The sequence below is a fragment of the Vipera ursinii genome (assembly GCF_947247035.1).
Source record: "Vipera ursinii genome assembly, chromosome: 1".
NCBI lineage: Eukaryota > Metazoa > Chordata > Lepidosauria > Squamata > Viperidae > Vipera > Vipera ursinii.
Window position 1 is genome coordinate 358,313,476 of NC_139512.1, and position 71,062 is coordinate 358,384,537.

Below are 71,062 nucleotides of genomic sequence, written 5' to 3' on the forward strand. Positions count from 1 at the left end.
GATGGTGGTTTGTAACGTAGCAAGTAAATACATCCTAAAAGAGCATAGGGCAGTCTGGAAGGGAAAGAAAGATGAGTAACGCCAATACCGCCCATAAAGCATTCCAAAGGGTCGAGTATTGCAGCTGACACAGAAGGGCCATTGGCCCCAAAGACCTGAAACGTTTGTGAGGAAGGGTCTCCAAGGGGCTTACTTAATACTGAATGTGTCGCTCCTGTACCAATCAAAAAGGGTATTGTTCTTCTCTTACTTTGACTTGTATCAGGGATGAAGAGGAAGAATCATCCATAAGGGCAGGAAGATAAAGGCCCCAGCCCCTCACCTTCCCCTTTCTATCCACAGCATGGCCACGGAACAGCACCCTATAGGACAGTTAAGAAGGGAACATAAAAGACATTCCCTGCTCCAGTGTCTTTCGCAGAAGTAGCACATAATAATGCAGTCCACTCAAGCACAGGTTGCACTCCTTTTCAAGTAGCTACAGGCCAGAGTTTCAACCCAATACCAGAACTAACCTCAAAAGAACCAGTCATTCCTGAACTGAACTGAAGGAATGGATTGCTCAATTACAAAATACCTGGCCAATCATTAGGAAAGCGTTGGAAGATGCCAGAAAAGCATACAAGACACAGGCAGACAAAAAAAGAACTGATCCCACACCATTCAGGGTAGGAGAGATGGTATATTTATCCACAAAATACCTGAAATCACTCCAACCCTGTAAAAAACTAGGACCAAAATATATTGGACCTTTCCCAATTAAAAGAATCATAAACCCAGTAACAGTTGAATTAGAACTACCCAAAAATCTTAGACGAATACACCCAATCTTTCACTGCAGTTTAATAAAGAGAGAACAACAATCACCCCTACGAACAAAAATCCCACCACCACCACCACCCCATCATGGTGGAAGGAGAACAACATTTTGAAGTGAAAGAAATCTTAGATTCCAGAAAACACCATGGAATGATACAATATTTAGTGGCATGGAAACACCTCCCCTCCTCAGAAAATGAGTGGGTTAACAAACTTCATGTTTAAGCACCAAAGTTGCTTAAGAGATTTCATACAGAATATCCGAACAAACCGGGCTAACATTTATATGTTTTCCCCGCAGATGGACCCATCTTTTTTCTGAGACGGGAGCCGATTGTCAGAATCCATTTATATCACATTTCATAAATGTATGGTGAGAATATTGTGCATATTCTTGGGATTCTTCCATCTCTCCGGGGGGGGGGGGAGAGGATGGTTATTCAGATTGCAGTAGGCTGTTTTCAAAGACCAGGAAAGCTTTTGATCTGGGGGGAACAGGGGGAAAGAGAGAGAGATCTGATTTGCATCTCCATTTTGAAATGAAAGGAAGAAAGCAATAACAATAAACACAAAGAGATTTCCCTTTCCCACGAAAGGGCCTGATGCCTAAGTAAATGATGTGAGCCTGACCAAATGGATTTGAGGGGAGGGGGTTGAACCGGGAATGCTTTATATAGTATTGAAATGTAACTCAATGTCAGATCCCATCTTGTTTTGCCACAACCGATCTCATCCTAGTAAACTTTTCCTTTTGGACAAACTTGGATCCAGGAGTTCTTATTTCCTAAGATGTGGATTGGGGTGGGTCCTGACACAAGTGCTGGAGCACATGACACCAGACATGTCACTGGAAGGCAAAAGCCCCCAAACCGTGTCTCACTGATTCTGGCCGTGTCCCACGGGGGAATTCAGTGGAGAAACAATTATGCCTTGGGGAGTCAGTGGTAAAAGGAAACCAGGCCGTGAAAGAACACGGTGACTGGACACCATCAAAGCTGACACCGGCCCGAGCAGAGAACAACTCAAAGAAGCAGTGCAAGATTGGAGGATGAGGAGAGACGTGGCCCGTAGAAGTACCAACGGTCTATAACACAATAACAGAGTTGGAAGTCTTCTAGTCCAACCCCCTGTCCAAGCAGGAGATTCCGTATCATTTCAGAGAATTGGTTGTCCAGTGTCTTTCTGAAAGCCGCCAGTGATGGAGCACCCACCCCTTCTGAAGGTAAGCCAATCCACTGGTTGATTGCTCTCACCGTCAGGAAATTTTTCCTTAGTTCTAGGTTGCTTCTCTCCTTAGTTAGTTTCCATCCATTGTTTCTTATCTTGCCTTTGGTGCTCTGGAAAATAGTTTATTTATTTTTATTTTATTTTAATTCCATTTATATCCCGCCCTTCTCCGAAGACTCAGGGTGGCTTACAAGCTTAGCAGTAGTTTGCCCCCTCGTCTTTGTAGGACCCCCTTAAATATTGGAATACTGCTATCGTGTCACCCTAGTCCATTTTCCCATGAAATTATTTATTTATTTATTATTTATTTATTGAATTTATATACCGTCCTATTCCCGTAGGACTCAGGGCAGTTTACAGGACAGTTAAAACCATGAAATATAAAATTAAAATCAATTAAAACAATTAAATACAATTCAAGCCCCAAAAGTAAATCTAAAGCCCAATTAAATTAACAACACCACAGTCTGGACTAAATAGCTCAAAGAGCCGAGTTTTCATGTTCCGGTGAAATGAGCGAAGGTCGGGGGCAGTCCTAAGTTCCGTGGGTAGTTGGTTCCATAGGGCAGGCGTACCCACAGAGAACGCCCTCCCCCTGGGAATAACCCGCCGGCATTCATTAACCGACGGTACCCTGAGAAGGCCCTCCCTGTGGGGGCACACAGGACGATGGCAAGATGATGCCAGCAGCAGGTGTTCCCTTAGATAGTCTGGACACAAGCCATTTAGGGCTTTATAGGTCATTACCAGCACCTTGAATCTCACCCGGAGGTCAACCAGAAGCCAATGTAGCTCACGGAGAAGAGGTGTTACACAGGAGTATCAGGAAGCTCCCATCACAACTCGCGCGGCTGAATTCTTCACCAGTTGAAGCCTTCGAATGGTCCTCAGGGGCAGCCCCATGTAGAAAGCATTGCAGTAGTCTAACCGGGAGGTCACTAGCACATGAGTTACTGTACATAGGGCATCTTGGTCCAGATAGGGCCGCAACTGGCGCACCAGGTGAATCTGGGCAAAAGCTCCCCTGGTCAGGGCTCCTATATGATCTTCAGAACTGAGCCGTGAATCCAGGAGGACACCCAGGTTGTGAGCCCTATCAACGGGGGGTAAAACCTCATCCTCTATTCTTAATGATGGAGAAGGCTGGTCAGCCCGAGATGCCGGTATGAACAGCCACTCAGTCTTGGCAGGATTGAGACGAAGCCTGTTTCTCCCCATCCAAACCCGGACCGCCTCCAGGCAATGGGATATCATGGCGAGGGCATCACTGGGTTGCTTCGGGGTGGAAAGAAAAAGTTGGGTATCATCAGTGTACTGGTGATACCCCACCCCGAAACCATGAATGAGGTCGCCCAGCGGCTTCATGTAGATCTTGAACAGGAGGGGAGAGAGGACCGACCCCTGAGGGACTCCACAAACAAGAGATCTTGGGGTGGACTTCTGTCCTCCAGTCAACACCGACTGCGAGCGGCCCAGGAGGTAGGATGAGAACCACTGTAAAACAGTGCCCCCCACTCCCAGCCCACTGAGACGCCGCAGTAGGATACCATGGTCGATGGTATCAAACGCCGCTGAGAGGTCTAATAGGACTAGGACAGAGGAGCAATCCCTGTCCCGAGCCTGCCAGAGATCATTCACCAGTGCGACCAGCACCGTCTCAGTGCTATGCCCGGGCTTGAAACCCGATTGGTATGGGTCGAGATAATCAGTTTCCTCCAGGAATAGAGGGAGCTGATACGCTACCACACTCTCAACAACCTTCGCCAAAAAGCAAAGGTTGGAGACAGGACAATAGTTATTCAAAATTGCCGGGTCCAGGGCAGGCTTCTTGAGGAGAGGCCTCACCATCGCCTCTTTCAAGGTGGCAGGAAAAACACCCTCCTTCAAATAAGCAGTTATTACTGCCTGGGACCAGCCTTGTGTCTTCTCCCGGGCTGCGTAAACCAGCCAGGAGGGGTATGGGTCCAATGAACAGGTGATAGAGCTCAGCCTCCTCATGATCCTGTCCACCTCATCGGGGGGGGGGGGGTCATAGGATCGAACTCAGTCCAGATAACACTCTCAAGACTGCTCGATTCCTCCCTGTCAGACTCTGTCCAGTCAGAGTCCAAGCCGGCCCAAATCTGAGAATTTTATCCGCAAGGTGATGACTAATCTCCTCAGGCTGCCCCTGCAAGGGATCCTTCCTCTCCTCCCGATGAAGGAGGGAGCGAGTAACCCGAAACAGGGTGGCCGTGTGATTTTCTGCAGATGCGATGAGGGCAGTGAAGTAATTAGACTTCGCCATCCTCATTGCAGCGAGATAAGACCTTGTAAAGGTTCTTAGCCGCAATCGGTCAGGTTCAGACCGGCTGGATCTCCAACAGCACTCTTGGCCCCATCTCCAATTTAGGAATAGACCCAAGTGCCAACTGGAACCAATCAGGATCCATTAGGTGCCTGGGGTGGAACCACCTGGTCGGTTCCGCAGCCCAGTGGCAGGGGGTGACATAGCGGAAGACCAGCCGCAAGAGATAATGATCGGACCATGACAGGGGGACAATAGGTGGTAAGCCCCCTCCCAGATCATCCAACCATTGTCTGGATAAGAAAACCAGGTCAAGAGTGTGACCCCCCCATGAATTGACCCTGAATTACTTGGGTCAGATTCATGGCCGTCATGGAGGCCATGAACTCCCGAGCCAACTCTGATGACACTCCCAGAGAAGGCAGGTTGAAGTCGCCCAGAACAATGAGTCTGGGAAACTCCACCGTCAACCTTGAGAGGGTGTCGAGGAGCTCGGGCAGGGCCGTTGCCAAACAGCTGGGCACCAGGTATATTAGCAACAGGCCCAACTGAACCCGAGGGCCACAACTCAAGAGGAGGGAGTCACTCCCGCCTATCTGTACAACGGTGGTCTCCCGTGGACATAAGGTCTCCTGAATAACCACCGCCACTGCACCTGCCCTGCCCTGAGCCCGCAGCCAGTGAAGTACACAGAAACCCGGAGAGCACATCTCAATCAGAGGGACACTGTCCTCTGGGCCCAACCAGGTCTCTGTAATGCATGCCAGATCCGCGTGTTCCTCCTCGATCAAATCACGGATGAGAGGAGCCTTGTTCACAACGGATCTGGCATTAAAATACACAAGCCTGAGCCCAGGGTCCTGATCCTCCTCAACCCCGGATAAAAGGGGTCCAACTGGAGGGTCGGAACACGCCACTGCTCGAAGACAGCGGGGGCACGATCCCAGATGTTAATACGGCCCTCCGTGTATCTGCCTGCTGCCATTCCCAATCGTCGTGGCGATTTGCAACCCCACCCCAGTACAAATGGAACCAAAAGTCCGTGCCCCCAACCCCATCTCACCGGGAACCCTTATAGGCCCAGACTGACAGCTGGCTGGTGAAACACAGCCCAATTCCCTCCTCTCCCTACCATTCTCCTCCCTCCCTAACCCTTAGACATACCCAATTAGACATACCCAATTCCTGCAACCAGAGTGTGAACACGTTTTTTACATCGTGGTGACCAAAACTGGATGCCTTACTCCAAGTGTGGCCTTTCAAAGCCATTGTAAAGCGGTGTTAACACTTCACCTGATCTTGATTCTCTCCTGTTAATGCAGCCTAGCAGTGTGTTGGCCTTTTGGGCTGCTTCTGCTCATGGTCAAGTGATTGTCCACTAGGACTCGTGCCAGTTTGGTGTCATCTGCAAATTTGATGAGTTCCCCTTCAATTCCCTCATCTAAGTCATTGATGGAGATGTTGAAGACTCCTGGGCCTAAGTCAGAACCTTGTGGTAACCCACTGCTTACTTCTCTCCGTGTGGATGTAGTGCCTTTGAGGACTATTTGTTGAGTACGGTTTGTCAGCCAGCTACAGATCCATCCGGTGGTGATTTTGTCTATTCCACCTTTTCCTACTTTACCAAGGAGTAGGTTGTGGTCCACTTTGTCAGATGCCTTACTGAAATATAAGTATGCTATGTCGACTGCATTTCACTGGTGTACTAGTTTAGTCACTTTATCGAAGAATGAGGCAATATTGGTTTGGCATGATCAGCCTTCGTTGTGTATTGTCACTTTAGGTCAGGTTAGGTTTTCCTTCTCATGCTCCTGGCACAACATTATGTACCTGTGTTGACAGATTTGGTGAAGACGTTCATATTCTGTGTTGTAATTGTGACTCACCTATAATCCACATAACTATTTCAATGAGTGGGTGGAATTCCTGCAAAAAAATGATATGCAGGTTCTGAGCTTTTGCTGGTGAAAAATAGAGGAAACCAGAAGTTGCCTTCAAGCTTTACGTTTTTATTCAGCTCTTCAAGAGACGTGCTTCTCTAAATGAGAGCAGCTCCTGCGTATCCTTTGGACAGTAAAGGTGACCAACAAGCAAGTTCTGGAGCACATGACACCAGACATGTCACTGGAAGGCAAAATCCCCCAAACCGTGTCCCACGGGGAAATTCAGTGGAGAAACAATTATGCCTTGGAGAGTCAGTGGTAAAAGGAAACCAGGCCGTGAAAGAACACGGTGACTGGACACCATCAAAGCTGACACCGGCCCGAGCAGAGAACAACTCAAAGAAGTAGTGCAAGATTGGAGGACATGGAGAGACGTGGCCCGTAGAATCTCGAAGAGTCTATAACACAATAACAGAGTTGGAAGGGATCTTGGAGGTTTTCTAGTCCAACCCCCTGTCCAAGCAGGAGATTCCGTATCATTTCAGAGAAATGGTTGTCCAGTGTCTTTCTGAAAGCTGCCAGTGATGGAGCACCCACGCCTTCTGAAGGTAAGCCAATCCACTGGTTGATTGCTCTCACCGTCAGGAAATTTTTCCTTAGTTCTAGGTTGCTTCTCTCCTTAGTTAGTTTCCATCCATTGTTTCTTATCTTGCCTTTGGTGCTCTGGAAAATAGTTTGCCCCCTCATCTTTGTAGGACCAACTTAAATATTGGAACACTGCTATCGTGTCACCCTAGTCCTTTTCCCCATGAAATTAGACATACCCAATTCCTGTAACCAGAGTGTGAACACGTTTTTTACATCGTGGTGACCAAAACTGGATGCCTTATTCCAAGTGTGGCTATCGTGTCACCCTAGCCCTTTTTCCCATGAAATTATTTATTTATTTATTTATTTATTTATTTATTTATTTATTTATTTATTTATTTATTTATTGAATTTATATACCGTCCTATTCCCGTAGGACTCAGGGCAGTTTACAGGACAGTTAAAATCATGAAATACAAAATTAAAATCAATTAAAACAATGAAAATTCAAGTCCCAAAAGTAAATCTAAAACCCAATTAAATTAACAACACCACAGTCTGGACTAAACAGCTCAAAGAGCCACATTTTCATGTCCCAGCGAAATGAGCGAAGGTCGGGGGCAGTCCTAAATTCCATGGGTAGTTGGTTCCATAGGGCAGGCGCACCCACAGAGAACGCCCTCCCCCTGGGAATAACCCGCCGGCATTCATTAACCGGCGGTACCCTGAGAAGGCCCTCCCTGTGGGGGCACACAGGACGATGGGAAGATGATGCCGGCAGCAGGTGTTCCCTTAGATAGTCCGGACCCAAGCCATTTAGGGCTTTATAGATCATTACCAGCACCTTGAATCTCACCCGGAGGTCAACCAGAAGCCAATGTAGCTCACGGAGAAGAGGTGTTACACGAGAGTATCAGGAAGCTCCCATCACAACTCGCACGGCTGAATTCTTCACCAGTTGAAGCCTTCGAGTGGTCCTCAGGGGCAGCCCCATGTAGAGGGCATAGCAGTAGTCTAACCGGGAGGTCACTAGCGCATGAGTTACTGTACATAGGGCATCTCGGTCCAGATAGGGCCGCAACTGGTGCATCAGGCAAATCTGGGCAAACGTTTCCCTGGTCACGGCTCCTATATGATCTTCAGAACTGAGCCGTGAATCCAGGAGGACACCCAAGTTGCGAGCCCTATCAACGGGGGGTAACACCTCATCCCCTATTGTTAATGATGGAGAAGGCTGGTCAGCCCGAGATGCCGGTATGAACAGCCACTCAGTCTTGGCAGGATTGAGACGAAGCCTGTTTCTCCCCATCCAAACCCGGACCGCCTCCAGGCAACGGGATATCACGGCGAGGGCATCACTGGGTTGGTTCGGGGTGGAAAGAAAATGTTGGGTATCATCAGCGTACTGGTGATACCCCACCCCGAAATCACGAATGAGCTCGCTCAGAGGCTTTATGTAGATGTTGAACAGGAGGGGAGAGAGGACCGACCCCTGAGGGACTCCACAAACAAGAGATCTTGGGGTGGACCTCTGTCCTCCAGTCAACACTGACTGCGAGCGGCCCAGGAGGTAGGAGGAGAACCACTGTAAAACATTGCTGCCATTCCCAGTCGTCGTGGCGATTTGCAACCCCACCCCAGTACAAACGGAACCAAAAGTCCGTGCCCCCAACCCCGTCTCACCAGGAACCCTTATAGGCCCAGACTGACAGCCAGCTGGTGAAACACAGCCCGATTCCCTCCTCTCCCTACCATTCTCCCCCCCTCCCTAACCCTTAGACATACCCAATTAGACATACCCAATTCCTGCAACCAGAGTGTGAACACGTTTTTTACATCGTGGTAACCAAAACTGGATGCCTTACTCCGAGTGTGGCCTTTCAAAGCCATTGTTAAGCGGTGTTAACACTTCACCTGATCTTGATTCTCTCCTTCTGTTAATGCAGCCTAGCAGTGTGTTGGCCTTTTGGCGTGCTGCTGCTCATGGTCAAGTGATTGTCCACTAGGACTCCTGCCAGTTTGATGTCATCTGCAAATTTGATGAATTCCCCTTCAATTCCCTCATCTAAGTCATTGATGGAGATGTTGAAGACTCCTGGGCCTAAGTCAGAACCTTGTGGTAACCCACTGCTTACTTCTCTCCATGTGGATGTAGTGCCTTTGAGGACTACTCGTTGAGTACGGTTTGTCAGCCAGCGACAGATCCATCTGGTGGTGATTTTGTCTATTCCACCTTTTCCTACTTTACCAAGGAGTAGGTTGTGGTCCATTTTGTCAAATGCCTTACTGAAATATAAGTATACTATGTCGACTGCATTTCGCTGGTCTACTAGTTTAGTCACTTTATCGAAGAATGAGGCAATATTGGTTTGGCATGATCAGCCTTCGTTGTGTATTGTCACTTTAGGTCAGGTTAGGTTTTCCTTCTCATGCTCCTGGCACAACATTATGTACCTGTGTTGACAGATTTGGTGAAGACTTTCATATTCTGTGTTGTAATTGTGACTCGCCTATAATCCACATAACTATTTCAATGAGTGGGTGGAATTCCTGCAAAAAAATGATATGCAGGTTCTGAGCTTTTGCTGGTGAAAAATAGAGGAAACCAGAAGTTGCCTTCAAGCTTTACGTTTTTATTCAGCTGATCAAGAGATGTGCTTCTCTAAATGAGAGCAGCTCCTGCGTATCCCTTGGACAGCAAAGGTGACCAACAAGCAAGTGCTGGAGCACATGACACCAGACATGTCACTGGAAGGCAAAATCCCCCAAACTGTGTCTCACTGATTGTGGCCGTGTCCCACGGGGAAATTCAGTGGAGAAACAATTATGCCTTGGAGAGTCAGTGGTAAAAGGAACCCCGGCCGTGAAAGAACACGGTGACTGGACACTATCAAAGCTGACACCGGCCCGAGCAGAGAACAACTCAAAGAAGTAGTGCAAGATTGGAGGACGTGGAGAGAATCACCCCATACAATCACCATAGAATTTTTTCCTTAGTTCTAGGTTGCTTCTCTCCTTAGTTAGTTTCTATCATTTTTTTCTTATCTTGCCTTTGGTGCTCTGGAAAATAGTTTGCCCCCTCGTCTTTGGAGGACCCCCTTAAATATTGGAACACTGCTATCGTGTCACCCTAGTCCTTTTCCCCATGAAATTAGACATACCCAATTCCTGCAACCGTTCTTCACGTTTTAGCCGCCAGCCTCGTAATCATCTTTGTTGCTCTTCTCTGCACTGCTTCTGAGTCTTAATATTTTTTTATATCCTGACCTGAGCTGAACTGGATGCAGTACTCTGTGGTCTTACCAAGGCCTTGTAAAGCAGTACTAACACTTCATGGGATTTTGATTCTATCCCTCTGTTAATGCAGCATAGCATAGTGTTGGCTTTTTTGGCTGCTGGCTCACATTTAAATGATGGTCCACTATGACTCCGAGGTCCCTCTCACAGTTACTGACATTAAGTAGAACCTTAGTTTTTTCAACCATTGAATTTCATTTTGTTACATAGGGTCCAGAGTTCAAGTCTGTCAAGATCTTTTTGGATCCTGAGCTTGTCTTCTGGGGTGTTGGCTAGTCCTGCCAGGTTGGTTGTTGTTATGTATTGGCTTTAATTGAATGTAATCTGTTGAATAATAGCTAACTGCTGTGTCTCTTTAATCTCCAGACTGCTTGTTTCCAGGACTGTTAACTTGTGTTTTGTACAGGAATTAATGCTTTAATTCTATTGGTCTAGCGGTGATCTGTATAAATAGTAGTTAAGCAGCAGTTAGTGCTCCTTCTGTGTTAACTGAATAAACTTGATGCTGTTTCACCGTTCTGCCTCGTTAATGCCTCACCGATCCGAAAACATAACAGTGGCGACAAGGGTGGGATGTGCTGCTAAGAAGAAGAGAGCCAGAAGTCACTAGGGGTGACGCCAGGTATCAGAGTTCTGGCAGGAACTACTTGCTCCCCTCTGTCTGCCAGCAAGCCACACTGGAGACAACCACGTCCTAAGGATCCATCCTAGGACCAGCACAGAAGTCTTAGCAACACAAGGCATTGAGAGGTTGGAGACATCTCCCATGTTGAGAACTATGTGCGAGCTAACCAAATTAGGGAAGATGGCTTAAAGGCTGCAATGCTCCTGTGCGTGTGGGGTCAGGTGACATTTGATATAGCTGAAAACCTAGTTGCTCCTGCTACACTAGAGTCAGTCACCTATGCAGATCTTAAGAAGAAGCTCAAGGACCATTTTAAGCCAAAGCTCTCCATCATTGCATGGAGGCATGCGTTCGAACAGCAGGAGCAGCAACCAGGAGAGTCTGCCGCCGAGTTCATAGCCGCCCTATGACAGGCGTCCCGGCTTTGCGATTTTGCAGACCTCGAAGAAAGACTGAGAGACTGTTTGGTATGCGGGTTGAGGAACAGGGATCTCCAACAGAAGTTATTCACAAAAGAGACCCTCTCAAGATGTCCTGAAGGAGGTGATGGCTGAGGAAGCTGCCAGAGGAGCCGTCAAAGCCTTACGGCCCTCCAAAAACGCTCCCAGACAAGAAATCATCCACCACGAGGACGCTGAAAGAACAGAAGACTCCGACATGGACCATGAGATTAATTGGATGCAGAAGCAACCAGAAAGAAGCCAGCGGCCATTTGAGAAGGCAGCTCCCTTCAGTCGATATGCGGGCTGTGGAGGCTGACATACACGCTTGGAGTGCAGGTTCTGCACAGAAACGTGCCGGGTGTGTGGCAAGCAAGGCCACATTGCCGCCATCTGTAAAGGTCACCAGAGAGATGTTCAACAAGAAGAATTTCCCAGGAAAGGTACTGGGGCCCCGGGACAACACAGAGTCAGCTATTGCTCCAGCCGAAGGAGCATGTTTAGGACAGGTGCCCATTGCCCCCTTAAAGAGATGCTTAGACTCAAAGTCAAGCTTCATGGAGTCCCATGCCACATGGAACTGGACACAGGGTCAGCCCTATCTATAGTTTCCCAAGGAACTTTTAATGACATTTGCAGTCGCAGCGGCAAACGAGTTAAACTCAGGCCGTCTGACTTTTTGCTGACAGATTTACAAAACTCCCACATAGCGGTCAAAGGAGAAGCTACGCTCAATGGGCAGTTCAAAGAGTTTGAGGTCCACTGAATGTTGTGGTAGTTGAGGGCCACTGCACAAGTCTCATCGGCCTAGAGTGGTTTGATGCCTTGGGCATCCAAGTGACTGGCATTAACAGAATGCAAGCAGCGACCTGTCGACAGTTTGCCAGGAGTTTGCTGATGTTTTCAGCCCGAGCTGAAGTACAAGGGTCCTCCAATTGCCCTCCACATTGATCCTACCATAGCCCCAATATGGATCAAGCCTTGTAGAGTGCCTTTCGCCCTCAAACCCAAAATCGATGCAGAGCTGGACAAGCTGGTACAACAAGGCATGTTGAAGCCAGTAGATAGTGGGGTGTGGGAAACCCCCATAGTCATGCCACTTAAGGCCAACAGTGAGGTGTGCATATGCATGGATTATAAATGCACTATTAACAGAGCACTTCAACAACATGCATATCCGGTGCCTGTAGTGAGCCACATTTTGGCATCACTAGAGGGAGATCGCATATTTGCCAAATTAGATTTGGCACAAGCCTACCAGCAACTGCCCGTGGCAGAAGCTCAGACCATTGTCACCCACGGGAGGCTTTCAGGGTTAGGCGCCTACAGTTCAGGGTCAGTGTAGCCCCAGGGCTTTTCCAGGGAGTGATGGAGCGCACACTCAGGAACATTCCAGGTGTGTCCCCCTATTTCGATGATGTCCTCATAGCTGAAGAGTCAGTGGAAATTTTGGCTGAATGGCTCAAAGCCGTCCTTCAGCATTTCCATGAAGCAGGGCTGAAGCTGAAAAGCAAAAAATGCACGATTGGGGTAAGTTCAACCGAATTCCTTGGTTTCCGCATAGATGCCACAGGCATTCTTCTGGCGGATTCCAAGCTCAAAGCAATTCAGCAGGCTCCCAGTCCTAAGAGTAAGGGGGAGCTTCAGGCCTTTTTAGGGCTACTATACTTTTGCCATGCCTTTCTTCCACACAAGGCCACAGTGGCAGAGCCATTACACAGGCTCGTGGACAAAAAGGCACAGTGGCAGTGGACAAGTGTCCACGAGAAAAATTTCTCAGCAGTCAAATCACTGCTGTCATCAAACTCGGTACTGACACACTTTAACGAAAAGCTGCCTATCAGGATTGCTTGTGATGCATTGCTTGTATGGGGTAGGGGCCATGTTGAGCCATTTAATGGCTGATGGGAGGCAGGCTTCCATCAGTTATTATTCTAGGACTTTGTCTTTGGTGGAATGCAACTACGCACAAATAGACAAGGAGGCATCGGCCATAGTGGCCGGTATCAAGAAATTTCATGACTATTTGTATGGCCGCCAGTTCACAGTCTTCACGGACCACAAGCCAATTTTTGGGTTTGTTCACAATAAACAAGCATGGATGCTGAGGTGGTCTATCTTCCTTTCAGCCTATAATTACAGGCTAATTCACAAACCGGGCAGGGAAATGGGCAAGGCAGACAGCACTTAGAGCCAGACCCTTCTCTGGCTTCATGCATCCTGGCTATCCAGGATTTGCTGGAGTCTCTCCCTTCACGCTGGGGATGTGGCTGCTGAGACAGCCTCTGACAAGACACTTAGCTGCATGTTGAATTGGGTGTTCACAGGATGGCTGGACAGCAGCCCAGGGCCAATCTTCCAGAGTTTTTATATGAGGAAAGATGAGCTCTCAGCTCATAAAGGCTGCATTCTTTGGGGGAGTCAGGTCATAGTCCCAAGCTACTTAAGGCCCAGGGTTTTAGAGTCTCTGCACGAGGGACATCTGGGAATAGTCCAGATGAAGGCACTCACGAGAAGCTATCTGTGGTGGCGTGGGTTGGATAAAGATATTGAGGCCCAAGTACACAATTGCTACACTTGCCCGCAATCCAGGCCCAAAATGACTCAAGCCCCAGTCCACCATTGGGAGGCTACTCAAGCCCCGTGGTCAAGAATCCACATCGATTTTGCGGGACCATTTCAGGGACAGCTGTTCCTCATTGTGGTGGACAGTCACTCCAAATGGTTAGAGGTCACAACTGTCCCGACTATGACTACTGCCAGGACCATACAGGAACTGCGCAGGATCTTTGCAACGCATGGGTTACCCAACGTGCTTGTCTCAGAAAATGGGGCTCAATTCACCGCTTTGGAAATCCAGTCATTTTTGAGGGCTAACTTAATTAGGCACACCACTTCAGCTCCTTTTCACCCGGCCTCAAATGGCCAAGTGGAACGCATGGTCCAAACAACCAAAGAATCCTTAAAGAAGATCGTAACTGGTGACTGGCAGCACAGGCTGGCAGATTTCTTGCTCTGCCAATGCACGACTCCCTGGACTTCCACAGGCAGAAGCCCAGCTGAACTTAATCACTAAGCTGCATCGGTTGCATCCAGACCGAGTTGCCTTGGACACACCACAGCCAAAACCACCGTGAAGTTTGCACGTTGGTGACCGGGTTTGGGCCCGGAATTACACTCAAGGAGCATTGTGGGTGGTAGCTGTGGTTGCTAAGGTGTCAGGGCCACTCTCTTACAAAGTGGCCCTGAAAGATGGTCGAGTACTTCGCCGGCACATCAACCAACTGCGGCAGAGGCTAGTGAACCAGTTGCTGGCTCAAGACTTGTGTGAGGTCCAACATCAGGGGTGGCATGACAGTGGCATGACGGTGGAGTCTGCATGCACCGATGAGACTCTCAGCCAAGTAGACAGGGGGCTGGCTGTAGGCGAATTTTCCCGAATGCTGAGACTGCACCCACTGAGCAGAACTGGCAAATGGCTCTGATTTCCAGCCCGGGCGAGACCATTCCCCCATTGGACTTTGGCTTGGGTCTACTGGGACAGACCAGCCAAAGGGACTCTGGTCGACCCGAAGCAAACGGGTCTCAAAGTCCTGGTCTATCCAGCCTGGCAGGTGAGCAGGTAGACCGGGAACCTCCAGTGGCTCTGAGACATTCGGAACAGTCGTGAAGGCTGCCAAAGTATTTACAGGACTATTTTCAATGCTTAAGATTGTATCTAGGAGGAAGGGGTGTTATGTTTTGGCTTTATATCATAATAGCAAAGTTGGAAGGCACCTTGGAGGTCATCTAGTCCGACCCCCTGCTCAGGCAGGAAACCCTATACCATTTCAGACAAATGTCTGTCCAGTCTCTTCTTAAAAACTTCCAGTGTTGGAGCATTCACAGCTTCTGGAGGCAGGTTGTTCCACTGGTTAATTGTTCTAATTGTCAGGAAGTTGCTCCTTAGTTCTAGGTTGCTTCTCCCCTTGATTACTTTCCATCTGTTGATTCTTGTCCTGCCTTCAGGAGCTTTGGAGAATAGCTTGGCTCCCTCTTCTTTGTGGCAGCCACTGAGATATTGGAACACTGCTATCATGTCACCCAGCTTTAATTGAGTGTAAACTGTTGAATAATAGCTAACTGCTGTGTCTGTTTAAACTCCAGAATGCTTGTCTCCAGGACTGTTAACTTGTGTTTTGTGCAGGAATTAATGCTTTAATTCTATTGGTTGCCGCGTAGCGGTGATCCGTATACATAGTAGTTAAGCAGCAGTTACTGCTGCTTTTGTGTTAACTGAATAAAGATGTTGCTGTTTCACCATTCTGCCTCGTCAATGCCTCACCAATCCTGAAACATAACAGTTGTCATCTGCAAATGTGAGGAGTTTCCCTTCAGTTCCCTTGTCTTAGTCATTTATGAAGATATTGAATAGTCTTGGACCTAAAACAGAACATTGTAGTACCCTATCCCTCCATGTAGATGTAGTAGCATTGAGGACTACTTGTTGAGTACAGTTTGTCAGCCAGTTACAAATCCACGTGGTGGTGATGCTGTCTATCCCATGTTTCTAGCTTACCAAGAAGTAGATTGTGGTCTACTTTGTCAAATGCCTTGCTAAAGTCTAAGAATACTATGTCCACAACATTTCACTGGTCTACTAATTTGGTTACTTTGTGAAAGAATGAAATATGATTGGTTTGGCGTGATCTGTTTTTAATAAACCCGTGCTGGCTATACCTTTATTTGTTTCTAGTTGTTCACAGTTCTGTTTTTTGATTACTTTTTTCAGCATCTGTTTATGACCTCGTTTGCTTCTACGTGTTTACAGATTTGTTATTTTTTTCCTATATCTTCCAATGTGTGATACACTTAACATTTAACCTTGGGACAAAATTAGCCACAATTCATTTCACAACTGCCTTGCTTCTGCCACCAAAAATGAAGCACTGGGCTGATGCCTGTGTCGCCCTGGCCCTCCATTCACAGCAGCAAAGGCCTCCTCAAGGCCTCTGCCCCCCAATTAATGGAGCCCCGGGTTGACATGCGCGTCGCCCCAGCCTCCATTTTCACCGGCAGAGGAACAAAGGCAGGAGGCGATGCATGCATCAACCTGGGGCTCCATTCTCGGCAGCAGAGGCCTTTTGCAAAGATGACAAAAGACCTTGGAAGTGGAGGGAAGGCTTTGATGTTTCAGCCCTTACAACCACTTACAAAGCCTTTTGCTACAAATCTCATCCAGGTCTCTGTTTGCAGAGGCCTAAAGAATCATGAGCTTGAACTTGAGCTTGAGCTATTGATCTCACCTGGTCTTGTGGTACTTTAGGCCTCCATTCTCTGTGAATGTACTGAAGGCCTGAAGCACCGAAACAGGCCAAGAAAGCAAAGACTCTCTAGATCAGGGGTCTTCAAACTTGCCCTTTTATGACTTGTGGACTTCAACTCCCAGAATTCCTCAGCCAGGCATGCTGGCTGAGGAATTCTGGGAGTTGAAGTCCAAAACTTTTAAAAGGTCCAAGTTTGAAGACCCCTGCTCTAGATCAAGCCTTTTCAACCAGTGGTATGGGTACCAACTGTGGTACATTGGCACCTGGCAGGTGGTACGCGACCATCCTAGAAAAGTGGTACCCGGGGAGGGGAATGAGCTGAACCGGTGGCAGCACCACACAAGCCTGAGCGAGAGACGGCTGGAGCTGCAGGGCTGTCAGGGCTCAGCGGAAGCACCAGGATCAGCGCCAGGATCCAGCTGGAGCTTGGCAATGATCCTGGCGCTTCTGCTGAGCCCAGAAGAAGCGCCAATCAGCTGGAATGTTGCAGCATCTCCAGGGTCTTGTGATTTACATTCAGATGCTTGGCAACTGATTCATATTTATGACGGTCACAGTGTCCCAGGGTCATGTGAAGTGACCAAAACCTGCTGCAACCACCCAGCAGATTGATGGGGAATAAAAACCAAACACCCCCACCCCACCCCCACTGCCAATCCTCAACAGAAATGCCCACAACAATGAAAACCTTGGACAGGAGGAAGAGCGCCACCGGGCGGGCAGGCAGGTGCCCTGCTCAGCTGTGGCTTGGGGGGCACTTTTTCCAGTGCCATTGTAACTTCAAACAGTCACTAACCGAACTGTTGTAAATCGAGGACTACCTGTACTTTATCACTTTTTTTTGGTCATCAAGTTTTTGACCCCTTGCTAGGCGACTGGTGGTACTCGGATGTTGCCATATCCTAAAAGTGGTACAATGGGTGAAGAAGTTGAAAAGCCCTGATCTAGATCTTTGCAAGGCGAGTATCCACAGGCACAGTGCCTGTGGATAGCCAGAGAGTGGTGGCAGGTGGAGGAAGGAGTAGCCAAGGTGAATGTTGCAGTGCCTCTACAATCGTTCGTAAGGGCGAAGAACTGCCGTGGTGCTGCAACATTCATAATTTTGGTACTTGTTCGTAAACATTAGGAGGTGCTTATTGTGTAACTTCAAATGTTCGCTAATGGAACGTTTGTAACTCGGGGATTATCTGTAAAGGCAGTATAGAAAAAATAAACAACTAAAAGTAGGGGAGAGCTTTTCCTTCTCATCCTCCTGGCGGAATATAAAGTACCGGTGTTGACGGGTTTGGTGAAGACTTTCACATTCTGTGTTTTAATGTTGACTCATCTATAATCCATATATCTATTTCACTGAGTGGGTGGAATTCCTGCAAAGGAGCTTAGGGCTTTGGTGTCTACTTTTCCATGCAGAGACTTCCACAGTGGAGAATCTTGGAGGTCTTCTAGTCCAACCCCCAGCCCAAGCAGGAGAAAGCCTCCAGTGATGGAACACCCACAATTTCTGAAGGCAAGCCAATCCATTGGTTGCTTGTTGCCTTAAGTTTCCATTGTTTCATGCTTTGGAAAATAGATTGTCTCCTCTTCTTTGTAGGAGCCCCTCAAATGTTGGAAGATTGCTATCATGTCACCCCTTGTCTGTCTCTATAATAATAATAATAATAATAATAATAATAATAATAATAATAATAATAATAATAATAATAATAATAATAATAATAATAATAATAATTTTATTTATATACCGCCCTTCTCCCGAAGGACTCAGGGCGGTGAACAGGGCAGACATATAAAAAATACAAAAATACAAAAGTTAAAAAGAATTAAACATATGCCCAACTAAAAATAGTAAATACATATATTAAAAATAACAATAAAAACCCAACCCATCCCCCATCAGACCAGGCCGGCTTGTTCAAATAAGTGTGTCTTCAGATCACGACGGAAGGAGCGAAGGTCGGGCGCCATCTGGAGCTCAACCGGCAACCGATTCCATAGCTCCGGGGCGCCCACACAGAAGGACCTCCCCCTGGGGGCCACCAATCGACATTCTCTGACCGGTGGCACCCTGAGGAGGCCCTCTCTGTGGGAGCGCACAGGGCGGAGGGAAGTTGATGCCGGCAGCAGGTGCTCCCTAAGGTACTCCGGACCCATGCCATGTAGGGCCTTAAACACCATTACCAGTACCTTGAATCTCACCCGGAAGAAAACTGGCAACCAATGCAGCTCACGGAGCAGAGGTGTAACATGGGAGTATCGGGAGACTAGCCATACCCAATTTCTACAACTGTTCTTCGTATGTTTTTGCCTCCAGTCCCATGATCATCTTTGTTGCTCTTCTCTGACTCTCTCCAGGGTCTCAACATCTTTTTCGTATTGTGGCGATCAAAATTGGATCAAAATTGGATGCAATATTACAAGTGTGGACTTACCAAGGCCTTATAAAGCGGTATCAACACTTCATGTGATCTTGATTCTATCCTAGGACTGCGTTGGCTTTTTTGACTGCTGCCACACACGGCTGGCTCACATTTAAGTGATTGTCCACTACGACTCCAAGATCCCTCTCACAGTTACTGACATTAAGCCAAGTACCACTTATTCTATCCTGTGCATTTGGTTTTTCTTGCCTAAATGTAGAATCTTACTTTTTCAACCATTGAATTTCATTTTGTTACATAGGGACCAGTGTTCAACTCAAGATCTTTTTGGATCTTGACCTTGTCTTCTGGTCTGTTGGCTAGTCCTGCCAGCTTAGTGTCATCTGCAAATTCAAGGAGTTCCCCTTCAATTTCATCTACACTGTTTATGAAGATTTTGAAGAGTCCTGGGCCTGAAACGGCACCTCAGGGTAACCCATTGGTCATTTCCCTCCATGTAGATTTGATACCATTAAAGACTACTCGTTAAGTAGTTCTTGTCAGCCAGTTGCAAACTTACCTGTTGGTGGTGCTGCCTATCCCACATTTTACTAGCTTGCCAAGAAGTAAGTTGTTATCTACTCAATGAAGTGCTTAACTGAAACCTAAGTATATTATGTCCCCACCATTTCTCTGATCTACTGATTAGGTCACCTTGTCAAAGAATGAAATAATTTGTTTGGCATGATCTGTTTTTGATGAAGCCATGTTGCCTCTGTTTATGACCTTGTTTGCTTCTAGGCATTTACAGATTTGTTGCTTGGTCATCTTTTCCTAGATCTGCCCAGGTGTTCATGTCAGGGCTGGGCTGTAATTTCTTGGATCTGTTTTCCGACAGGGCAAGTCAATGGGTGTGGGAAGCTGGATTTACTTAATGACCATGTGATACACTTAACACTTAACTGTGGCAGAAAGGTCATAAAATTAGGCACAGTTCACTTCACAACTGCCTTGCTTAGCAATAGAAATTCATGTCCCGGCTTCCGGTTTTCATATCATGGTGATACGGATGTAGGGAAGCAGGGCTCTGCCTTCCGTGCCCAATTTCTTCCATCTGGGGCCGCAAAAAGGGCCTGAAGTCACCCCGGAGAGGCAATGAAACAAGAGGGGACCTTTGCACATCACAGGGAGACAGCGGTCGACCTGCTTGATCCAAGGAAGTCCTCAGAACTGACAGGATAAAGACTGGCTGCACCGATGCAACCAGTTAGAAGCTGCTGACCTCCGGAAAAAGAAAGTGGTATTTAACAATTCATGGATTACTGCCTTGTCGTGGCGAAGGGGCTTGCGTAATTCAATGAAGCTATGAGCTATGCCGTGCAGGGCCACCCAAGACGGACAGGTCATAGCAGAGAGTTCTGACAAAACGTGATCCACTGGAGAAGGAAATGGCAAACCACTCCAGTATCTTTGCCATGAAAACCCTATGGACAGTACCAAAAGGCAAAACGATATGACGCTGGAAGATGAGCCCCTCAGGTCGGAAGGCGTCCAATATGCTACTGGGGAAGAGCAGAGGGCTAGTACTAGTAGCGCCAGAAAGAATGAAGCGACTGGGCCAAAGCCGAAAGGACGCTCAGCTGTGGATATGTCTGGTGGTGAAAGGAAAGTCCGATGCTGTAAAGATTTTTTCTCCATAGGAACCTGGAATGTAAGATCCATGAATCAAGGAAAACTGGACGTGGTCAAACAAGAGATGACAAGACTGAACATTGACATCTTAGGTATCAGCGAACTAAAATGGACAGGAATGGGTGAATTTAATTCAGATGACCATCAGGTATACTACTGCGGGCAAGAATCCTTCAGAAGAAATGGAGTAGCCTTCATAGTCAATAAAAGAGTAGGAAAAGCAATACTGGGATACAATCCTCAAAATGACAGAATGATCTCAGTTCGAATCCAAGGCAAACCATTCAATATCACAGTAGTCCAGGTCTATGCCCCAACCACCAGTGCTGAAGAGGATGAAATTGACCAGTTCTATGAAGCACTACAGCACCTTATAGAACTAACACCAAAAAATGATGTTCTTATCATCATGGGGGATTGGAATGCTAAAGTAGGAAGCCAAAAGATAACTGGAATAACAGGCAAGTTTGGCCTTGGAGTGCAAAATGAAGCAGGGCACAGGCTGATAGAATTCTGTCAAGAGAATACGATGGTCATAGCAAACACTCTTTTCCAACAACCCAAGAGACGGCTTTACACATGGACATCACCAGACGGTCAACACAGAAATCAGATTGACTACATGCTCTGCAGCCAAAGATGGAGAAGCTCTATACAGTCAGTAAAAACAAGACCAGGAGCTGACTGTGGCTCAGACCATGAGCTTCTCCTTGCAAAGTTTAGGCTTAAACTGAAGAAAGTAGGGAAAAGCACTAGGCCACTCAGGTATGAATTAAATCATATCCCTGTTGAATATACAGTAGAGGTGACAAATAGATTTAAGGAATTAGATCTGATAGACAGAGTGCCTGAAGAACTATGGACAGAGGTTCGCGACATTGTACAACAGGTAGCAACCAAAACCATCCCAAAGAAAAAGAAATGCAAGAAAGCAAAATGGCTGTCTGAGGAAGCTTTGCAAATAGCTGAGGAAAGGAGGGAAGCGAAAGGCAAGGGAGAAAAAGAAAGATACACCCAATTGAATGCAGAATTCCAGAGAATAGCTAGAAGAGATAAGAATGCCTTCTTAAATGAACAGTGCAAAGAAATAGAAGAAAATAATAGAATGGGGAGGACCAGAGATCTTTTCAAGAAAATTGGAGAAATGAAGGGAACGTTTAATGCAAAAATGGGCATGATAAAGGACCAAAATGGCAGGGACCTAACAGAGGCAGAAGAGATTAAGAAGAGGTGGCAAAATTACACAGAAGAACTATACAAGAATGAGCTTAACGTCCCTGATAATCACAATGAGGTGGTCACTGACCTCGAGCCAGACATCCTAGAATGTGAAGTGAAGTGGGCCTTAGAAAAGCTGAGCAACAACAAAGCTAGTGGAAGTGACAGTATTCCAGCTGAGCTATTCAAAATCTTAAAAGACAATGCAGTAAAAGTGCTACACTCAATTTGCCAGCAAATTTGGAAAACTCAACAATGGCCACAGGATTGGAAAAGATCAGTTTACATTCCAATTCCAAAGAAAGGCAGTGCCAAAGAATGTTCAAACTATCGCACCATTGCACTCATTTCTCATGCTAGTAAAGTCATGCTTAAAATCCTACAAGCTAGACTTCAGCAGTATGTGGATCGAGAACTACCAGAAGTGCAGGCAGGATTTCGAAGAGGCAGAGGAACTAGAGATCAAATTGCCAACATACGCTGGATCATGGAGAAAGCTAGGGAGTTCCAGAAAAACATCTACTTCTGCTTCATTGACTATGCTAAAGCCTTTGATTGTGTGGATCATAACAAACTGTGGCAAGTTCTTAAAGAGATGGGAGTACCAGACCATCTTATTTGTCTCTTGAGAAACCTATATGCGGATCAAGAAGCAACAGTGAGAACTGGACACGGAACCACTGATTGGTTCAAAATTGGGAAAGGAGTCCGGCAAGGCTGTATACTGTCGCCCTGCCTATTTAACTTATATGCAGAGCACATCATGAGAAAGGCAGGGCTAGATGAATCAAAAGTTGGAATTAAGATTGCCGGAAGAAATATCAACAACCTAAGATACGCAGATGATACCACTCTAATGGCAGAAAGTGAAGAAGAACTAAAGAGCCTCTTGTTGCGGGTGAAGAAGGAGAGTGCAAAACTTGGGTTGAAACTTAACATTAAGAAAACCAAGATCATGGCATCTGGCCCTCTCAATTCCTGGCAAATAGATGGGGAAGAAATGGAGGTAGTGACTGATTTTATTTTCCTGGGCTCCAAGATCACTGCAGATGGGGACTGTAGCCAAGAAATTAAAAGACGCTTGCTCCTGGGGAGGAAAGCCATGGCAAATCTAGACAGCACACTAAAAAGCAGAGACATCACCCTGTCAACAAAAGTGCGTATAGTCAAGGCTATGGTCTTCCCAGTTGCAATGTATGGCAGTGAAAGTTGGACCATAAGAAAGGCTGAGCGCCAAAGAATTGAGGCCTTTGAACTGTGGTGCTGGAGAAGACTCCTGCGAGTCCCTTGGACTGCAAGGCGATCAAACCGGTCAGTCCTAGAGGAGATCAACCCTGACTGCTCTTTAGAAGGCCAGATCCTGAAGCTAAAACTCAAGTACTTTGGCCACCTAATGAGAAGGAAGGACTCACTGGAGAAGAGCCTAATGCTGGGAAAGATCGAGGGCAATAGAAGAAGGGGACGACAGAGAATGAGGTGGCTGGATGGAGTCACTGAAGCAGTAGGCGTGAGCTTAAAGGGACTCCAGAAGATGGTAGAGGACAGGAAGGCCTGGAGGAATGTTGTCCATAGGGTCGCGATGGGTCGGACACGACTTCGCAGCTAACAACAACAACAACAACATTTAACAATTGCAAGCAACATACTTGAGTCTGAGTGAGATTATTTTCCTTCCACTACAATTTTAAAACCTGTTTTTGGGAAGAAAAAAAAAGATCTGAAAGCAAAGAAACTCCCAGAATTAAAGGGAGGGGGGTTTTCTTTTTTCATCCCCTCTCCCAGAATAAAAGCAGCAGTTTAAGCTTTCTTGGGGGAAAAGAGAAAGACTATAAAATTAATTTGGACATGATAGAAAGAAAGAAGTTTGGGGAGTTATAATTTCTTTTTTTTAACCTTTCTTAGAGAGTATCAGAGCAAAACATAAGGGGAAAAAAGCCTTTTTTGATTGGAAAATTACAAAATGGATATCTGATGACATCTAGTGGTGAAAAAGAAGAACTATACCAGGCTCTGTTTATATTTTGTCTTGAGTGAGGGAACTTGGCCTGAAGCCCAGACATAGATAACAGACAAAACCTTTTGATGTTTTTGAACTTCATAACTGTAGATTGCAGCTGGAAAAAAGAGAAAAACATTTTGGGCTGTCTTTTCTGCAGGATGGATTACAACTAAAACTACAAGCTAATTTGAAGCCATCTGGCTTCCTTGGATTACAAATATTGTTTGACCTGTAATTTTATAAACTATTTAGAGACAGACTGGATGGCAAGGAACTATCTACAGTAAGATATTTTGGATTATAATTTTGGCAGATTGGCAACATTGGATTTTGGGACAATTGGTCTGAGCTGGAGTTAGAAGATAGAAGTGGATTATCCCTTCTCCCAATTTTTACCCCCTTTTGTTTTTATTTTTTCCCCTCTTCTTGTTGTCTGGGGAGCCTATTGGATTATAAACTTTTAATCTCAGACAGTGAGATTAAGGATTAAGGACAGTGGAAGCTTAACTGTTAATGATTTTATTTGGAGAAGGCCCTATGGACTATTAATTCTGAATAGTAGGACCTTGTGGATTATAAATTTTGACTGAGTGATAATCTTGGATTTTGGACATCTGCTCTGGAAGTGAGCCTCACAAACAGAATTGGATTACAAATATTTTTGTTCTTCTTCTTTGTTCTCCCTTCTTTTTCAGGGAGTTTATTGGATTATAGAGACTAAAGATAAGAACTATATGAGTTATTTAAGACAAATGTAAATGATATATTGTGTTACTGAATACAAGATTAATGATTTGGTATAAGGCAGACATCTGGGAAAAGTATTAAGAGTTGATAAAAATCTGGGTGGGGTTGTGGAATTTAAAGTGAGTGTTCCAAATTTAGCCAAAACTGGCAAGAAAATGCCCTCAGCCACCTCTGTAAGCTGTGTATCAGAGATCAATCGAATCAATGCTTCAACATGAAAAATCTAACAATTTTCAGAAGAAGATGCAAGCGGCATTACAAGCAATTGAAGAGGCAATCTCCTCCCACAAAGAAGATACAAGGAAAAACCATGAGGAGACAAAAGACAACCTTGATAAAATGAATCAGGAAATTCATAACATAAACTCTCAATTAGAAAGCTTCCGACAGATGGTTACAAAGAATGAACAAAGAATTCAGAAAATAGAAGACAAGCCAGTAGAGACTGATCAAAAGATGGAAGAAATAAAAGATGAAAATCAGAACCTGATGCAGGCAAATAGAGAATTGGAAGATTCAATGGCAGTTTTGGAAATGGAAAAGGCATCTTATTTTTTTTAAGATTTCAAAACGTAACGGAGGACAAAGAAGAGGATCTCGCGGATTTGATGACAGAGCTATCGGCTGAAGCACTGGAACTTGGGAAACAGGAAATGGAAGGAAAGATAGACCAAATATTTCGAGTCAAACTATGCGAGGATAAATAAAGTCCCTAGAGAAGTACATGTTAGATTCATCAAAAGATCTACAAGAGATGAGAATGAGAAGAGAGAGAGAGATGATCCACTGCGATATAAAGATAAGGAAATTGTAGTGCTGAAACAGATCCCTAGGAGGATAAGAGATTCAAGAAGAGAATATCAATTCCTGACCAGAAAATTAATTGAAAAAGAAGTGAAGTTCAGATGGCTGATTTCGGAAGGGATTTTAATTAATTGGCACATGAAAAGATACAGGTTGGACACTACACTCAAGGCAATGGAACTTAATGAGAGATAAAAAGCTTTTTTGGAAGGGGAAAGTCCGGAATTTCATGCAGAGAGAGAAGCAAAAAACTAGGAAGAGATAGTAATAGAAGGAGCAGCCAAACTAAGGAAAGAAACAGAGAACACAAACATAGAAAAATGGGCAAAAGCAAGAGAACGAAGACTGATAAGAACAACTAGGAGAATCAAACCTAAATATAATTGAAGAAGAGGGAGAAGGAAAATGGGTTTCTTTTAATGAATATAAATGGATTGAACTCCCCCGCGAAAAGAAATTTTTTTTTTACACGACTACGAAAATTAAAAATGTGTGCAAGAAACACATATTAAAAGACAATATTACAAACTGTTGGAACAACTGAAAATCTGGAAACTTCACTTCACACTAGCACACAGGTCTGCAACCCGCAGTTCCGGAGCCGCATGCGGCTCTTTCAGCCGTCTCCTGCGGCTCCCAGTCCTCTGCCATGTGCAGTCCAAAAAAAAAAGTGGGACTAAAAAAGTTCAACCAATCAATTCAAATATGCAGGGTAGGTGCATATCTCACCTTGGCTCCACTCTTCAAACCCTGTTCTGCGCATGCGCGCATGTACGCGCATGGGCACACATTTTTTGCGGCTCCCAGTTTTTCCTTTTGTGAGGGAACCGGTTCCGAGTGGCTCTTTCACTGTTTCAGGTTGCTGACCCCTGCACTAGCACAACAAAAGGAGAGAGGAATAGCTTTATATATTAAAGAAACAATGAATCGCAAACAAACTTACGCAGATGAAGAGGGAAGAATGTTAATGGTAGAAATAATGATAAATCAAAAACAGATATTGACAGTAGAAGAATTTTATCAAAAGTTACACAAAAAATAGTGGAATTGGAATATCAAAACATTTATTTAATGGAAGACTTTAATTTAATAGTAGATGGAAAGATGGACTACAGAAGTAGCAAAATAGGGGGGAAAAGGAAGGAATATAATCCCTAAGGTTTTCTTTAAAATGGCACATATGGAATATATGGAGAGAAAAGAATCCAAAAGAACTACAATATACGTTTTACTCAAACAGGCACAAATCATGGTCTAGAACTGATATGATATGTATACCTCCTGAATTAAGCACGATTATACAAGAGATTGAGATAGAAGCCAATATATGGGCAGACCATAATCCGATAAAAATGACTTGGAGAGGAGCTAAGAAAAAAGTAAGACGGTCTTTGTTGTGTACTGGGTTGTTTGCTTGAATGAAGAGACGAGGCGAGTGAGTTCAGGCAGGAACATGCTTTTATTGTAGAGCAGGAACTGAACTGGGAAACAGGGCTGCGATTGCAGCTATTTATACCCTGGCCTCTAGGTGGCGGCCAATAGGTTTAAAGCAACCTATTGCCGCCCTAGAGGCAGCCAATGGCAGCTCCGGAGACAGGTTGTCTGAGGAGCTGGGAGCCGCTAGCCAGCTCCTTGCTTAAGCAACCTTCCAGCATTCAAACTCCCGTGGTATACTCAGCAAAACAAGTCCCAATACATTACAATCTTTGAATCAATCTTTATGGAAAGAGAAAGAATTTATACAAATAGCAACAAAGGAAATGGAATTTTTCTTTAAAATAAAAAAGAAGAGACATCGCTTCAAAATGTGCGGGATACAGCTAAAGCATGCTTTAGAGGTTTGGCTATAACTTACATGGTGAAAAAGAATGAAGAAAAAAATGCAACAACAAACGAAGTTAAAGCAGGATTTTATAAAATTGGAATTGGAACTACAAAGGGATCCACAAAAAGAAAACTCTTAAAAAGCAAATGGAAATAATAAAACACAAATTAAACCTAGCAGAGGCTGAAAAAAAAATGGCCCAACAAATTAAAAGGGCAAAACAAAACTTTTTTGAAAATGCTAATAAACCGGGTAGGTGGACCAAATTGATAACCAAAATCTATTCAGATAAACAAAAAAATCAATTGTCAGAAAAAACAGATCTTCAGATAGTTAAGAAAGTTAAATACCTGGGGATATACTTAACAGCAAGATGTGCAACAATAAAAGTTTGATCCCCCAGTTTAATCAGAAGCCGCTTTCAGCTACCCCAAACTCCGTCTTTGTCCCTTCCCGACTTAAGTGGTCAGTCCCAGCAGCCTCTCGCTGAATTCCCAAAGCTTCGTGGCCATGTGGTCATCGCGGGCCTGTGGCCAGGGTGCTTTTGCGTGGCAGTCCACGAAATACTGCCCGCTCAGCCTCTCAATGCCCTCCTCGGTGGCACAGTAGATGGTGGTCTGGGCACCAGTGTTGCAATCTCGTCTGAACAGCTTCATGAATCCAAACACCCGAAATACCCACCATGGAAAGGAGCGACTAAGTTCAGTTCTAACAGATCCTGAAATCAAAAAAGAGTTGGTTGTGTGAACAGCCTGGGAAGGAAAGAAGCACCTTCTGGGGTGACCCAGGAGGAGGAGGAGGAGGAGGAGATCCTGAATGAACCCTTCACACAACTCTCGTTTCCCATTTGGCAGCCTTGGGGCAACTTCTAAATATTTTTCAGAAGACCCAACACTGCAGAGGGAGTGTTTCTCTGTGTATGTGTGACTGTGTGTGCATTGCATGTGGTGCATTGCACACTTGGATCCAATGCACACCTGACTGGCTAATAGATTCAAATAGATAATATTACATAATGAAGGTCTATCTGCTTAAAATAGTTTGTGTGTTTGTGTCTCTGTGTGGCCACACACAAAAATCCATTGGAATTAGGTGGCTAGTACAAGCAGTCCTCATCTTACCAGTTTGTTTACTGGCTTTTCAAAGATATTCTTTCTCTGTTATTCTGTTTTTGCTTCCATATGGCAGAAAAATAGGTTGCCAATGGTTAGTATCTGCAATCATCAACGGGGGGTAGGAGCAGCTCACCGCCCCCCAGCAATTTCAGAGCCTCAGAGGGCACAGGAGCAAACTTGCCCTTTTTAGGCCACGATAATAACTGGCATTCCAACTGCCAGTTTCCTTTTGACCAGGATGGGCTGTGTTATATACTGGGCTCTTGTGAAACACCACGTGGGTTGCTGGAGCAGCTAACGGCTCTCTAGCAACCCAGAGTACAAGTCTCCTGTGCTGCAATTGGCTATCTCCAGGCAGCAATGATTGATTCAAACCTATTGGCTGCCACCTAGGGGCTAGACTACATATTGCGGCTAGTTGCAGACAATTCCCCAGTACAGTTCCAGCATGAAATAAACAATGAGTTATCCTGTACTCTGCTCCGTGTCTTCATTCCTGTAAAATGAAATCAACCTTTATTGTCAAAGTACAAAAGTACCAAAGAACCCGCTATTTAACAGGCTGGAAGGCGCCAGACGGAGGCGAAGTCTTAGCTCAGCCCTTCTGAACGAACCCTCCTTTGTCCTTTCGTGGATTCTAATAATGCAGGGTGAAAATAATTTGTGCAGTGCACAAATGAAGTGTTCACATTGACTGATGCACTGGCAAGAATGCTCATCTTCTACAGAGGAACAAAAGGAAGTCAACAAAGAGAAAATGAAAACCTGGATCTCTGCCAGCATCACTGTGGATTAATCCATTCGGCTCCTGCCTTCCTACATAAACTATTTTGGTCTGCCCTGAAATCTGCCAGTTCAGGGGTGCCCAGCCTTGGCAACCTTAGGATATGGACTTCAACTCCCAGAATTCCCCAGCCAGCCATGCTCAGAGAGCACCAAGGACCCCAGTTTCCTCCTCCTCCTCCTCACTCCCTTCTAGTACTAATTATGTTACCTGGCTGGGTCATGAAACGTCTGCCAGAATATCACCAAGCTCAGAGAGCACTACAGTAAGGACCCCATAGTCCTCCTCCTCCTCTTCCTCCTCCCCCTCTTCCTCCTCCTCCTTCTCCTCCTCCTCCTCCCTTCTAGCCCTGCTGATGTTCCCTAGTTGGGTCATGAAACGTCTTCAAGAAAACCACCCAGCTCAGAGGGCACCAAGGACCCCACAGTCCTCCTCCTGTTCTTCCTCTTCCTCCTCCTCCTCCTCCTCCTCCTCTGTGCAAACCCCCTCCCCACTAGCCCTGATGATGTTCCCTAGTTGGGTCATGAAACGTCTGCAAGGAAACCACCCAGCTCAGAGAGCACCAATCACCCCACAGTCTCCCCTCTCCACCTCCTCCTCTTGGCAACCCCCTTCTCTCCCAGCAGTGATGATGTTATTTCCATTTTTGTCAGTGTCGAGTTGGCTGTGGTGAGTTGTCCTATTCCAATTTAATCTTGCCAGGGTTCAATTGAAGCCTATTGTCCCCCATCCAGGCCCCCCACAGCCTCCAGGCACTGCTAGAGGGCAGCCAAGCATCCCACGGGTCACAAGAGTGGAGATACAGACCTGACTATCATCAGCATACTGACGATTCCTTAAGCCATGGTGATGGATAATCTCGCCCAGAGGCTTCATGTAGATGCTAAAGAGGAGGGGGAGAGTACGGAGCTCTGCGGTACACCGCAAGATAGCGGCCCAGGGCTGGACTTCTCACTCCCTATCAATACCCACTGGGACCAGCCACGGAGAAAAGAGCTGAACCAGCGCCAGACTCTGCAACAGAGCCCCAGCCGTCTCACTGTAACTGGCCCAAAAGGATACCACAATCCATGGCACCAAAAGCCACAGAGAGGTCAAGGAGAGCAAGGATGGATGCACCACCCATATCCTGCTCTTGCCAGAGGTCATTGACAAGCACTACCAATGCCATTTCTGTCCATAAGGGGTCCAGATAATCCATTTCACCCAAGCCCACCACCTTGTCCCCGACCTTCCCTAAAAAAGGGAAGATTGGAAATCAGACAGAAGTTGTCCAAGCAGGTAGGATCAAGCGATGGTATTTTGAGGAGGGGGGGGGAAATGAGGGTCTCCTTAAAAGTTTCCAGAAATGTCCCCTCCTGAAGTGATATATTAATCACTGCTTGAACTCGCATGCTGGTCACCATCCTGGAGGCTTTTACCATCCAGGAAGGACAAAAATGTAACTGGATCCATAAGGGGAAACTAAAGGACTTCGTACAGTGGAGAGGTTATCCAATAGCAGAAGTGAGATGGATCAACAACATCAGAGCAGAATGTTTAATAAATAGATTTCATGCAAAGTACCTCCAGAAACCACGCCCCCCCTTAAGTAGGAAGCAGAGAAAGAAGAATGGCTTTAATATGTGTTTACTATTTTTCAGGTTCCTGCCAGGTTTTAGGAGGGTCTGCCTGTCAAGTTTGAAGCATGTTTCTGCTAGTCCGACAATTACTTCTCAGCTTGCCAACAAACTTGGGGGGAGGGATAGGGGACCGGAATGCAGACATCAAAAGATCAAAAAAGCAGATCGTGAGAACCAAGGACAGTTCACCAGGTGTCTGGCTAGACCCAGAGACACTTTCTCATAACAATATTTTTCCTCCTAATTGGGCAACGTGACCTGACCAAGAAGGAGGAGGGGGAATTCTATACTTTTACTATATGGGGCTTAGGTGTGGTTTTGCCAGAGCTGATTTTGATTGCATGCGTGCCAAAATGATGTACTTAATAAAGTTTTACATTAAGAGTTCAGAAAGCCTTGAAGGTGTTTACTTGGTTGGGTTCATCAGTCGGAACCTTGACACCGATGATAAATTGATTTTTCCAAGGGCGTTGTAACTTTGAAAGGTTACTAAATGGATGGTTGTAAGTCAAGGGCCACTCAGGGTCTCAATGCCCTCCTTGGTGGCGCACTAGATGGTGGTCTGGGCGCCAGTGTTGCTGGCTTGACAGTCCAAAGCAGCCAAATTAACCAGTGGGGTGGGAGCGAGTCATTTCAGTTTGAACAAATACTAAAAGCAAAGGCTGTGAGGGCAGGGTGGGGATGGAAGGTTGCCTGGATTTTTGGGGGGTGGTGGGAGGTCCCATATTAACTGTTTGCACAGCACCTGTTTCTCCCAGGAATCACGGGCCATTTGGGCAACAGTGATAGTAGTGAGTGGCATTTATGGAGACGAGGAGGAGGAGGAGGAGGACAAAGAGGAGCAAGAGACGGGGGAAAGCCTCATCCCTGCCTTAGGCAGGAGGTCGGACTAGAAGACCTCCAAGGGCCCTTCCCACCCTAAGCTTCTTGGATTCCATCAGCTCCTGGACCCAGAAGGGGGGAGACATCTCCCTCCACAAATGAGCCCGATGGAGGAAACTCGCAGGGTGGCTCTACAGAGTGGGTCGAGGGAGCCCCCAGTGGGAGAGAAATGCTTGGCGGAGCCCCAGCCAGTCCTGGGGGGGGTCTCCATCTGGGGCTTCTTGGAGCCAGACTTCCACTCACCTGGATCAACCGCGTAGCAGGTGACGTTGGTTCCTTCCAGCCGGTTGGTCAGCTCTCGTGCATGGAGAACGTTGGCTAGTTTGCTGTTGGAGTACGATTTTATGACTTGCCACATCCCCTCCGCCGGCTTGTAGATTTTCCGAAAGTCAATCTTCCCAAAGGCATGCATACTCGAGGACAAGATGACGACCCGGCTCGGGGCGCAGCGCTTCAGCCGGTCCAGGAGCAGGTGGGTCAGGAGGAAGTGGGCCAGGTGATTGACCTGGAAGTTCTCATCAAAGCCATCAGTGGTTTGACCAGCCTTAAAGACCCCTGAAAGAAAAATAAGTACAGGTAGTCTTCGCCTTACAACGGGTAACTCTGCGATCATTCAAGGTTACCATGGATGTAATTACCAAATGGCAATTACGACCCGGTTCCAAAGTTCCAGTGGCTCCCCCTTGTGGCCACATGATTGCCTTCTGGGTGCTTAACAGCCAGCCTGCCCTTCACAACATGACAAGCGACCGTGATTTATTACATTTTTGCCCAAAAGGACATTTACTTGCAGTTTTCAGCAAAAACACTTGTAGTGAACAATCGGTTCGTTTAACAACCGCTTCAAAAAAGGTCGTAAAATCATGTTGGTCACAGGGGTGACCTGCTTTACATCCATCACAACATACAACCATAATTGGCAGACTCCATCATGGTCATCAGTCAAGGACTGCATGTAAAGCATCCAGTTTGGTCTAGTGGTTAAGCCACGAAAGCCGGCTGGGTGACTTTGAGCCAATCACCAGGAGACAAGTTCTAGTCCTGCCTTAGGCATTAAAGCCAGCTGGGTGACTCTGCACCTGGAGACCCCCACAATATTCCCACTTCCTCGCCCAGATACCCCGGGGGGGGTCTGTTTGACACCCACCGGCATTGTTGATGAGGATGTCCAGACGGGGCTCCGATTTTAAGAAGGTCTGTGCAAAAGCTCGCACGGAGTTGAGGCTGGCCAGATCCAGGATCATCAGGATCACCTCCGAGTTTCCACTTTCCTGGAAAAGGAGCAAAAGGAATCCTGAGAAGAATTGGGATCGGGTGTGGCTTCAAAGGCTGATCCCAGTTTACTCGCCTTCTACATATCTCTGTTCACCTCCTGACAATTAGTCTGGGTCAGACATGACAAACACAAGGCCTGCAGGCCAGATCCGGCGCATTAGGAGCCCAGATTTGGACAACCCTTCGCCGCCCTCCACCCCACCCATGGCGGCTTCGGCTAATGGGAAGAGCAGGGAGCCCCCATGCCCAAGACGTAGTGGGGACTGTGCAGCCCGCTCAGCACAGGTGGGTCTGAGTGCAGCAACTTCCGGGCCATCCCTCCAAGCAGCAGACAGAGGCAGGGGCATGGGGGGAGGCACGTGACCCAGCCTGGTGGACACGCCAGGTGATTGGAAGGCCACCCACATGGCCTGAGAGGGATGGTGAGGCTTCTCCAGTGGATCAGGCCCTGGCTCCCACCCTGGTCACAACCTACTTCACTGGAGACCCCTGGATACCCCCCCAGCCCCACCCGGCCCCCACATGCGCCTCCTGGTGTAAGCAATGTTGAGCTGCCAATGCCCAACCCAGCCACGCAGTGGCGTAGCGTGGGTGGTCAGCACCCGGAGCAAGGCAAGTAATTTGCGCCCCCTAACCCGTGGATTTTAGCACTCGAGTCTGCCGCAGGGAGCCCCGCATCCTGGGCGTCCGCCGCACCCCCCCACCCACACCTCCCCCGGGAAAAGGGGGAAGGTCCGGCATCCCCTCCCTCACGTGCGGCAGAAGCGCCGGGACCCGAGGCTGTGCCAGGAGGCGGGCGGCGCAGCGGAGGATATACAGAACATTCAAATAGAAGGAAAATATGTGCATCAATAAGACAAAACCAGATTTACATATATTATTCCCCTCCACTTGAATATTCATAAATATATTGGAGCAATATTACCTTCCTTCCCTTACGAAGTAGGCCCAAAATTTATGAAGTTCTACTTCTATTTACAACCAATTTGACCTTAATCTACTTGGTAGATAGAGAGGCAAAGTAGTTAACAGGTGAACCAACAGCAAAGTTAAAATGTCAAAGCACTTTGTTAATAATCTATATTCTATTTTACTTCTATAAAGCCTCAAACAGCTTCTTATTTACAGTAAGTTACACAGTGCCTGCTCATTTCTGTATCTGTCAACTGCCCCACTCTGATAGTCAACAAGAGAAACTCCTGGGTTTATTTTTTCCTCCAAGAGAATACGGTACTGAAAAGCCATGTGGGTACAGAAGTGGGAAATCCAGTTCTAACATTTTGCTTGTAAAAGTCATAAAACAAATTCCTCCTTTCTTCCCTGGATCTCCCACTGTCCTTTCAACATCAATCAGTTGCATTTGAGTTGTTTTGAGAACGATCTCAGAGAAGTGGAGGCAATTAGAGCTCCCAGACCTGTCACTTGACCTAAAATTATTTTATTTCCTCCGAACATGGGAACGGGGGTGCCCAACCTTCTAGGAAACACCAGGATCTCCCAGGCGGGGAGCTGGGCTGCGCCAAGAGGTGGGGCTGCGGGGCAGGAGGCGGTCTTGGGGGAAGGATCTGAAGGGGATCGGAGAGCCGTTCGTGGAAGCCGCAACCCAGGAGGAGGAGAAGCGAAGGCGCAGCGCTTCCCACGGAGCAGAAAAACTCGCGAGGAAAGGCGGAGACTCGGAAGGGGAGGGGGCGCAATTGGGGGAAACCCACCTGGCTCTCCCAGGAATCCCTCCTCCCCTTCCCGCCCCTCCTATTCCCTCCCCCTCTCGCGGCGTCCTTGCCCACCTGGCGCCCCTCCCCCGCCACAGGAATCCCTCCTCCCCTTCCCCCCCAGGGATTCCCCCTCCTGATTGCCCTCCCCCTCTCGGAGCCTCCTTGCCCACCTGGCGCCCCTCCCCCACCAGGGGAACCTCCGCAGCCCTGGCGTAAGAGGCGTCGAGAGACCAGGAAGGGGAGATGGAGGGGCAGGAAGCTGGATTCCCAGCCCCCCTTTCTCCTCTCTAGGCGCAAAAACTCTGCGCTTAACTCCTCCACTGAAGTGCTGCGGGGAGGGGGCGACTGGGGCGCCGCCGAGCAATGCTAAAGTGCTCCAAGCGGGAACAGCAAAGGACCGTCACCCTTCATGCAAAGCCCCAAGACCAAAAACTAGGATCCAGATTGAAAAGGAAAGTTGTGTGTGCCAATCTGCACCTCTAAATGCAAATTAGGAATTCGTCGCCGAGCGCGCCCCCCCAGATGTTGCGCCCGGTGCGGCCGACCCCCCTGCACCCCCCACGCTACGCCACTGCAGCCACGCCCACCCCAGCCATGCCCAACCAGTCAGCCACAGCCATCCCAACACACACACACACACACACACACACACACACACACGAGGGCAACCACAATGATGACACAGCCCTCAATGAAATTGAGTGACACCCCTGCTCTGGGTGGTGTGTAATAAAACAATCCAGGTAATCCTCAACTTGCAACGATGCAAAATTCCAATGCCACTGAAAAAAGCTATTTACAACCAGTCCTCACACTTTCGACCAGTGCTGCATCCCCAGAGGTCACGTGATCAGAATTTGGAACATCGGTCTCATTATGACTCTTATGGCACCATATTACGGATATTTTATTGTGGTTTTTACCCCAACTTAATATTTATCTCGCCTTTTGTACTTTTCACCTATTTGATATACACGTATTCATTGATTTATTTAAATCTAGGTTTGTGTTTGTATGCACAATGTGTTTTATCTGTGTTGCATATCAGGGATTCCATGATGTGTGTAGACGTCATGCGCTTTATAAATGAATAAAAACCATCAGGAAAAGACCTGAGTGCTGAAGAACGGAAGGAAGGAGAGACCCGCACGGCAGGCACTTACCCGTCTGATGTCGCACACAGCCGATTCTCCTCTTGCTTTGTCGCGGCAGGCCAGAATGACACGGGCGCCTCTCCGGGCCAGATCCAGCGCTGTGGCCTTCCCGATCCCAGTATTTCCACCTAGGAAAGGATTCACTGAGATCAGCCAGCCTTTGCTGGTGTCATGTGGTGCAGGTAACAGGAAAGGGGAAACTAAAAAAATTGGACAACAGGAAAGGCAAAACTAAACCTGAAGAACGGGAAAGAACCTATTGTTCTAAGAAACCATAAAATAACCCAGAACCTGAAAACAAGCTAACGAACCATGCTCAACAGACTATTCGATATTAGCTGACACTCCTTGTATATATAATCTGCTAATTATAATGGCTAGATGAATCAAAAGTTGGAATTAAGATTGCCGGAAGAAATATCAACAACCTAAGATATGCAGATGATACCTTTTCCTAATGGCAGAAAGTGAAGAAGAACTAAAGAGCCTCTTGTTGCGGGTGAAGAAGGAGAGTTCAAAAGTTGGGTTGAAACTTAACATTAAGAAAACCAAGATCATGGCATCCGGCCCGCTCAATTCCTGGCAAATAGATGGGGAAGAAATGGAGGTAGTGACAGATTTTATTTTCCTGGGCTCCAAGATCACCGCAGATGGGGACTGTAGCCGAGAAATTAAAAGACGCTTGCTCCTGGGGAGGAAAGCCGTGGCAAATCTAGACAGCACACTAAAAAGCAGAGACATCACCCTTTCAAGAAAAGTGCCTATAGTCAAGGCTATGGTCTTTCCAGTTGCAATGTATGGCAGTGAAAGCTGGACCATAAGAAAGGCTGAGCGCCAAAGAATGGAGGCCTTTGAACTCTGGTGCTGGAGAAGACTCCTGCGAGTCCCTTGGACTGCAAGGCGATCAAACCAGTCAGTCCTAGAGGAGATCCACCCTGACTGCTCTTTGGAAGGCCAGATCCTGAAGCTGAAACTCAAATCCTTTGGCCACCTCATGAGAAGAAGGAAGGACTCACTGGAGAAGAGCCTCATGCTGGGAAAGGTGGAGGGCAAGAGAAGAAGGGGACGACAGAGAAGGAGGTGGCTGGATGGAGTCACTGAAGCGGTAGGCGTGAGCTTAAATGGACTCCAGAAGATGGTAGAGGACAGGAAGGCCTGGAGGAATGTTGTCCATGGGGTCGCGATGGGTCGGACACGACTTCGCAGCTAACAACAACAACAACAATTATAATGCACATGCAATGTATGATTTAATGTATTCGAGGAGGGTAGCAGGAAATATGTAGAAGGCGGTCAGAGAAAATGTAACCTCAGAGTACCTCAGCCAATGGGGAATGAGGAGGGATGGGCGGCCAGTGCAAGGAATGCATAAAGATGTGGATTTGAGATGATAAACTTTGGAGAAAACCAAGCTGCGATAGCTTCTCTCCCAGTGTGCCAGCCAACAAGAAAAAGGAAAAAGGTATTCACATTCTGGAACAGACATAGATGTATTTTAGCTTAAGAAGGACGTGTTTTTCAAGTAGTCTATTATTTCTTTTTTTTTCTTCTCTTTTTTGTTTTAAGATATGAGAAATGTAAAAGTGTTGGGATGGCTTGTATGAGGAAAAAGACTTAAATAGATAAAGGTAAAGGTTCCCCCGCACATGCGTGCTAGTCGTTTCTGACTCTAGGTGCAGTCGCTCTCAGCGCCAGGAAGTTTCAATCATCTCATTGTCTTGGCGTCCTTCTGCAGGAACGCTGAACGGGCCATCCTACTTGCTAAGCTTCCCAGCTCCCCCGTCTCTCTCTCTTTTTTTTTAATTGAAAAGTTTTACAATACATTTTTTAAAAAGACAAAACCCCTCCCAACCCCCTCCCCTCTCCCCAACCCTCCCCAACACCTCCCTCCCCTCCCCCTCCCCAACTTCCCAGAGCTCAATACAGGGTATAAAAATACAAACAATCATAGTCTACCTTATGCAAACAACAATAAGATATTCAATCTATTGCACTTTAACTCTTATAAAATAACTACAAGCAATTTAAATATCACATCGATACTTATTCAAATGCTAAATGAAACTTTTTAGTCCCATATTTATTCTGGATATAATCAATCCATCTTCTCCACTCCACAATGTATCTCTGTTGCGACTGGTCTTTCAGGTACGCTGAAATCTTTGCCATTTCCGCCAGGTTGGAGACTTTTAAAGTCCATTCTTCTATAGATCACAATGGGCGACTTTGGGCCCATCCCCAGGAGACGGTGAGTTCTGGTCCCCCGCCTAGCCCGGCTTTGACACCTAAGGCAGGACTGGAACTCTGTCCTGGGGCTTTCAGCAGGAGACCAGACTTTCCTGCTTCTGGTGCAGTCGCTCTCAGCGTCAGGAATTGTTTCAATCATCTTGGCGTCCTTCTGCAGGAACGCTGAACGGGCCGTCCTACTTGCTAACCTTCCCAGCTCCCCCGTCTCTCCTGCAGGGCTGAACTGCCCCCAAAGCCTCCTGCTTTCTTCTCTGCATTGCTCCCGGCTTCTCTCCATCCTGCTGGGGGGGGGACTGGATCTTGGGGGGGGTGCAGAGCGGAAGCAGAGATTAAGAAAAGGGACTCTTGTCTCCACACCAAGCGAGTCCGGCAGAGCCTGAAAATCCGGTTTCCAGCCGCCTCCTATCCCAGCCAGCCAGCAACAACATCTGTGTAGCCAGGCAAAGAGCAGCCGTGGACTGACAGGAGAAAACTCTCCAATCACTGGGGGGCTGCCATAGAGAAAGGGGGGGGGGTCCACCTGTTCTCCAAAGCGCCGGAAGGCCGGACAAGAAGCAACCTTAGAACTAAGGAGGAATTTCCTGACAGTGAGAACAATTAACCAGGGGAACTCCTTGCCTCCAGATGTTGTGGCTGCTCCATCGCTGGAGCTTTTCAGGAAGACAGAAGACAGTCAAGAGACTCCTGCTTGAGCAGGGGGTTGGACTAGAAGACCTCCAAGGTCCCTTCCGGCTCCGTTAATCTGTTCGGCCTCCCGAAGTCTGGCCACCCCTGGACTTTCTCCCCTGCGCCCCTCCGGCGACTGCCCGGCGAAGACCTCCAAGGTCCCTTCCGGCTCCGTTAATCTGTTCGGCCTCCCGAAGTCTGGCCACCCCTGGACTTTCTCCCCTGCGCCCCTCCGGCGACTGCCCGGCTCTTCCCCGTCCCCTCCTCTCGGCCTCGGGAAGGGGGGGGTCTCAAGGGGCGAGGCAGCCCCCGGGGACGGCTGGTCTCTGCGGACCCTCCCGGTTCCCCTCCCCCCTTTGGGGTCTCACCTGCTTTATTCCAAAGGGGCTTTTTTGGCCGGACTTTCTCGCTTTCCTTAATGTCAACCCCCCCACCCCAACCTCGACGCCCCCCCCCGCCTGGGATGGGAGCGCAGCAGCCCCCGGAGCTACCTGTGATGAGAACCGTCTTGCCCCGCAGGCTGACCGCGTTCCGGCACCGGGTGGCCAAAGCCAAGTTGTAGTAGAGCAGCGCGCAGAGCCCCAGCAGCCCCGCCGCGCCCGCCGCCAGCCCCGCCGCCGCCTCCATGGCCCGCTCGCCCGCCCGGCCCCGCTCCCTTGCCCCGCAGCCCGGGAGCGTTTGGACTTTACCGGGACGGCCCCCGCCCTGGCCCGCCTCCCGCTCCTCCCCCGTGGGAAATCCGCCCTCTCCCCTCCCATCTTGGGTTAGGAAGGGAGGAAGGAAGGAAATGGGAATGAGGGAGGAAAGGAGGGAGGAGATGGGAGGTAGGAAGTCAGGAAGGAAATGGGAGGGAGGAAGGAAAGGAGGAGATGGCAGGGAGGGAAGGAGGAAGGAAGGAAATGGGAGGGAGGGAGGAAGTCAGGAAGGAAATGGGAGGGAGGGAGGGAGGAAGGAAATGGGAGGGAGGGAGGAAGGAACCAAGGAGAAGGAGGGGAGGGAGGAAGGAAGGAAATGGGAGGGAGAGAGGGTGGAACAAAGGAGAAGGAGGGGAGGGAGGAAGGAAGGAAATAGGAGGGAGAGAGGGAGGAACAAAGGAGAAGGAGGGGAGGGAGGGAGGAAGGAAATGGGAAAGAGGGAGGAACCAAGGAGAAGGAGGGGAGGGAAGAAGGAAGGAAATGGGAGGGTGAGAGGGAGGAACCAAGGAGAAGGAGGGGAGGGAAGAAGGAAGGAAATGGGTGGGAGACAGGGAGGAACCAAGGAGAAGGAGGGGAGGGAAGGAAATGGGAGGGCGAGAGGGAGAAACCAAGGAGAAGAAGGGGAGGGAACAAGGAAGGAAATGGGAGACAGGGAGGAACCAAGGAGAAGGAGGGGAGGGAGGAAGGAAGGAAATGGGAGGGAGGGAGGCAGGAACCAAGGAGAAGGAAGGAAGGAAATGGGAGGGCGAGAGGGAGGAACCAAGGAGAAGGAGGGAAGAAGGAAGGAAATGGGAGGGAGGGAGGCAGGAACAAAGGAGAAGGAAGGAAATGGGAGGGAGAGAGGGAGGAACCAAGGAGAAGGAGGGGAGGGAGGAAGGAAGGAAATGGGAGGGAGAGAGGGTGGAACCAAGGAGAAGGAGATGGGAGGAGGAAGTCGGGAAGGAAATGGGAGGGAGGAAAGAAGAAAGGAGATGGGAGGGAGGTAGGAAGTCAGGAAGGAAATGGGAGGGAGGAAGGAAAGGAGGAGATGGCAGGGAGGGAGGGAGGAAGGAAGGAAATGGGAGGGAGGGAGGAAGTCAGGAAGGAAATGGGAGGGAGGGAGGGAGGAAGGAAATGGGAGGGAGAGAGGGAGGAACCACGGAGAAGGAGGGGAGGGAGGAAGGAAGGAAATGGGAGGGAGAGAGGAAGGGAGCAAGGAGAAGGAGGGGAGGGAGGAAGGAAGGAAATGGGAGGGAGAGAGGAAGGGACCAAGGAGAAGGAGGGGAGGGAGGAAGGAAGGAAATGGGAGGGAGAGAGGGAGGAACCAAGGAGAAGGAGGGGAGGGAGGAAGGAAGGAAATTTGAGGGAGAGAGGGAGGAACCAAGGAGAAGGAGGGGAGGGAGGAAGGAAGGAAATGGGAGGGAGAGAGGAAGGGACCAAGGAGAAGGAGGGGAGGGAGGAAGGAAGGAAATGGGAGGGAGAGAGGAAGGGAGCAAGGGGAAGGAGGGGAGGGAGGAAGGAAGGAAATGGAGGGAGAGAGGAAGGGACCAAAGAGAAGGAGGGGAGGGAGGAAGGAAGGAAATGGGAGGGAGAGAGGGAGGAACCAAGGAGAAGGAGGGGAGGGAAGAAGGAAGGAAATGGGAGGGCGACAGGGAGGAACAAAGGAGAAGGAGGGGAGGGAAGAATGAAGGAAATGGGAGGGCAAGAGGGAGGAACCAAGGAGAAGGAGGGGAGGGAAGAAGGAAGGAAATGGGAGGGAGGGAGGAACCAAGGAGAAGGAGGAGAGGGAAGAAGGAAGGAAATGGGAGGGAGGGAGGGAGGGAGGAACCAAGGAGAAGGAGAGGAGGGAAAAAGGAAGGAAATGGGAGGGAGAGAGGGAGGAACCATGGAGAAGGAGGGGAGGGAGGAATGAAGGAAATGGGAGGGAGGGATGAAGGAACCAAGGAGAAGGAGGGGAGGGAACAAGGAAGGAAATGGGAGTGAGAGAGGGAGGAACCAAGGAGAAGGAGGGGAGGTAAGAAGGAAGGAAATGGGAGGGAGGGAGGCAGCAACCAAGGAGAAGGAAGGAAGGAAATGGGAGGGAGAGAGGTAGGAACCAAGGAGAAGGAGGGGAGGGAAGAAGGAAGGAAATGGGAGGGAGGGAGGGAGGAACCAAGGAGAAGGAGAGGAGGGAAGAAGGAAGGAAATGGGAGGGATGGAGGAAGGAACCAAGGAGAAGGAGGGGAGGGAACAAGGAAGGAAATGGGAGGGAGAGAGGGAGGAACAAAGGAGAAGGAGGGGAGGGAGGAAGGAAGGAAGGAAATGGGAGGGCGAGAGGGAGGAACCAAGGAGAAGGAGGGGAGGGAAGAAGGAAGGAAATGGGAGGAGAGAGAGGAGGAACCAAGGAGAAGGAGGGGAGGGAGGAAGGAAGGAAATGGGAGGGAGAGAGGAAGGGAGCAAGGAGAAGGAGGGGAGGAAGGAAGGAATTGGGAGGGAGAGAGGAAGGGACCAAGGAGAAGGAGGGGAGGGAGGAAGGAAGGAAATTGGAGGGAGGGAGGAACCAAGCAGAAGGAGGGGAGGGAAGAAGGAAGGAAATGGGAGGCGAGAGGGAGGAACCAAGGAGAAGGAGGGGAGGGAGGATGGAAGGAAATGGGAGGGAGAGAGGGAGGAACCAAGGGGAAGGAGGGGAGGGAGGAAGGAAGGAAATGGGAGGGAGAGAGGGAGGAACCAAGGAGAAGGAGGGGAGGGAGGAAGGAAGGAAATGAGAGGGAGAGAGGGGTGGAACCAAGGAGAAGAAGGAGGAAGGAAGGAAATGGGAGGGAGAGAGGAAGGAAGCAAGGAGAAGGAGGGGAGGAAGGAAGGAATTGGGAGGGAGAGAGGAATGGACCAAGGAGAAGGAGGGGAGGGAGGAAGGAAGGAAATGGGAGGGAGAGCGGGAGGAACCAAGGAGAAGGAGGGGAGGGAGGAAGGAAGGAAATGGGAGGGAGAGAGGAAGGGACCAAGGAGAAGGAGGGGAGGAAGGAAGGAAATGGGAGGGAGAGATGGAGGGACCAAGGAGAAGGAGATGGGAGGAGGAAGTCGGGAAGGAAATGGGAGGGAGGAAAGAAGGAAGGAGATGGCAGGGAGGGAGGGAGGAATGAAGGAAATGGGAGGGAGGGGGGAAGTCAGGAAGGAAATGGGAGGGAGGGAGGGAGGAAATGGGTGGGAGGGAGGAAGGAACCAAGGAGAAGGAGGGGAGGGAGGAAGGAAGGAAATTGGAGGGAGAGAGGGAGGAACCAAGGAGAAGGAGGGGAGGGAGGAAGGAAGGAAATGGGAGGGAGAGATAGTGGAACCAAGGAGAATGAGGGGAGGGAGGAAGGAAATGGGAGGGAGAGAGGAAGGGAGCAAGGAGAAGGACGGGAGGGAGGAAGGAAATGGGAGGGAGAGAGGGAGGAACCAAGGAGAAGGAGGGGAGGGAGGAAGGAAGGAAATGGAGGGAGAGAGAGGAAGGGACCAAGGAGAAGGAGGGGAGGAGGAAGGAAGAAAATGGGAGGGAGAGAGGGAGGAACCAAGGGGAAGGAGGGGAGGGAAGAAGGAAGGAAATGGGAGGGAGAGAGGGAGGAACCATGGAGAAGGAGGGGAGGGAGGAACGAAGGAAATGGGAGGGGAGAGAGGGAGGAACCAAGGAGAAGGAGGGGAGGGAGGAAGGAAGGAAATTTGAGGGAGAGAGGGAGGAACCAAGGAGAAGGAGGGGAGGGAGGAAGGAAGGAAATGGGAGGGAGAGAGGAAGGGACCAAGGAGAAGGAAGGAAGGAAATGGGAGGGAGAGAGGGAGGAACCAAGGAGAAGGAGGGGAGGGAAGAAGGAAGGAAATGGGAGGGCGAGAGGGAGGAACCAAGGAGAAGGAGGGGAGGGAGGAAGGAAGGAAATGGGAGAGAGGGAGGAACCAAGGGGAAGGAGGGGAGGGAAGAAGGAAGGAAATGGGAGGGAGAGAGGGAGGAACGAAGGAGAAGGAGGGGAGGGAAGAAGGAAGGAAATGGGAGGGCGGGAGGAACCAAGCAGAAAGAGGGGAGGGAAGAAGGAAGGAAATGGAAGGGAGGGAGGAAGGAACCAAGGAGAAGGAGGGGAGGGAACAAGGAAGGAAATGGGAGGGAGAGAGGGAGGAACCAAGTAGAAGGAGGAGAGGGAAGAAGGAAGGAAATGGGAGGGCCAGAGGGAGGAACCAAGGAGAAGGAGGGGAGGGTGGAAGGAAGGAAATGGGAGGGAGAGAGGGAGGAACCAAGGAGAAGGATGGGAGGGAGTTAGGAAGGAAATGGGAGGGAGAGAGGGAGGAACCAAGGGGAAGGAGGGGAGGGAGGAAGGATGGAAATGGGAGGGAGAGAGGGAGGAACCAAGGAGAAGGAGGGGAGGGAGGAAGGAAGGAAATGGGAGGGAGAGAGGGAGGAACTAAGGAGAATGAGGGGAGGGAGGAAGGAAGGAAATGGGAGGGAGAGAGGGAGGAACCATGGAGAAGGAGGGGAGGGAGGAAGGAAGGAAATGGGAGGGAGAGAGGGAGGAACCAAGGAGAAGGAGGGGAGGGAGGAAGGAAGGAAATGGGAGGGAGAGAGGGAGGAACCAAGGAGAAGGAGGGGAGGGAGGAAGGAAGGAAATGGGAGGGAGAGAGGGAGGAACCAAGGAGAAGGAGGGGAGGGAGGAAGGAAGGAAATGGGAGGGAGAGAGGGAGGAACCAAGGGGAAGGAGGGGAGGGAGGAAGGAAGGAAATGGGAGGGAGAGAGGGAGGAACCAAGGGGAAGGAGGGGAGGGAGGAAGGAAGGAAATGGGAGGGAGAGAGGGAGGAACCAAAGAGAAGGAGGGGAGGGAGGGAGGAAGGAAGGAAATGGGAGGGAGAGAGGGAGGAACCAAGGAGAAGGAGGGGTGGGAGGAAGGAAGGAAGGAAATGGGAGGGAGAGAGGGTGGAACCAAGGAGAAGGAGGGGAGGGAAGAAGGAAGGAAATGGGATGGAGGGAGGGAGGAACCAAGGAGAAGGAGGGGAGGGAAGAAGGAAGGAAATGGGAGGGCCAGAGGGAGGAACCAAGGGGAAGGAGGGGAGGGAAGAAGGAAGGAAATGGGAGGGAGGGAGGGAGGGAGGAACCAAGGAGAAGGAGGGGAGGGAAGAAGGAAGGAAATGGGAGGGAGGGAGGAAGGAACCAAGGAGAAGGAGGGGAGGGAACAAGGAAGGAAATTGGAGGGAGAGAGGGAGGAATCAAGGAGGAGGAGAGGGAAGAAGGAAGGAAATGGGAGGGTGAGAGGGAGGAACCAAGGAGAAGGAGGGGAGGGAAGGAAGGAAATGGGAGGGAGAGAGGGAGGAACCAAGGAGAAGGAGGGGAGGAAGGAAGGAAATAGGAGGGCGAGAGGGAGGAACCAAGGGGAAGGAGGGGAGGGAGGATGGAAGGAAATGGGAGGGAGAGAGGGAGGAACCAAGGGGAAGGAGGGGAGGGAGGAAGGAAGGAAATGGGAGGGCGAGAGGGAGGAACCAAGGGGAAGGAGGGGAGGGAGGAAGGAAGGAAATGGGAGGGTGAGAGGGAGGAACCAAGGAGAAGGAGGGGAGGGAGGAAGGAAGGAAATGGGTGGGAGAGAGGGAGGAACCAAGGAGAAGGAGGGGAGGGAGGAAGGAAGGAAATGGTAGGGAGAGAGGGAGGAACCAAGGGGAAGGGGGGGAGGGGGGAAGGAAGGAAATGGGAGGGAGGGAGGGGGATGGGAATGACCCACCCACCTGGCCTTCTGCTGCCGCCGGTCCCTTGGCTCTGGGCCCAGCTGCTTAGGCCGAGAGGACGAGGGGGGGTAGCACTGGGTCAGGATCGGGGTGGGGACCTCCAGGCAGCCCCTCCGTTGAAGGGGGTGCGCCATATTCAAAGGATGCCCGACCTAGAAGTGGCTTTCTTTCAGCTCCTCCGCCCTGATTTCTAACCCGGAACTAGGCCCCTTTTTCTCAATGAATCAACTGGGCTTGGCTCAACACCCCCTTTTCAGACCTTTGGGGGGGTCCATTGAAACAGAGGGGAGGGTCTCATCTCTGACTGGATGGTGCAGGGGAGAAAGTCCAGGGATGGCCAGACTTCGGGAGGGCGAACAGATTAACAGAGCCGGAAGGGACCTTGGAGGTCTTCTAGTCCAACCCCCTGCTCAAGCAGGAGTCTCTTGACTGTCTTCCGTCTTCCTGAAAAGCTCCAGAGATAGAGCAGCCACAACATCTGGAGGCAAGGAGTTCCCCTGGTTAATTGTTCTCACTGTCAGGAAATTCCTCCTTAGTTCTAAGGTTGCTCCTCTCCTTGACGAGTTTCCATCCGTTGCTTCTTGTCCGGCCTTCCGGCTCTTTGGAGAACAGGTGGACCCCCCCCCCTTTCTCTATGGCAGCCCCCTGTAGGAAACCTGTGATATTTCCACCTTATGCTCACATAAAATGGCGCAGGTCTGGCTCAGGGCAGAGACAAGTTTTCAGATGACCTTGCTACGTGCAGACAGACACCCGTTGGAACATGTACAAGAAAGTAACACATACAAGATAGTTACAGGAACAAAGACATTCCATGCAGAAACGTAGCTAATTTATAACCTTAAGATACCTGCTTGATGTATAGTTGAAATGCAACCATTTGTAAACATAAGATAATTCCTTGCTGCGTAACTAAAATGTAACCATTTAACTGCTTGTTGCTTGTGTTGTAACTTTGTAACCTATGTTAACTTGCTGACTTTGTAACCTATGTTTCCAATAAAAGAGAGCTTAGGACTTCGGTCTGGGCCCTCATCCCGAGAACACTCAGAGAGACGTGTCCTCACTCATTGGCAAGTCATGAGGAGCCCGCCGGGTGCGAAAAACCCACAACTGGTGACCCCGACGTGATTCTGCGGAATACGTCTTCAGCCGTCCATTCCCGATGGTGGCTAATTCAACCTGGCTGCTCTCAAGCAGCAGGTTCCCATCAACCTGGCTGTTCTCAAGCAGCAGGTTCCCTTCAACCCGGCTGCACAGCGGCGGGTTCCCAGCAACCCGACGTGATCCACCGCGAGTGGATACGTCTCTGACGGTCTCCATACTCATCGCCTGGAATAGGCTGTGCATCCGATCTCGCCTCGTGAAGACGACGATCCATTCGTGAGTATGGGGAACAAATTTTCTAAGCAACAGGCAGCGTACCTGAAAGAGCTTGAGGAAATAGTCAGAACTTCTAATATTTTACTTAAAAGTAGTGGCAAACAATTACCAGCAGTTTCAAAAAAGGAGTTGATTGCTTTAATGGAATATATTTGGGAAAATACTCCGGCTTATCCGGAAAAGGGCTCGTTGAAAACAGGGACTTGGAGAAAAATTGGAGAATGGCTCCACGAACCTCCTCGAGCACCTCCAAAAATGTTAACAGCCTGGCGAGTCTTAATGGAAAGTTTGTGGATTCACGAAAAGGGACTTAAAGAAGCCTTTTCCGTTTCTCCGGCTCCCCCTCCTTATGAGGAACCTATTCAGCCGGGAGAAACTCAGCAGGGCACCTCAGCTGCGGCTCCCAGTGCCCCTCAGGCTCAGCCAGAAGTAATTAACAATTATCCTAAGAAGGAATGGTGGCAAATGCTGTTAGACAGGCCGCCCGATCAGGACAGCTAACATTGGAAGATTTGTCTTGCTATCCAGTAAACATCTAACCAGCTCTGGCAGCTGGAGGAACTGGAAGTCCATTGCACACATGATATTGACACCTTCACAATATGTAGTTTGGGAATCTGAGTATAAAAAAGAAATAGAGAAAAAAATTCTTGCTGGATTACCTCAAGGGGTAGATAGGGATCAATTATTTGGCACGGGACAATTCATTACTAATGACCAACAGGCTCAAAGCCCAAAGGAGGCTTTTAATTTGAAGGGGCTTTAGCAGCTTTCTGCAAGATATCCTCAGGGAAAAGCTAAAATGTCTTTTGCAAAAGTTTATCAAGATCCCAATCAGGCTTATTCAGACTTTGTGGATAGATTGCAGGAAGAAAATACAAGGCAAATAGACAATGAATATGCCCGAAATGAACTCCTGTTAAAATTGGCTTATGTGGGGCTTGAAAGAGCCTCTTGGGGCGAGCTGTTCTCGGTAAAGTCCAGGGGCGCGCCTGTTGATTTCAACTGCCTGGACCTGTCTGAGATCTAGCTAGCTCTTTGGATTATTGTTTTGGCCTAAAACCCCAAATTGATATGTGTGTTTTGTTCTGTTTTAAATAAATGTTGTTTTATATGTGTGTTTTGTTCTGTTTTAAATAAATGTTGTTTTAATAGTATCTGTGTATATATGTCTGTCTGTGTTGTTCTGTGTTATTTCCAAGACTTGGAAGAGGGTCAAAATCCTCTCTGATAACACCAAACAAAAAGGCCTTATTTAATAATGTATGGTTTGTCTGGAGAAAGTATGAAATGGAATTTTTGTAATGTATGGTTTGTCTGAAGACAGTATGAAATGAAATTTTTGTATGTGAAATTGTTTATGCAAGCAGTCAGAATGGAAGTGAATGAGTTAATTTGCTGATATGTAAATGTGAGTGTGTGTGAAAGGAACAGTAAACTGCAGATTTTATTGTTGTAAAAGCCATGGATGATGTGTGAGAGAAAATGCATGTAAAGGAGAGCAAACTATTTTTATTTTTTATTTTTTTGGTGGTGAGATTTTTGTAAAGTTTCTTTTACCCCCCCCCAACCCCGCTGTGTTACTTTAAGAGTGAGAAAGGGAGAGACAGCCAGAAGAAGGGGGGGGGTGGCTGGTCCTTTTAACCATTTTTTTTTCTCTGCTTAGAATTCCAGTCTGAGAAAGGGGGGTGGATGTGAAACTTGATGCCCACTCTTGCAGTTTCAGCTTGCAATTTTGTTTACTCGAAAGAGGAGAGATTCTTTGTTGGAGAAGTTTTTGGAATTCTTTGAGTTTTAGTTAAACATCACCCAAAAGAAATTACTCTGATCTTTTTGTGGAGTTGTTGTTTTTTTTTTTGATGTTTTTGTGTCTGTGTGCTGGACACATTGATAGAAGGTGATATCTGGGAGAATTTCCCTCCCTTAATCAGCACTAACCTGTGGATTTTATGCCTTACAACAGGCTCTGAGATTGTTAATACAGGAAAGGAGGAACATATACACTGACTCCAAATATGATTATTGAATCTTCAATACTTTTGGAGAAAAGAAATGTAGAGCATTGATTAATAGCTAAGAGAAACAGTTGGCTCATGCAAAAGTTGATAGAAGCTGTGGAAGCAGAAAAGACAGAAGTTAGGCCAGAATGGCAGAAGGGCAGTGAATGAATGGATATAGAAGGGAGAAACAGAAAAGTGGTTTTTAAGTTGGTTTGCACAGATTTGTGAATTGCATGCATGAATTGTATGCCTTAACACAAGCCTTAGAATGCTGAAGGAACAAGAATGTACTATAGAAATATGGATAGGGAGAAACATGGGAAGTAGAAGAAAGTGAGAGGTAGATGTTGCATGATGGGAGTCGGATGTTGCTATTGTTTAACCAATTGAAAATTTTGGAGTGGATTCATTTATCCCATACGCCCAAAGTTTCTGTTTTAACCAGAGAAGCACAATTAGCTCAATTGATTTTTAAAATCCGTCACCGAACGAAATCCTTGATTGGGCTGGAGATAGACACTCTTTTTGTGCCTATGTCTTTGCAAATTTGGGAATCATTTTTTCAAACCTCAAGTGAATTGCAATTTTCCTTAGCTGATTGATCGTTTGCAATGCAAATTGTTCGCACTAACCAAGCAAACAACACCCCAGCGGTCAGCTCAAAAAGCTGAACTGGCTGCTTCAATTTTTGCTTGTCAACTTTTTTCCTTTCAACCTTTGAAACTTATTGTGGATAGCTTTTATGTTTATCACACAATTCAAGTGATTTATGGATCTTATTTATCCCCCTCCATTCAACCAGATTTGTTACAACTCTTTTTTTTTTAACCTTGCAAAATTTGCTTTTTGAACGCCAACATCCTGTTTTTGTTGCTCACATTCGTAGTCATCAGCCTTTTCTAGGTTTTTTGCAAGAGGGAAACTATGTTGCAGATCAGGCTGCCTCCGGACCTTCAGCCTGTTCTTTGCAACCCCTCACCCCCTGGGAAAGTCATTCATATTTCCATCAAAATTCCAAAGCTTTGCAGAAGCAGTTTGGCATCACCGCTGCAGAAGCAATTGCAATTCGCCAGCAGTGCCCAACATGCAGCAAACAAGCAACTGCAATCCCTATGGGTGTCAATCCAAGGGGATTGGAGCCTTGCCAAATTTGGCAAATGGATGTTACACAATATGCACCATTTGCCCCATGGAAGTATTTGCATGTTTCAATTGATACTTTTTCAGGATTCATCATGGCTACCCCCCAAAGGGGAGAAGCCACCAAACATGTCATTAATCATTGTATTCGGACCTTTGCAGTGCTGGGATGTCCAAAAGTACTTAAAACAGATAATGGCCCTGCTTATAGCAGTCAAGCCATGGCAGAATTTTGTCATCATTGGCAAATCACACACAAATTTGGAATTCCATATAATAGCCAAGGCCAAGCCTTGGTGGAAAGGGCTAACCAAACCTTGAAACATGCTTTAGATCGTTATAAAAATCAGAACGGGGGAAAACGAAGCCCCAACCTCCCAGCAGTGCAAGAAACTCTTAACCTTTGCCTCTACACTCTAAACTTTTCAAACTTGACTGGCCATCCCTTAACCACAGCTGCAGAGCGGCATTTTTCTTCTTCTTCTTCTTCTTCTTCTTCAGATCTCCCTAAGCCACAGGTTTGGTACCGACAACTTCCAGACCTAACTTGGCAAGGCCCTGCAGACCTTGTCACCTGGGGCAGAGGCTACGCTGCAGTCCAACTGCCAGACAAAAGTGCTGTGGATCCCTGGTCGCCATGTTTGCCCATATCATGCCTCCACAAAAACAACTACGGACCCCGCTAAAGATGACAGCATGGTTTGTGACTTTTTTCAGCCTTGCTCTAACACCACTGCCTGATGCCACTAAAGCACAATTCCATCTGAAAGCTTACCCCAGACGTCAACTCCACTTCACCAGCTATCCCATCCTGTTCTTTACACCTTTGACATTGCTTCCAGTCAAAAATGACTCTTTTCACACTGTTTTTGCCCATCGCATGGACCCAGAAGGAACAACAGCCCCCCAATGATTGGAGAGTTCTCTCGTGTCAGTCCACGGCTGCTCTTTGCCTGGCTGGACAGATGGTGTTGCTGGCTCCCCTCCTTCTCTTTGGTTCCTCCCTCTCTCCCTCCCATTTCCTTCCTTCCTCCCTCCCCTCCTTCTCCTTGGTTCCTTCCTCCCTCCCTCCCATTTCCTTCCTAACATCCTCCCTCCCCTCCTTCTCATTGGTTCCTCCCTCCCTCCCATTTCGTTCCTGACTTCCTCCCTCCCTGCCATCTCCTCCTTTCCTCCCTCCCTCCCATTTCCTTCCTGACTTGCTCCTCCCATCTCCTCCCTCCCTTCCTCCCTCCCTCCCATTTCCTTCCTGACTTGCTCCTCCCATCTCCTCCCTCCCTTCCTCCCTCCCTCCCATTTCCTTCCTTCCTCCCTCCCTCCCTGCCATCTCCTCCTTTCCTTCCTCCCTCCCATCTCCTTCCTTCTTTCCTCCCTCCCATTTCCTTCCCGACTTCCTCCTCCCATCTCCTCCCTCCTTTCCTCCCTCATTCCCATTTCCTTCCTTCCTCCCTTCCTAACCCAAGACGGGAGGGGAGAGGGCGGATTTCCCACGGGGGAGGAGCGGGAGGCGGGCCAGGGCGGGGACCGTTCCGGTAAAGGCCAAGCGCTCCCGGGCTGCGGGGCAAGGGAGCGGGGCCGGGCGGGCAAGCGGGCCATGGAGGCGGCGGCGGGGCTGGCGGCGGGCACAGCGGGGCTGCTGGGGCTCTGCGCGCTGCTCTACTACAACTTGGCTTTGGCCACCTGGTGCCGGAACGCGGTCAGCCTGCGGGGCAAGACGGTTCTCATCACAGGTAGCTCTGGGGGCTGCTGCGCTCCCATCCCAGGCGGGGGGGGCGTCGAGGTTGGGGGTGGTTGACATTAAGGAAAGTGAGAAAGTCCGGCCAAAAAAGCTGCTTTGGAATAAAGCAGGTGAGACCCCAAAGGGGGGAGGGGAACGGGGAGGGTCCGCAGAGACCAGCCGTCCCCGGGGGCTGCCTCGCCCCTTGAGACCCCCCCTTCCCGAGGCCGAGAGGAGGGGACGGGAAGAGCCGGGCAGTCGCCGGAGGGGCGCAGGGGAGAAAGTCCAGGGGTGGCCAGACTTCGGGAGGCCGAACAGATTAACGGAGCCGGAAGGGACCTTGGAGGTCTTCTAGTCCAACCCCCTGCTCAAGCAGGAGTCTCTTGACTGTCTTCTGTCTTCCTGAAAAGCTCCAGCGATGGAGCAGCCACAACATCTGGAGGCAAGGAGTTCCCCTGGTTAATTGTTCTCACTGTCAGGAAATTCCTCCTTACTTCTAAGGTTGCTTCTTGTCCGGCCTTCCGGCTCTTTGGAGAACAGGTGGACCCCCCCCCTCCTTTCTCTATGGCAGCCCCCCAGTGATTGGAGAGTTTTCTCCTGTCAGTCCACGGCTGCTCTTTGCCTGGCTACACAGATGTTGTTGCTGGCTGGCTGGGATAGGAGGCGGCTGGAAACCGGATTTTCAGGCTCTGCCGGACTCGCTTGGTGTGGAGACAAGAGTCCCTTTTCTTAATCTCTGCTTCCGCTCTGCACCCCCCCCAAGATCCAGTCCCCCCCCCAGCAGGATGGAGAGAAGCCGGGAGCAATGCAGAGAAGAAAGCAGGAGGCTTTGGGGGCAGTTCAGCCCTGCAGGAGAGACGGGGGAGCTGGGAAGGTTAGCAAGTAGGACGGCCCGTTCAGCGTTCCTGCAGAAGGACGCCAAGATGATTGAAACAATTCCTGACGCTGAGAGCGATTGCACCAGAAGCAGGAAAGTCTGGTCTCCTGCTGAAAGCCCCAGGACAGAGTTCCAGTCCTGCCTTAGGTGTCAAAGCCGGGCTAGGCGGGGGACCAGAACTCACCGTCTCCTGGGGATGGGCCCAAAGTCGCCCATTGTGATCTATAGAAGAATGGACTTTAAAAGTCTCCAACCTGGCGGAAATGGCAAAGATTTCAGCGTACCTGAAAGACCAGTCGCAACAGAGATACATTGTGGAGTGGAGAAGATGGATTGATTATATCCAGAATAAATATGGGACTAAAAAGTTTCATTTAGCATTTGAATAAGTATCGATGTGATATTTAAATTGCTTGTAGTTATTTTATAAGAGTTAAAGTGCGATAGATTGAATATCTTATTGTTGTTTGCATAAGGTAGACTATGATTGTTTGTATTTTTATACCCTGTATTGAGCTCTGGGAAGTTGGGGAGGGGGAGGGGAGGGAGGTGTTGGGGAGGTTTGGGGAGAGGGGAGGGGGTTGGGAGGGGTTTTGTCTTTTTAAAAAATGTATTGTAAAACTTTTCAATTAAAAAAAAAGAGAGAGAGAGACGGGGGAGCTGGGAAGCTTAGCAAGTAGGATGGCCCGTTCAGCGTTCCTGCAGAACGACGCCAAGACAATGAGATGATTGAAACTTCCTGGCGCTGAGAGCGACTGCACCTAGAGTCAGAAACGACTAGCACGCATGTGCGGGGGAACCTTTACCTTTATCTATTTAAGTCTTTTTCCTCATACAAGCCATCCCAACACTTTTACATTTCTCATATCTTAAAACAAAAAAGAGAAGAAAAAAAAAGAAATAATAGACTACTTGAAAAACACGTCCTTCTTAAGCTAAAATACATCTATGTCTGTTCCAGAATGTGAATACCTTTTTCCTTTTTCTTGTTGGCTGGCACACTGGGAGAGAAGCTATCGCAGCTTGGTTTTCTCCAAAGTTTATCATCTCAAATCCACATCTTTATGCATTCCTTGCACTGGCCGCCCATCCCTCCTCATTCCCCATTGGCTGAGGTACTCTGAGGTTACATTTTCTCTGACCGCCTTCTACATATTTCCTGCTACCCTCCTCGAATACATTAAATCATACATTGCATGTGCATTATAATTGTTGTTGTTGTTAGCTGCGAAGTCGTGTCCGACCCATCGCGACCCCATGGACAACATTCCTCCAGGCCTTCCTGTCCTCTACCATCTTCTGGAGTCCATTTAAGCTCACGCCTACCGCTTCAGTGACTCCATCCAGCCACCTCCTTCTCTGTCGTCCCCTTCTTCTCTTGCTCTCCACCTTTCCCAGCATGAGGCTCTTCTCCAGTGAGTCCTTCCTTCTCATTAGGTGGCCAAAGGATTTGAGTTTCAGCTTCAGGATCTGGCCTTCTAAAGAGCAGTCAGGGTGGATCTCCTCTAGGACTGACCGGTTTGATCGCCTTGCAGTCCAAGGGACTCGCAGGAGTCTTCTCCAGCACCATAGTTCAAAGGCCTCCATTCTTTGGCACTCAGCCTTTCTTATGGTCCAGCTTTCACTGCCATACATTGCAACTGGGAAGACCATAGCCTTGACTATACGCACTTTTCTTGAAAGGGTGATGTCTCTGCTTTTTAGTGTGCTGTCTAGATTTGCCATGGCTTTCCTCCCCAGGAGCAAGCGTCTTTTAATTTCTCGGCTACAGTCCCCATCTGCGGTGATCTTGGAGCCCAGGAAAATAAAATCTGTCACTACCTCCATTTCTTCCCCATCTATTTGCCAGGAATTGAGAGGGCCGGATGCCATGATCTTGGTTTTCTTAATGTTAAGTTTCAACCCAACTTTTGAACTCTCCTTCTTCACCCGCAACAAGAGGCTCTTTAGTTCTTCTTCACTTTCTGCCATTAGGAAAAGGTATCATCTGCATATCTTAGGTTGTTGATATTTCTTCCGGCAATCTTAATTCCAACTTTTGATTCATCTAGCCATTATAATTAGCAGATTATATATACAAGGAGTGTCAGCTAATATCGAATAGTCTGTTGAGCATGGTTCGTTAGCTTGTTTTCAGGTTCTGGGTTATTTTATGGTTTCTTAGAACAATAGGTTCTTTCCCGTTCTTCAGGTTTAGTTTTGCCTTTCCTGTTGTCCAATTTTTTTAGTTTCCCCTTTCCTGTTACCTGCACCACATGACACCAGCAAAGGCTGGCTGATCTCAGTGAATCCTTTCCTAGGTGGAAATACTGGGATCGGGAAGGCCACAGCGCTGGATCTGGCCCAGAGAGGCGCCCGTGTCATTCTGGCCTGCCGCGACAAAGCAAGAGGAGAATCGGCTGTGTGCGACATCAGACGGGTAAGTGCCTGCCGTGCGGGTCTCTCCTTCCTTCCGTTCTTCAGCACTCAGGTCTTTTCCTGATGGTTTTTATTCATTTATAAAGCGCATGGCGTCTACACACATCATGGAATCCCTGATATGCAGCACAGATAAAACACATTGTTCATACAAACACAAACCTAGATTTAAATAAATCAATAAATACGTGTATATCAAATAGGTGAAAAGTACAAAAGGCGAGATAAATATTAAGTTGGGGTAAAAACCACAATAAAATATCCATAATATGGTGCCATAAGAGTCATAATGAGACCGATGTTCCAAATTCTGATCACGTGACCTCTGGGGATGCAGCACTGGTCGAAAGTGTGAGGACTGGTTGTAAATAGCTTTTTTCAGTGGCATTGGAATTTTGCATCGTTGCAAGTTGAGGATTACCTGGATTGTTTTATTACACACCACCCAGAGCAGGGGTGTCACTCAATTTCATTGAGGGCTGTGTCATCATTGTGGTTGCCCTCGTGTGTGTGTGTGTGTGTGTGTGTGTGTGTGTGTGTTGGGATGGCTGTGGCTGACTGGTTGGGCATGGCTGGGGTGGGCGTGGCTGGGTTGGGCATTGGCAGCTCAACATTGCTTACACCAGGAGGCGCATGTGGGGGCCGGGTGGGGCTGGGGGGGTATCCAGGGGTCTCCAATGAAGTAGGTTGTGACCAGGGTGGGAGCCAGGGCCTGATCCACTGGAGAAGCCTCACCATCCCTCTCAAGCCATGTGGGTGGCCTTGGACCCTGGGCGATGGGTACCCAACCTGGCCCTTGAGCTCCCGAGTGCTCGCTGGAAGATGAGGTTGGATGGTGGGAGCCGAGCATGCAGGGGGCATGGCATGGTGGCAACGGCAACTGGCTGGACTGCCTCACTGTGCTCACACCATTTGCTTGCCCGTGGCCACCACAGCTGGAACACAGCACATGGCCTTCCAATCACCTGGCGTGTCCACCAGGCTGGGTCACGTGCCTCCCCCCATGCCCCTGCCTCTGTCTGCTGCTTGGAGGGATGGCCCGGAAGTTGCTGCACTCAGACCCACCTGTGCTGAGCGGGCTGCACAGTCCCCACTACGTCTTGGGCATGGGGGCTCCCTGCTCTTCCCATTAGCCGAAGCCGCCATGGGTGGGGTGGAGGGCGGCGAAGGGTTGTCCAAATCTGGGCTCCTAATGCGCCGGATCTGGCCTGCAGGCCTTGTGTTTGTCATGTCTGACCCAGACTAATTGTCAGGAGGTGAACAGAGATATGTAGAAGGTGAGTAAGCTGGGATCAGCCTTTGAAGCCACACCCGATCCTGATTCTTCTCAGGATTCCTTTTGCTCCTTTTCCAGGAAAGTGGAAACTCGGAGGTGATCCTGATGATCCTGGATCTGGCCAGCCTCAACTCCGTGCGAGCTTTTGCACAGACCTTCTTAAAATCGGAGCCCCGTCTGGACATCCTCATCAACAATGCCGGTGGGTGTCAAACAGACCCCCCCCGGGGTATCTGGGCGAGGAAGTGGGAATATTGTGGGGGTCTCCAGGTGCAGAGTCACCCAGCTGGCTTTAATGCCTAAGGCAGGACTAGAACTTGTCTCCTGGTGATTGGCTCAAAGTCACCCAGCCGGCTTTCGTGGCTTAACCACTAGACCAAACTGGATGCTTTACATGCAGTCCTTGACTGATGACCATGATGGAGTCTGCCAATTATGGTTGTATGTTGTGATGGATGTAAAGCAGGTCACCCCTGTGACCAACATGATTTTACGACCTTTTTTGAAGCGGTTGTTAAGCGAACCGATTGTTCACTACAAGTGTTTTTGCTGAAAACTGCAAGTAAATGTCCTTTTGGGCAAAAATGTAATAAATCACGGTCGCTTGACATGTTGTGAAGGGCAGGCTGGCTGTTAAGCACCCAGAAGGCAATCATGTGGCCACAAGGGGGAGCCACTGGAACTTTGGAACCGGGTCGTAATTGCCATTTGGTAATTACATCCATGGTAACCTTGAATGATCGCAGAGTTACCCGTTGTAAGGCGAAGACTACCTGTACTTATTTTTCTTTCAGGGGTCTTTAAGGCTGGTCAAACCACTGATGGCTTTGATGAGAACTTCCAGGTCAATCACCTGGCCCACTTCCTCCTGACCCACCTGCTCCTGGACCGGCTGAAGCGCTGCGCCCCGAGCCGGGTCGTAATCTTGTCCTCGAGTATGCATGCCTTTGGGAAGATTGACTTTCGGAAAATCTACAAGCCGGCGGAGGGGATGTGGCAAGTCATAAAATCGTACTCCAACAGCAAACTAGCCAACGTTCTCCATGCACGAGAGCTGGCCAACCGGCTGGAAGGAACCAACGTCACCTGCTACGCAGTTGATCCAGGTGAGTGGAAGTCTGGCTCCAAGAAGCCCCAGATGGAGACCCCCCCCAGGTCTGGCTGGGGCTCCGCCAAGCATTTCTCTCCCACTGGGGGCTCCCTCGACCCACTCTGTAGAGCCACCCTGCGAGTTTCCTCCATCGGGCTCATTTGTGGAGGGAGATGTCTCCCCCCTTCTGGGTCCAGGAGCTGATGGAATCCAAGAAGCTTAGGGTGGGAAGGGCCCTTGGAGGTCTTCTAGTCCGACCTCCTGCCTAAGGCAGGGATGAGGCTTTCCCCCGTCTCTTGCTCCTCTTTGTCCTCCTCCTCCTCCTCCTCCTCGTCTCCATAAATGCCACTCACTACTATCACTGTTGCCCAAATGGCCCGTGATTCCTGGGAGAAACAGGTGCTGTGCAAACAGTTAATATGGGACCTCCCCCCACCCCCCAAAAATCCAGGCAACCTTCCATCCCCACCCTGCTCTCACAGCCTTTGCTTTTAGTATTTGTTCAAACTGAAATGACTCGCTCCCACCCCACTGGTTAATTTGGCTGCTTTGGACTGTCAAGCCAGCAACACTGGCGCCCAGACCACCATCTAGTGCGCCACCAAGGAGGGCATTGAGACCCTGAGTGGCCCTTGACTTACAACCATCCATTTAGTAACCTTTCAAAGTTACAACGCCCTTGGAAAAATCAATTTATCATCGGTGTCAAAGCTCTGACTGATGAACCCAACCAAGTAAACACCTTCAAGGCTTTCTGAACTCTTAATGTAAAACTTTATTAAGTACATTATTTTGGCACGCATGCAATCAAAATCAGCTCTGGCAAAACCACACCTAAGCCCCATATAGTAAAAGTATAGAATTCCCCCTCCTCCTTCTTGGTCAGGTCACGTTGCCCAATTAGGAGGAAAAATATTGTTATGAGAAAGTGTCTCTGGGTCTGGCCAGACACCTGGTGAACTGTCCTTGGTTCTCACGATCTGCTTTTTTGATCTTTTGATGTCTGCATTCCGGTCCCCTATCCCTCCCCCCAAGTTTGTTGGCAAGCTGAGAAGTAATTGTCGGACTAGCAGAAACATGCTTCAAACTTGACAGGCAGACCCTCCTAAAACCTGGCAGGAACCTGAAAAATAGTAAACACATATTAAAGCCATTCTTCTTTCTCTGCTTCCTACTTAAGGGGGGGCGTGGTTTCTGGAGGTACTTTGCATGAAATCTATTTATTAAACATTCTGCTCTGATGTTGTTGATCCATCTCACTTCTGCTATTGGATAACCTCTCCACTGTACGAAGTCCTTTAGTTTCCCCTTATGGATCCAGTTACATTTTTGTCCTTCCTGGATGGTAAAAGCCTCCAGGATGGTGACCAGCATGCGAGTTCAAGCAGTGATTAATATATCACTTCAGGAGGGGACATTTCTGGAAACTTTTAAGGAGACCCTCATTTCCCCCCCCCTCCTCAAAATACCATCGCTTGATCCTACCTGCTTGGACAACTTCTGTCTGATTTCCAATCTTCCCTTTTTTAGGGAAGGTCGGGGACAAGGTGGTGGGCTTGGGTGAAATGGATTATCTGGACCCCTTATGGACAGAAATGGCATTGGTAGTGCTTGTCAATGACCTCTGGCAAGAGCAGGATATGGGTGGTGCATCCATCCTTGCTCTCCTTGACCTCTCTGTGGCTTTTGGTGCCATGGATTGTGGTATCCTTTTGGGCCAGTTACAGTGAGACGGCTGGGGCTCTGTTGCAGAGTCTGGTGCTGGTTCAGCTCTTTTCTCCGTGGCTGGTCCCAGTGGGTATTGATAGGGAGTGAGAAGTTCAGCCCTGGGCCGCTATCTTGCGGTGTACCGCAGAGCTCCGTACTCTCCCCCTTCTCTTTAGCATCTACATGAAGCCTCTGGGCGAGATTATCCATCACCATGGCTTAAGGAATCGTCAGTATGCTGATGATAGTCAGGTCTGTATCTCCACTCTTGTGACCCGTGGGATGCTTGGCTGCCCTCTAGCAGTGCCTGGAGGCTGTGGGGGGCCTGGATGGGGGACAATAGGCTTCAATTGAACCCTGGCAAGAGTAAATTGGAATAGGACAACTCACCACAGCCAACTCGACACTGACAAAAATGGAAATAACATCATCACTGCTGGGAGAGAAGGGGGTTGCCAAGAGGAGGAGGTGGAGAGGGGAGACTGTGGGGTGCTTGGTGCTCTCTGAGCTGGGTGGTTTCCTTGCAGACGTTTCATGACCCAACTAGGGAACATCATCAGGGCTAGTGGGGAGGGGGTTTGCACAGAGGAGGAGGAGGAGGAGGAGGAAGAGGAGGAGGAGGAGGAGGAGGAGGAGGAGGAGGAGGAGGAGGAGGAGGAAGATGAAGAACAGGAGGAGGACTGTGGGGTCCTTGGTGCCCTCTGAGCTGGGTGGTTTTCTTGAAGACGTTTCATGACCCAACTAGGGAACATCAGCAGGGCTAGAAGGGAGGAGGAGAAGGAGGAGGAGGAAGAGGGGGAGGAGGAAGAGGAGGAGGAGGACTATGGGGTCCTTACTGTAGTGCTCTCTGAGCTTGGTGATATTCTGGCAGACGTTTCATGACCCAGCCAGGTAACATAATTAGTACTAGAAGGGAGTGAGGAGAGGAGGAGGAAACTGGGGTCCTTGGTGCTCTCTGAGCATGGCTGGCTGGGGAATTCTGGGAGTTGAAGTCCATATCCTAAGGTTGCCAAGGCTGGGCACCCCTGAACTGGCAGATTTCAGGGCAGACCAAAATAGTTTATGTAGGAAGGCAGGAGCCGAATGGATTAATCCACAGTGATGCTGGCAGAGATCCAGGTTTTCATTTTCTCTTTGTTGACTTCCTTTTGTTCCTCTGTAGAAGATGAGCATTCTTGCCAGTGCATCAGTCAATGTGAACACTTCATTTGTGCACTGCACAAATTATTTTCACCCTGCATTATTAGAATCCACGAAAGGACAAAGGAGGGTTCGTTCAGAAGGGCTGAGCTAAGACTTCGCCTCTGTCTGGCGCCTTCCAGCCTGTTAAATAGCGGGTTCTTTGGTACTTTTGTACTTTGACAATAAAGGTTGATTTCATTTTACAGGAATGAAGACACGGAGCAGAGTACAGGATAACTCATTGTTTATTTCATGCTGGAACTGTACTGGGGAATTGTCTGCAACTAGCCGCAATATGTAGTCTAGCCCCTAGGTGGCAGCCAATAGGTTTGAATCAATCATTGCTGCCTGGAGATAGCCAATTGCAGCACAGGAGACTTGTACTCTGGGTTGCTAGAGAGCCGTTAGCTGCTCCAGCAACCCACGTGGTGTTTCACAAGAGCCCAGTATATAACACAGCCCATCCTGGTCAAAAGGAAACTGGCAGTTGGAATGCCAGTTATTATCGTGGCCTAAAAAGGGCAAGTTTGCTCCTGTGCCCTCTGAGGCTCTGAAATTGCTGGGGGGCGGTGAGCTGCTCCTACCCCCCGTTGATGATTGCAGATACTAACCATTGGCAACCTATTTTTCTGCCATATGGAAGCAAAAACAGAATAACAGAGAAAGAATATCTTTGAAAAGCCAGTAAACAAACTGGTAAGATGAGGACTGCTTGTACTAGCCACCTAATTCCAATGGATTTTTGTGTGTGGCCACACAGAGACACAAACACACAAACTATTTTAAGCAGATAGACCTTCATTATGTAATATTATCTATTTGAATCTATTAGCCAGTCAGGTGTGCATTGGATCCAAGTGTGCAATGCACCACATGCAATGCACACACAGTCACACATACACAGAGAAACACTCCCTCTGCAGTGTTGGGTCTTCTGAAAAATATTTAGAAGTTGCCCCAAGGCTGCCAAATGGGAAACGAGAGTTGTGTGAAGGGTTCATTCAGGATCTCCTCCTCCTCCTCCTCCTCCTGGGTCACCCCAGAAGGTGCTTCTTTCCTTCCCAGGCTGTTCACACAACCAACTCTTTTTTGATTTCAGGATCTGTTAGAACTGAACTTAGTCGCTCCTTTCCATGGTGGGTATTTCGGGTGTTTGGATTCATGAAGCTGTTCAGACGAGATTGCAACACTGGTGCCCAGACCACCATCTACTGTGCCACCGAGGAGGGCATTGAGAGGCTGAGCGGGCAGTATTTCGTGGACTGCCACGCAAAAGCGCCCTGGCCACAGGCCCGCGATGACCACATGGCCATGAAGCTTTGGGAATTCAGCGAGAGGCTGCTGGGACTGACCACTTAAGTCGGGAAGGGACAAAGACGGAGTTTGGGGTAGCTGAAAGCGGCTTCTGATTAAACTGGGGGATCAAACTTTTATTGTTGCACATCTTGCTGTTAAGTATATCCCCAGGTATTTAACTTTCTTAACTATCTGAAGATCTGTTTTTTCTGACAATTGATTTTTTTGTTTATCTGAATAGATTTTGGTTATCAATTTGGTCCACCTACCCGGTTTATTAGCATTTTCAAAAAAGTTTTGTTTTGCCCTTTTAATTTGTTGGGCCATTTTTTTTTCAGCCTCTGCTAGGTTTAATTTGTGTTTTATTATTTCCATTTGCTTTTTAAGAGTTTTCTTTTTGTGGATCCCTTTGTAGTTCCAATTCCAATTTTATAAGTATAAAATTTTATAAAATCCTGCTTTAACTTCGTTTGTTGTTGCATTTTTTTCTTCATTTTCACCATGTAAGTTATAGCCAAACCTCTAAAGCATGCTTTAGCTGTATCCCGCACATTTTGAAGCGATGTCTCTTCTTTTTTATTTTAAAGAGAAATTCCATTTCCTTTGTTGCTATTTGTATAAATTCTTTCTCTTTCCATAAGGATTGATTCAAAGATTGTAATGTATTGGGACTTGTTTTGCTGAGTGTACCACATGAGTTTGAATGCTGGAAGGTTGCTTAAGCAAGGAGCTGGCTAGCGGCTCCCAGCTCCTCAGACAACCTGTCTCCGGAGCTGCCATTGGCTGCCTCTAGGGCGGCAATAGGTTGCTTTAAACCTATTGGCCGCCACCTAGAGGCCAGGGTATAAATAGCTGCAATCGCAGCCCTGTTTCCCAGTTCAGTTCCTGCTCTACAATAAAAGCATGTTCCTGCCTGAACTCACTCGCCTTGTCTTTTCATTCAAGCAAACAACCCAGTACACAACAAAGACCGTCTTACTTTTTTCTTAGCTCCTCTCCAAGTCATTTTTATCGGATTATGGTCTGCCCATATATTGGCTTCTATCTCAATCTCTTGTATAATCGTGCTTAATTCAGGAGGTATCCATATCATATCAGTTCTAGACCATGATTTGTGCCTGTTTGAGTAAAACGTATATTGTAGTTCTTTTGGATTCTTTTCTCTCCATATATTCCATATGTGCCATTTTAAAGAAAACCTTAGGGATTATATTCCTTCCTTTTCCCCCCTATTTTGCTACTTCTGTAGTCCATCTTTCCATCTACTATTAAATTAAAGTCTTCCATTAAATAAATGTTTTGATATTCCAATTCCACTATTTTTTGTGTAACTTTTGATAAAATTCTTCTACCGTCAATATCTGTTTTTGATTTATCATTATTTCTACCATTAACATTCTTCCCTCTTCATCTGCGTAAGTTTGTTTGCGATTCATTGTTTCTTTAATATATAAAGCTATTCCTCTCTCCTTTTGTTGTGCTAGTGCAGGGGTCAGCAACCTGAAACAGTGAAAGAGCCACTCGGAACCGGTTCCCTCACAAAAGGAAAAACTGGGAGCCGCAAAAAATGTGTGCCCATGTGCGTACATGCGCACATGCGTAGAACAGGGTTTGAAGAGTGGAGCCAAGGTGAGATATGCACCTACCCTGCATATTTGAATTGATTGGTTGAACTTTTTTAGTCCCACTTTTTTTTTGGACTGCACATGGCAGAGGACTGGGAGCCGCAAGGAGACGGCTGAAAGAGCCGCATGCGGCTCTGGAACCACGGGTTGCAGACCTGTGTGCTAGTGTGAAGTGAAGTTTCCAGATTTTCAGTTGTTCCAACAGTTTGTAATATTGTCTTTTAATATGTGTTTCTTGTACACATTTTTAATTTTCGTAGTCGTGTAAAAAACACGCTTTCTTTTCGCGGGGGAGTTCAATCCATTTATATTCATTAAAAGGAACCCATTTTCCTTCTCCCTCTTCTTCAATTATATTTAGGTTTGATTCTCCTAGTTGTTCTTATCAGTCTTCGTTCTCTTGCTTTTGCCCATTTTTCTATGTTTGTGTTCTCTGTTTCTTTCCTTAGTTTGGCTGCTCCTTCTATTACTATCTCTTCCTGGTTTGTTGCTTCTCTCTCTGCATGAAATTCCGGACTTTCCCCTTCCAAAAAAGCTTTGTATCTCTCATTAAGTTCCATTGCCTTGAGTGTAGTGTCCAATCTGTATCTTTTCATGTGCCAATTAATTAAAATCCCTTCCGAAATCAGCCATCTGAACTTCACTTCTTTTTCAATTAATTTTCTGGTCAGGAATTGATATTCTCTTCTTGAATCTCTTATCCTCCTAGGGATCTGTTTCAGCACTACAATTTCCTTATCTTTATATTGCAGTGGATCATCTCTCTCTCTCTTCTCATTCTCATCTCTTGTAGATCTTTTGATGAATCTAACATGTACTTCTCTAGGGACTTTATTTATCCTCGCATAGTTTGACTCGAAATATTTGGTCTATCTTTCCTTCCATTTCCTGTTTCCCAAGTTCCAGTGCTTCAGCCGATAGCTCTGTCATCAAATCCGCGAGATCCTCTTCTTTGTCCTCCGTTACGTTTTGAAATCTTAAAAAAAATAAGATGCCTTTTCCATTTCCAAAACTGCCATTGAATCTTCCAATTCTCTATTTGCCTGCATCAGGTTCTGATTTTCATCTTTTATTTCTTCCATCTTTTGATCAGTCTCTACTGGCTTGTCTTCTATTTTCTGAATTCTTTGTTCATTCTTTGTAACCATCTGTCGGAAGCTTTCTAATTGAGAGTTTATGTTATGAATTTCCTGATTCATTTTATCAAGGTTGTCTTTTGTCTCCTCATGGTTTTTCCTTGTATCTTCTTTGTGGGAGGAGATTGCCTCTTCAATTGCTTGTAATGCCGCTTGCATCTTCTTCTGAAAATTGTTAGATTTTTCATGTTGAAGCATTGATTCGATTGATCTCTGATACACAGCTTACAGAGGTGGCTGAGGGCATTTTCTTGCCAGTTTTGGCTAAATTTGGAACACTCACTTTAAATTCCACAACCCCACCCAGATTTTTATCAACTCTTAATACTTTTCCCAGATGTCTGCCTTATACCAAATCATTAATCTTGTATTCAGTAACACAATATATCATTTACATTTGTCTTAAATAACTCATATAGTTCTTATCTTTAGTCTCTATAATCCAATAAACTCCCTGAAAAAGAAGGGAGAACAAAGAAGAAGAATAAAAATATTTGTAATCCAATTCTGTTTGTGAGGCTCACTTCCAGAGCAGATGTCCAAAATCCAAGATTATCACTCAGTCAAAATTTATAATCCACAAGGTCCTACTATTCAGAATTAATAGTCCATAGGGCCTTCTCCAAATAAAATCATTAACAGTTAAGCTTCCACTGTCCTTAATCCTTAATCTCACTGTCTGAGATTAAAAGTTTATAATCCAATAGGCTCCCCAGACAACAAGAAGAGGGGAAAAAATAAAAACAAAAGGGGGTAAAAATTGGGAGAAGGGATAATCCACTTCTATCTTCTAACTCCAGCTCAGACCAATTGTCCCAAAATCCAATGTTGCCAATCTGCCAAAATTATAATCCAAAATATCTTACTGTAGATAGTTCCTTGCCATCCAGTCTGTCTCTAAATAGTTTATAAAATTACAGGTCAAACAATATTTGTAATCCAAGGAAGCCAGATGGCTTCAAATTAGCTTGTAGTTTTAGTTGTAATCCATCCTGCAGAAAAGACAGCCCAAAATGTTTTTCTCTTTTTTCCAGCTGCAATCTACAGTTATGAAGTTCAAAAACATCAAAAGGTTTTGTCTGTTATCTATGTCTGGGCTTCAGGCCAAGTTCCCTCACTCAAGACAAAATATAAACAGAGCCTGGTATAGTTCTTCTTTTTCACCACTAGATGTCATCAGATATCCATTTTGTAATTTTCCAATCAAAAAAGGCTTTTTTCCCCTTATGTTTTGCTCTGATACTCTCTAAGAAAAGTTAAAAAAAAAGAAATTATAACTCCCCAAACTTCTTTCTTTCTATCATGTCCAAATTAATTTTATAGTCTTTCTCTTTTCCCCCAAGAAAGCTTAAACTGCTGCTTTTATTCTGGGAGAGGGGATGAAAAAAGGAAACCCCCCTCCCTTTAATTCTGGGAGTTTCTTTGCTTTCAGATCTTTTTTTTTTCTTCCCAAAAACAGGTTTTAAAATTGTAGTGGAAGGAAAATAATCTCACTCGGTGTAGTGTATGCTGCTAGCATACACAGGAAATGCCAGCGCAGCAGGGGGCTGGTCAGCTCCAGGCGATAACCGCTGAGGCGGGAAAAGCCGGATGGAGCAAGTTTGACAGCCCCGGCGTGGTCAGCTCTGGAGGGAAGCCAGGGTTTAAACCTATTGGCCACATGCACTGGCGGGAAGCCCAGGTTTAATTCTATTGGCCATCATTCACCTGGGCAGGTATAAGAAACACCAGGCAAACCCCTTTGTCCCAGATTCATTCCAGATCCGAATAAAAGAAATACTACCCAGCTCAAGTGTCCGTCTCTCTATGCGACCACGCGACTTTGCACTGGCGACAAGGATGGGATCCTGCACCGGACAACGCTAGCCACGGACAGAATCCAATCGGCAGCCCCGGATCCAGACGCAGGACAACCGAGACGACAAGATGACACAACTGGGTCAGTATCCCCTTTTCAATAGCGGCCGCCCTGAGGAGTGGGAAGCTTTCGTGGGGCAGATAGAATGCTACCTGAGGGCGAACGGGGTGAAGGAGGACCGGCAGAGAGCGGCGGTACTGCTCTGCAGCTGCGGCACAGAAACCTACCAGCTGGCGGTCGGCCTCTGCGCACCCGATGACATCCACTCCGTCGGCTACAACGAATTGCTGGCGAAACTGTCTGAACATTTCAAGCCCGAGACGTCCGAGATCGCCTGGCGGTATCGTTTTGAAAAACGGGATCAGCGACCAGGTGAGTCTGCCAAACAGTATATGGCAGCTCTGAGGCTGGCAGCTCGCCTCTGCAATTTCGAAAATCTAGAAATTAGGCTGCGGGATCGGCTCGTTTGCGGGGTGAGGGACAGGAAGCTGCGCCAGAAACTTTTTGCTAAGCAGAAACTGACCCTGAGGGATGTCCAAGACGAACTCATAGCCTGGGATGCAGCCGAGGAGCCCGAGACGAGGGAGGGCGGATCCATCCACCAGGTGAGAAGAGGCACCGACGCAGACGGGGAAGAGCTGGAGGTGGATGCCATCAACCGACCTCAGCGATCCTTCAACCCCGACCGAGACAACAGAAAGGAACCGAGACCAACCACGGCAGGCGAGAGAGACCAGGAGTGCAGATGTGGAGCGAGCGGACCCCGGTCTACCCAGCCTCACGATCACAGCGCGAATCGCCCCCGGTCTACCCAGCATTGTGGCTGCAACTCCCGGTCTACCCAGAACAGCGGTTACGGACAGCCCCGGTCTACCCAGTGCTCTGGCTGTGGCGTGAGCGGCTCCCGGTCTACCCGCTGTGCAAGCTGTGGAGGACAGCATACCCGGTCTACCTGCCGTTTCAAGTCAGCGAAGTGTCGGTCGTGCGGGAAAACGGGGCACATCGCGGCGGTCTGCAGAGGCAAGCAGCGGGACAGCCTACACGAGGTGGAAGCTGAGTTCCAGTATGCCACAGGTACTGGGAAGCGGTCGTTGGGTCTGACTGTGAGTCACACATCGAGACGGCCGGGCGTTTTCAAAACAGGGGCTCCTGCGGCGCTAGCCCAAAAAATAAAACTGAGGGTGAAGCTGCAAGGGGTCCCCTGCTTGATGGAGCTGGACTCAGGGTCAGCCGTATCCATCATCTCCGCCAGAACGTTTTTAGACATTTGCAAGCGGAGCGGTCAACGGGTTCCCTTGAGAACATCCAGACTGACCCTCACTGACTTTCAAAATTCACCGATCAAAATCCGGGGGGAGGCGTTGTTGTGGGTGCAGTACAAGGGATTCAAGGGTAAATTAAGTGTGTTGGTCGTCGAGGGCCAGCGGACTAGCCTTGTGGGGTTAGGGTGGTTTAACGCCTTGGGCATCAAAATCACAGGGATTAATCAAACACGGAGCCATTTGTCCCTAGAAGAAGTCTGCGAGGAATTCGCGGACGTGTTCGATGGGCAGTTGGGAAAGTACACGGGTCCCCCAATCTCATTTAGACTAGATCCCCAGGTACAACCCATAAGGATGAAGGCGAGGCGTGTTCCTTTCGCATTAAAGCAAAAGATAGAGCGGGAATTGGATAAGCTGGTAGACCAGGGAGTGTTAACACCAGTGGATGGAGCAGATTGGGAGACTCCCATCGTAACGCCAATTAAAGCAAATGGGGAAATTCGTATCTGCGCTGATTATAAAGGGACGATAAACCGAGCTTTAAGTGCCCATTCCTATCCAGTCCCTGCAGTCAGCAGCATCTTAGCGTCCCTACAAGGCGGGTCGGTGTTCGCTAAATTGGACCTCGCCCAAGCTTATCAGCAATTGCCGGTAGACCCAGGGGCTGCTAGAGCACAAACGATCATCACTCACAAGGGAGCGTTCCGGGTAGACCGGTTGCAGTTTGGGGTTAGCGTAGCGCCGGGGATATTTCAGGAGGTGATGGAAAGGACGCTTAAAGGAATACCAGGGGTTTGCCCTTATTTTGATGACGTCCTGATCGCAGCCAGCTCCCCGGACGTGCTGGCGACCCGTTTAAGGACGGTCCTTGAGAGGTTCAGGGGGGCAGGTCTCAAACTCAAAAGGGAGAAGTGCAGGATTGGGGTCCCAGAAACAGAATTCCTGGGGTTCAGGATAGATGCTCAAGGCATCCACCCATCTGCATCAAAGGTGAGGGCAATCAAAGAAGCCCCTGCTCCCAAAAACAAGCCTGAATTGCAGGCATTCTTGGGGCTCCTCAATTTCTACCACACATTCCTGCCTCACAAAGCCTCAATTGCAGAACCCCTACATAGGCTACTTGACAAGCAAGCGCCTTGGGAATGGACTGACAAACATGCAAAAGCATTCCAAACACTAAAAAACATGTTAGCAAGCGATGCCAATGTCACCCATTTCAGGGAGGATCAGCCAATCTGTATTGCGTGCGATGCATCCCCTTATGGGATTGGAGCAGTGCTCAGCCATCTCAAGGTGGATGGAACTCAGGCTCCCATCGCCTACTACTCCAGAACCCTGTCAGCTGCAGAGCGGAACTACGCCCAGATAGACAAGGAGGCACTGGCAGTGGTTGCTGGAGTAAAGAAATTTCATGATTACCTGTATGGCAGAGATTTCATAATCTTCACAGACCATAAACCTTTATTAGGACTATTCACAACGGAGAAACAAACACCACAGATTTTGTCACCTAGAATGCTAAGATGGTCAATATTTCTCTCTGCATATTCTTGTAAATTGATACACAGACCAGGGAAGGAGATGGGGCATGCTGATGGTCTCAGCAGACTGCCCCTAATGGACAGGGAGCCGGACCCAGCACCGGCTGCCCAAATCGTGGCAATCCAAGAACTGCCAGAATGCCCCCTCAACGCGAAGGACATAGCCACAGAGACACCAAAAGACAAGGTTCTGAGCAGAGTTCATTCGTGGGTGAGTAGTGGGTGGCAAGACAAATCACCTGGGCAAGAGTTCACTGCTTACTTCTCAAGAAGGTTTGAACTGTCCACCCACAAAGGGTGCCTTTTGTGGGGAAACAGAGTCATAATTCCCACAAGGCTCAGGGAAAGAGTTCTCCAATCACTACACGAAGGACACCCAGGGATAGTAAGAATGAAGGCTTTAGCAAGGAGTTACCTGTGGTGGCCAGGGTTGGACAAGGAAATAGAAGCACAGGTAGCTGGCTGCTACACATGCCAGAGGACACGGCCAGAACAACCACACGCACCAGTCCATAAGTGGGAGGAAACACACTCACCCTGGTCCAGGGTGCACATAGACTACGCTGGCCCATTCCAAGGTCACACATTTCTGGTAGTTGTGGATAGTCATTCAAAATGGCTTGAGGTGGTACCTGTAAGCAGCATGACATCAGCAGGGACCATCCAAGCATTGAGGGGGATATTCGCTACACATGGGTTGCCTGATGTAATTGTGTCAGATAATGGAACGCAATTTACTTCCTCGGATTTCCAGGTGTTCCTGAGGACCTTGGGGATTAGACACGTCACCTCGGCCCCCTTCCACCCTGCCAGTAATGGATTGGCAGAACGATTCGTGAGAACAACAAAAGATGCACTCAAACGCATAGTACAGGGAGATTGGAAGCAAAGACTAGCCACATTCCTCCTTCACCAACACGCAACACCTTGCACTGCCACAGGCAAAAGCCCAGCGGAACTCAGATGGGGGAGACGCCTTATCACAACGTTAGACAGGCTCCATCCAGACAGAGTAGCCGCAGACACGGGGAACCCCAACATCAAGACACATTTTGCCTCAGGGGACCTCATTTGGGCCAGGAACTACAGTACGGGTTATCCCTGGGTGCCAGGGGAAATTATAGAGCAAACAGGGCCCCTTTCCTACAGAGTAAGGGTGGAGGGGGGACGCCTGTGGAAAAGGCATCTGGATCAACTGAGGAAAAGGACTCCTGAAAGGGGGGCAGAGGACACACTGGGGGGTGAGGAGGAAGATCCAACACAAAAGCCAATACAAACACATTCACCAAGGAGGATGGTTGGGGGGGAGCAATGGCAACCCCTGTACAGGCAGGAGTCTGATAGAGAAACCAGGCAGTCACCAGGAATCAGCAAATCACACACACAGACACACAACAACCTTCCTCAACAGGAGCTTCAGGAAGGAATGAATAGCCACGCCACCATACCTCCGGAAGATCAGGTACCAAGAAGGTCAAGTAGGCCACACAAAGCGCCAAGCTACCTCGCTGACTATGTACGATCATAAGGGGGGCAACAGATCAACAAGTGTATCCATTGTAACCATGTTTTGTAAATATGTGTATATAGTTGGAGATGGTATGACAGAGGAAAAGTCCTCACTATGGGGGAAGGGGTGTAGTGTATGCTGCTAGCATACACAGGAAATGCCAGCGCAGCAGGGGGCTGGTCAGCTCCAGGCGATAACCGCTGAGGCGGGAAAAGCCGGATGGAGCAAGTTTGACAGCCCCGGCGTGGTCAGCTCTGGAGGGAAGCCAGGGTTTAAACCTATTGGCCACATGCACTGGCGGGAAGCCCAGGTTTAATTCTATTGGCCATCATTCACCTGGGCAGGTATAAGAAACACCAGGCAAACCCCTTTGTCCCAGATTCATTCCAGATCCGAATAAAAGAAATACTACCCAGCTCAAGTGTCCGTCTCTCTATGCGACCACGCGACTTTGCACTCAGACTCAAGTATGTTGCTTGCAATTGTTAAATACCACTTTCTTTTTCCGTAGGTCAGCAGCTTCTAACTGGTTGCATCGGTGCAGCCAGTCTTTATCCTGTCAGTTCTGAGGACTTCCTTGGATCAAGCAGGTCGACCGCTGTCTCCCTGTGATGTGCAAAGGTCCCCTCTTGTTTCATTGCCTCTCCGGGGTGACTTCAGGCCCTTTTTGCGGCCCCAGATGGAAGAAATTGGGCACGGAAGGCAGAGCCCTGCTTCCCTACATCCATATCACCATGATATGAAAACCGGAAGCCGGGACATGAATTTCTATTGCTAAGCAAGGCAGTTGTGAAGTGAACTGTGCCTAATTTTATGACCTTTCTGCCACAGTTAAGTGTTAAGTGTATCACATGGTCATTAAGTAAATCCAGCTTCCCACACCCATTGACTTGCCCTGTCGGAAAACAGATCCAAGAAATTACAGCCCAGCCCTGACATGAACACCTGGGCAGATCTAGGAAAAGATGACCAAGCAACAAATCTGTAAATGCCTAGAAGCAAACAAGGTCATAAACAGAGGCAACATGGCTTCATCAAAAACAGATCATGCCAAACAAATTATTTCATTCTTTGACAAGGTGACCTAATC

General features: G+C 48.2%; 2 protein-coding genes across 2 annotated transcripts; one reads left to right on the plus strand and one right to left on the minus strand.

The window, feature by feature from the left end:
- Positions 1-26,741: 26,741 nt before the first annotated feature.
- Positions 26,742-39,235, minus strand: LOC310650961 (dehydrogenase/reductase SDR family member 13-like). The gene is made up of 5 exons (XM_083379857.1): positions 39,063-39,235; positions 35,668-35,786; positions 32,665-32,788; positions 31,761-32,072; positions 26,742-27,832 (listed from the first exon to the last, which is right to left on the minus strand). The coding sequence occupies exons 1-5, from the start codon at positions 39,196-39,198 to the stop codon at positions 27,573-27,575; spliced, it is 951 nt and encodes a 316-aa protein (XP_083235983.1). The 5' UTR covers positions 39,199-39,235; the 3' UTR covers positions 26,742-27,572.
- An 11,836-nt stretch (positions 39,236-51,071) lies between these two features.
- On the plus strand, positions 51,072-61,453 carry LOC310650963 (dehydrogenase/reductase SDR family member 13-like; the record flags this gene model as incomplete). Its single annotated transcript, XM_083379860.1, has 5 exons — positions 51,072-51,207; positions 54,372-54,490; positions 55,844-55,967; positions 56,560-56,871; positions 60,844-61,453. The coding sequence occupies 5 exons, from the start codon at positions 51,072-51,074 to the stop codon at positions 61,101-61,103; spliced, it is 951 nt and encodes a 316-aa protein (XP_083235986.1). The 3' UTR covers positions 61,104-61,453.
- Between the last annotated feature and the right edge of the window lie 9,609 nt (positions 61,454-71,062).

Excerpts from the sequence above, each read along its gene's own strand:
- LOC310650961 (XM_083379857.1), bottom strand. The coding sequence starts at position 39,198 with ATGGAGGCGGCGGCGGGGCTGGCGGCGGGCGCGGCGGGGCTGCTGGGG. Across the intron at positions 32,789-35,667 it reads CTGTGTGCGACATCAGACGG|GAAAGTGGAAACTCGGAGGT; the intron begins GTAAGTGCCTGC and ends CTCCTTTTCCAG. Across the intron at positions 32,073-32,664 it reads CATCCTCATCAACAATGCCG|GGGTCTTTAAGGCTGGTCAA; the intron begins GTGGGTGTCAAA and ends TTTTTCTTTCAG.